This window comes from Schistocerca serialis, chromosome 4 (genome assembly GCF_023864345.2).
Source record: "Schistocerca serialis cubense isolate TAMUIC-IGC-003099 chromosome 4, iqSchSeri2.2, whole genome shotgun sequence".
Classification (NCBI taxonomy): domain Eukaryota; kingdom Metazoa; phylum Arthropoda; class Insecta; order Orthoptera; family Acrididae; genus Schistocerca; species Schistocerca serialis.
The window spans coordinates 505,822,782-505,894,870 of NC_064641.1; positions in this window are offsets into that span (position 1 = coordinate 505,822,782).

Consider the following 72,089-nt stretch of genomic DNA (forward strand, 5'->3'; position numbering starts at 1 on the left):
GTCATTCAATGAATTTGTAAGGATATGCTTAGATTGTTGCAATCACACAGAGAACAGGTTTCTTGTTATTGATAAATCAAGAAAACTTAAGGATGGTAGGTACAGAGAGAACGTCCAAGAGTTTCTCTGTGTATAGCTATGAAAAAAGTGATGATTATGTTACTGCACCATATGTCAGCTACTCAGCCTGGGAAGATAGGTTTGCATAGATGGAGAATGCGTTTGTACATAGATGGAAAATGCCTGTTTCTCAAAACCTCTCTATGGCCGTATGCCCAGACGAATTAGATGCTTTGTTTAAGGAACCAGAAATGAGCATCCAGATTATTCGGAGAAAGAAAGTACACAAAACTGAAAAGAAAGTAAATTACTTAACAGTAAAGGTTGAGCAAAATGTAGATAAGGTGCAGTCTGTGAACCACACGGTTCATCGAGAGAAGTTATGGTTCCTGAGGAGTCTCTCGATGAACTCTCACCAAAATTACATAACGATGACGATGATTCTACTGCAGGTTTCATTAACCATCACAGCGATGCTAGGATAGACGAAACATTAAACGTCAGTGGCGAAAAACCATACTGTTGGGCACGCCGCCTATAACTTTAAATGGAGAAATAATACAGATAGGGGATACGGAATGTCTAAGAATACCAGGTCTACTGAACCTCATTTTCCTAAAACCCTCAAAAACAGTAAACTTTCCACCTAAAGGTCTGTATATGTATGATGAAATACTACAGCTGATTGGTGTACACAGGAAAGCAGGAAACCAATGTAGTGCAAATTATAGAGATATTATAAAACCATTATTATTATTACTATCATTAGATGTTCAGTGTAGCAGTGGTGATGGTATTGACACTAAACATAAAAGAGCTAGTAATCGACCCCCCAGTGAATACACTATGATGATCCCAACGAGATAATAGATCGACTACGACTGCTCATGGCATCAGATGCTGGGGCAATACCACTCATTCAAGTGACATTATGTCAACAACCTCACAGTTTAGAGAGAGGGGTTTTGTTTTCGAATAAATGTGGAGACGATAGTTTGAGAACTTCCCAAACCAGCACACAAAAAAATTCCCTCATAGACATTATATGATTGAAAGGTTCGGATGACTTATGGCAGGCTGATCATGTAGATATGAGGGAATATTCACATGAGAATAATGAATTCAAATATATTTTAATGCTTATTGACAGATACTGCAAATTTCCTTAGGCACATCATGGAGACGCTTGAGCATTTGTTGCAGACAGAGATGAATCGATGCTCTGACGAGCTCCAAACCGGTCACGGTGGAGAGTTTTACAATACCCGTTTCAAGACCTTCATGCAGTGTATGGAATACATCACTACTCAACATTCACTGACCTGAAGGAAAGTATCATGAAACGTCTCAACAGAACAATAGAATGTCATATGTGCGTGCATTTTAATCCTTGCGGCTCATGGAAGTGGTCAGATATTTTCCAAGAATTAATTTCAGAGTATAATCGAACCAAACATAACACAATAGAATAGAGACCATTCGATGTTCACGATTATGGACTAATGGGCAGGGTGCGCTATCGTATTAAAATGCTGGATGCACATTAACAGAAATTTAATGCAAGTCACTTGGTACATATCTCAAAACCCAAGATAGCATTTGAGAAGTCATACCTCCAAACCTGGCCGAGTGAGATATTTACAGTTTCCAAAGCGCAGAGAACAAATCCAAGAACTTACGTCTTAAGGGATTTCAGTGGCACTGAAATTTCAGGATGGTTTTACACAAAGGAAATACAGAAGAGTTCTGAACTACATGTGTTTCTCATATAGTATGTCATAAGAAGTCGAGCGAATAGAGCTCTCGTTAAATGGCTTGGTTTTCGTGCAATACAAAGCAGCTGGATTGACGCTGACGATTTGCATTTGCTATATAATGGGGTGCACAGTGCACAACCAGTACAGTAGCACAACATGCGTGATAGGAGACAAATTATAGGAGGTGGTGGTATTATCGACAAACTTCCTTGCGAATTGCACATTCCGGCGGACCTGGTACAATTCTTCAAAAACATTTGACTTGCGGTGATAAGGGGATTAACCTGCTTGAAGAGGCATGTTTGGAACACGACGTTGCATACGAAAAACATAAAAATCTCTCAGGAAATCACCCTGTAGACGAATTTCAGTTGATAAAGCCAAGGCAATACGTTCGAGAAAGGACATTTGTGTAGGGCAGTGCACTGCAGCATTTGTAGCTGATAAAACAAAGCGTGGTGGAATTAAGATGGCCTTGAGTGTGAACTTCCAGCAAGCTATGGGCGCTGCACGTCGGGCACTGAAGAAGAAGGAGACAATGATGAAGAAGACGAAGAAGTAGTGTTTGATAAACTGTATCCTGACAGCGACTAATGCAGCTAAATGTCCCTGGAAGTATAAAGGACCAGTCAAAGCACCCATGGTTCTGCCGATACCCGAGACATAAGGCAGAATTATTTCGTTTCTCATTCCTCCCTTTGCAGGTCTCTTTGCGATAGGTCCACTCACTGGTGGTGCTGCGGCTATTGCCATAGTAGTGAAGAACGTGCAGAACTCCCAGGAGCAGCTAGAGGAATAAAGAAGACAAAACCACATGATGGGAGCAGTAGTCATCGGCAAAGGACTATACCTGCGACCATACAAGAAAGGACTAGGTAACTCCATAGATTTTTTTTAAAAAAAGCCGGTTTGGTGGTTCTACTGGACAGACTGCTCAAGGTTGTCAGGAAAAATTTCAGAATTTCAAGATTCCATAGTGTGTTTACGTGGGATACATTACCGAAGATCATGTGGAAACCCAAAGAATGTGAAATTGTGAATTTAGATGTTTCTGGGGGCCATGAACATAATGGGTGGTGTACGTTAAGAAAAATACAAATAACATCTACGATTTCGAGTCATTTGGAGACTTGTAGCAGTGCGAAGAGTTATAATGGTACTTCACCGACAGAAGAATATGTTCTGCGGTTGTTGTCGATATCAAGACTTTAGCATTCTGAATATCACAGAGGCTAAAAACAAACTTCATCTGCAATTTAATGATAGAAAAGCATTTGTGGAAATAGGATCGCAGCGTCCCTGTACTGTCAACTAAGGCAGGATGGGCGTAAGGTATAAAACCAAAGTCACAACTCACAGCACGGAGCTTCGCAACAGAACAGAATCCGAAGCCATGCAATGATACCATTCGATGTAACTATCCTAGCGGAATATGAGGAGTGTTTATAAGCCAGGAATACTTCTTGCATAGAGTTTATGCTTCAAACACATTTAACAAAAATGGTGAAACCAGGGTTGTTATCCCACACCAAGATTTTTAACTTTTCCATGCAAGAGTTTCATATATCTTGATGGATCATTTATGAAAACGGATTGTACTGTTACAGTGGCATCCAGCCACACATGTAATGCTTTAGCGTTCCTGTTTAATGACGTACGACATGAACTTAACAGGACTTAAATTGAGCGTACACGCAATTTAGTCATAACATCAACTGTTAAAACGTATGTCTCTGCTTCTTCCTCTGATTTAAATTATTAGAAAATGCTGAATGGTTTATAGACAAGCCAATGGATACAAAAGTAGAGGAGTACAAGAGATTTTCTGCGTATGTACCTCTAAAATTGCATATAGGATACTTTGAGGATATGCGGTGCATTGTTCTGAATGCTAAACAGGAACTTATTCTGGTGCAGAGTACAACGGATAAGAAATCAAACATTCAAGGAACGCAAGTGGAGAACGAGTTCACCATCAATAGCACAATATGTACAATACCACCCATCACTGTATCAAATGAGCAACGTTTGAAGTTTTAAAAGTTCTCAGTGCTGGTGTATTTCCGTCGTTTCCTTTCCATGCGTGAGAGGTTTTCGAGTTTCCAGTGCTACCGACATCAAGGAGATAAACATGGGCTATTAAAACCACTCTTGAACTGGAAACACTCAGCTTCATCATATTTGCATTTCAGAACAACAGAAATGGGATGTAGGAAATGATTTCACCAAATTTGATATTTGCAGTTTAACTAATGCTTGAGTCCATCTGAACTCTTAATTCTACCCATATGGTAATTTATATCCTGCAGTGGAGTGAAAATCTCTACAGTCTATCCTATAACATGTAAGCGGGGTTCTCTGCTTCATACTATGAAGAGAAGGATGTCTACTCAGTGCATGGAAAGTCAAGGATCAGGCACCAGGCGGGGAATAGCCTGCACAAAACAAAAGGAAATAGTTATATCTGGACCTGCAGATCTATAAATTCTACTTGAATCTTCGGCAAATTTTCCAGAACACTTTGCAGCATACACTCTAATTCTACATGACTGTGTGATTAACTATTACCCCCTAGTCGGTGTTATGCTACGAGCTGTATAAATGAACAAGAGCTGCACCATACCCAGAGCATTTCGTAATGGTATCTCAGTGTGTGAATGTCACTGCACGTGCTGAGCGTTTCTGTAAAGATGAGTGTAGTCACTTCATACTTATACACGTTGCATTCATAGCTTATAAGGAAGATGCTGGAATAATAGAGACATTCTTGGCAAACACTGAATCACTGAGGTCCTCGAAGACGTGAAGTGTGCTAAAGCGTAGAGGAGTACGAAGTGGTCAAAACATTTCTACTATGGAATTCACTGGGGTGACGCTGTAATATTCTATAATGATATGGTGACATCGATTCGATTGTTCAGCAACACCCGATACCATTACCTACATCGAAGGTGACGAGAAGATCACATAGTTGCATCGAATCCTCAGGTTTGCTGCTATTCAAGACCTGGAATTCTGTGGGTATCCTGCTCTCTGTCAACTCAAGACGAAGAATAAGATGTGTGAAAATAGTGTCGTGTTTGCTTATGTAAATGTGATATTACTTTCAAGTTGACGACAAATATATACATTTTTTTTATCTCGCAATCTGCATATGATTTCTCTTCGCCCTGTACCCACTTTAATAGAGTACAGTTTTGCTCAGATATTATGTCTATGGTTTTCTTTAAGTACTGGTGATATAATTTTAGACATGTTTGCTTAATTTTTTTGGAAGTGGACATAGTCACATGCCTCCTACCCCAATAAGCCAAATCATGTTGCGCGATAGGCATAATCCCATGAAACCATCCCATGTATTTTGTTATCTTCCATGTTAAACTGCGCCTTCATGTTCAAAACTAACGTCATTTGTGTCCTGTATATGCTTTGTATATATAGTTGGGGTAGGTTTTTCTCTTTTTTTTTTTTGGCAAATAACTACAACAAAACGCAAAGCAAAGGTCCCGATTTCGAGTCTCAGTCCTGCACACAGTTTTAATCTGCCAGGAAGTTTCATATCAGCTCACACTCCGCTGCAGAGTGAATATCTCATCCTGGGAATAACATTGAAGATGTATGGTAACGCAGTTATTCAATTATTCATTTGTTACAGGCACAGTCTGTTTCTTGTGATACAATTTTGTAGTTGAGGTACAGCTTGGTAGTAATATTCAATACTGAGATACTTTTTTAAGGAATATCTGCAATTTTAAGATATGTATAAATCTGCACTAAAAACTAATGTGTAGGTGCTTTTATTCTTACACTATGACAGACCTGATAGTATCAGTTACGTGGATGAACAAGAATTTTGGTGTGCTGTGAACTATGTACACTTAAAAACTAATCTGCCGGGATTGCTAGGGGCAGATGAAGCTTAAAAACTATTCTGTTTTGAAATACTATTCTGTTTTTAAATGTACTTATCACAAATACACACACACACACACACACACACACACACACACACACACATACATATACACACACACACACACACACACACACACACACAGACACACACACACACACACATACACACGAATGCACACATACACACACATTATGTTTTTTTTCCTGTGACATTCAAAGTACATATATTTTTTTCAGTTGTATACATTTTTTTTCATCAGCACATACATTGTGCTCATCCATATTTGCATACATTTTTAGTTAGCAAGCATGGTGAGAAAATATATATACATTATTATATGCAATACATGCGCATTGTGGATAAATAAGTGTTTACACGACACACATAGACACACAAACGCAAAGTTACTTACAATGTGATAAAAGGGCCGTACGATTCGTTCGCTTTTTTACACCCAGTCATATTCTCTCTCCCATTCAATCAAAATTCCTCATTCCCTCTCTCTCAAGAAGTGAGTAGTGTGAGAGTATGGGAGAGTCTCAATCCCATTATCACAAATGATCCTTTTGTCGTCACTAGCCGACAGGCGGACTTTAGACTGAAGCACAGTGTACCCTCCGTGTCCTTTCGATCAAACACTAGTTTGCTGCACCATGTGCTGCAGATGCAGCGGGCACCACACACACAGCTGCACATGCGTCGCAAATACTCTTCGATAAAGAGGGCTCTCGATGCCACATACGTTTTTCTCGCACACTTACAAACTCCACAATCGGCAGTTCATTTGCCTCGTCTTTTGTAAGGCCGATCACCTTCTTGTTCTATGGAAAATACCATATGGATTATATCGGCCAAATATGAGGATGTGTCTAATTCATTGCCGTGGTACCTTATTCCTTGGAATTCAGTTCTTCACCCAATAGACGAAGCTATCTGAAGCTGTATAAAGTAATTTAGGGTCAGCAAAATTAGGGTTGGCAAACTCATAATGAAAGCGGTACATGTGGAGTTTTGATAGGTCTAGTATGCACATCCCCACATAGACAGGTTTTGGGAACCTTCGCCATCTCCACAGCAACAAAGTTCTCATTGAGTATTGCGACTGGTTTAAAATTTTCTCTGGTGATGCATTTCCTTACACCCCAAAGCCCATCCCATTCCGCTCTAGTGAAAATTCTACGATTTTCATTGTTTTATCGAAAATTGAATTGTTCATCAATTTTAAAAAATCGTTCTCGAAATTGCATATCACGGAAGCCCTTACTGTCGTATTCAAATCAATATACTCCTTCACCAGGGGGATTACTTGAAGGAGATAGCCCGAGTGGCTCTAATCAGCTCCATCCCCAAACCGACACTGCTGGAGATTACGAAAGTCAATAATATCTCTCCGCTTCTTCCCCAGCATTGTCATCAGTCTTGGGGTGGAGCCTCCTCGCAACTAGTTGCTCTACAGACAGCGGAAATCAGCGTGCATTCATGCAAACTAATAGGGTATGTGAGTTCTGCCTCCACCACATACCTCACATCAGAATCAATCGCCATAATTTCGATTTTTTCCACCCAGACTCTTCCATTCGGCTTTGGGCAGCCATTCAAATGCAGCTCGAGTGATATATATATACCTTCTACCTTTCAGTAGGCTTCTACAGTGGTGCCTGCATAAAACAGCGGGAGTCAAGGAAGCGGAGTGTAATTCTTGGCGTCATTCGTTTCGAAGGTAAAATATGTTTCTCAACGCTTTCAGGTAGAACGCAGGTCTAATTTGTCTCCCAGCCGAAATTAGCCAAGCGCTCAACAAAAAAGGAGTGTCATACCAGCTTATCTTATGGTAGCTGGTACCTCAAGTTGCATGTATTGTGAGTTGCGCCACAGAACTTCCCCGTAAGATGACAATGATCCCCAGGAGGAGCTTATACTTTTCTATGTAACGGCAGCCCACAAATATGACAATCAGCTACTATATTTTACAATTTTTCATTCGCCTTCGATTTGGTCATGGGAACGCCATCGCATTAAAGCTTGTCATCATCCCATGAAGGTTTCTCAAGCTCACTGAAAATCCAAACAGCAGGATTATTGCGACATAATATTTGTATCGTCTAAGACTCGAATCATAGGAATATGCAGCTTGGCCGCATATGGTACGTGCTTTTCTGCAGAGGTAGTGTCTGAGCCTGTAGGTCCGCCTTCACAGGAGAGAGGAAACATTCGAAAACGGCGCTCACCACAAATGGACATCGGTCCTGATGGTAAGCGTTCTTCAACTTTATGAATTTCTGGTCCTCAGTAGGCATAATAACACGTACCAAGTCGTTGGAAGTACAACGTTCTAGATGCTTGCTAAATACTCGCTTGTCTAAACGGTACTCAGCAACCTTAAGCAAACATGTTTTTTACACTTGTCATTACTCAGTTGAGAGAATAAGAGTTGGGACATGTCTTTGATACAAACATGATGATAATACCTTTTCTCCTTACTTTTATCATCAGAGAATAGTAGTATACATGCAGCTTTCGCTAAGTGGCAAATTTTCAGAAATGGAGGCGTCTGACGATAATATGTTTGTGGTGCTTATCTAAATAGCCTTTCTCCAGGCCATAGACATGAACAAATATTCCGGTATTCTGTATCTCAAATTTAGGTATGTCCTGGATCTTGACAGGGAACTCCATGCCAACGAGGATATAATAGCGACGAAAGTCAATATGTGTGCCATATCGAGATATGTGCTCTGGTTTCTCTTTAATATTTCTTCCGCAAGTCAGGCTGGACCAAGCAAAACACGCCTGGTCGGTTCTATTTTTGACATTAATAATGCTTTATTATCAGCTATGTCTCTTGATATAGCTGGACTCTTCATTTACTGAACCATAGAGACGCGTACGGATATCGAAGTGTAGTATTCAGCTGAGAGCATTAGGTGACCGTCTAACTTCCATCTTGGAAAACTGGTCCAGTACAGCATTTTAGGTAGGTTCACGACACAACTCGGTGATTGATGTGCTCCGCGTTATCACGCCATTTTCCCTCCAAAGATAGTGAAAGCTTGTCTCTGCAGTGACAGTGGCCTGTTGGGGGAGGGGGGAGGAGGGGAAGAGGTGCAACAACTTGATACACAGCACAGCGCTGCATTTAGTGGTGGGATACCGCGGATCACTAGTAGCCTTGAGAGTCTCCGCTGCCAGAAGAGGAAGGCATGCTTTCAGAAACCCTACAGGGTGGCAGTTCCCTCGCATTGTATTTTCGATGGTAGTGAGTGAGATTCACTCGTCAAAGGCGTCTGCAATCAGCGAGTATTCTAACTGTTGTATGGTGTTATGGAAATGATGTCCTCCCTAAAAGGATGGGAGAGGGAACTACCACTATCCACAGGACCATCACTGTTGCTAATACTATAATAAGCTATGACTGTGTCCACCGCGTTGGCGAAGGCGGTTGCAGTGAGGAGCAGCACATACCTCGTGGTTCTGGTAAGAACGTGGGGCGGGAGGAGATTGTGGGTTACCTCAGTGTGAGCAGCCTGGCTGCGATTGTGGCTGCAGAGTTGCTTGTAGTCACAACCCTGAGCCAGTTATCTGAATTAGGGTTCACCATGGACGCCAGAGAGGGCCTGGTGAGCGGATGGGGGCGCTGGGGTCGGAGGTGGCTGTGGCTGCTTGAGTTGCAGTGGTTTCCAGCACAGTGACAAAGTCCGTCTGACACAGCGGAGCATGCTCTGCAGGAACACGTCTTGTAAGTGGTTTCTTCACTAGTCTTAGTACCGACGCCACTGCATACTGTACTTGCTATAGAGAATGAATAATGAAAATATATATATATATATATATATATATATATATATATATATATATATATATACACACATCCTTCCAGACATCACCTACTGCTGCAAGGAAAGAAAGAATACAGATTATTTGTAAGCAGAGTGAGTACTTGCTCCATGGCATCTCCCTGAGGTCATCTGGAATATCCTCATGGTGACACAGCACCCTCTCCATCTTCTCAATCCAGCCAGGCATCTTGTCACCGGAACCACCATGGATCCATCGATCACATACAGCAACAACATACTAATTTAATACAAAAAATTACTCACACACATAACTAAGATTTTTTTTCTTTTTTTGCTTAGAATATGCGCTTACATGACATCTGTGAAGGCTTCTGCTTATCCTTGTCACCTAATTCTCCTTCTCCCAGGGAATCAGCTCCAACAAGAACAAAGATTATGCAACATGTGTTGCGTGTGCGATGAAATTTTTTAGAGGACTACATCAAACACAACTTATTACATATACACACCATACTATAAAGAAAAAATATATACTACTTTAAATGCTGCTGCTGCTGTTGGTGCTGTTGCTGCCGCTGCAACCTCTCACCCTCCAGCTCGTCCACAGTGTGATGGATATACGCTGAAGACGTAGGATGACATTTATTCAATACCACTACTACGAAATTCTTAGTGAGAAAAGCTGCAGTTTTTCGATTTGAATCTGTACTTACTGGCACTGCTGCTGCCTGACGCCATTGAGTGTTTTCAGCAGCCGAACTGGTAACACGTACGGAAATAGGAATCAAACTGAATAACGACTTGAAACAGTCACTGACGACGGCAGAATGAGGATGAATGGGGGTGGTGTCTATTCACCTTTATAACACATCTGTGGCTGGTCCTCATCTATCTTCGTACCACAGTTGCGCAAGGACGCTCTGTGAGTGTTTTAGGAATTTGGTGTTGCACCTATGGCCTGCAAGGTAGGAAGAAACCATCTGACACATGTAGAGGTGAGAAGGGTACAACAGTACGCACAGTGATGTAATCAGACAATGATCTCAATGTCGGTTCCACTACACTCATTATAAAGGAAACGTTATCACTAACAGAAATTAGTGTATGGATTCACTTGTAACTATATGATAGCAAAAAATGAAAATCTTAGATTTTAGTTCTTAAGGTTAATTTTTACTCTAAGTATGACTGCATGCCATAGCGATGTTAACAAAATTTCGTACAGGAAGGTAAAATACTGATACTGGATTTTCGCAACTGTGAAGCGAAATTCCTAATTATTACAAGGATCTTTAGTGGTAAGGTGGTTGATGACCATGTCTGGGGGTCGATAAATTACAAACAACTTAAGTACACTTGGGGCCAGAGATATTAATTACACTAAAATACACTATGAAAATTCAAAAAATTGAATGGGGTCAGTAAAGAGCAATGAAAAAGAAGTACATAATTAAAACAATTCATAACTCAACAGTGGCTGAACTACCCTATTCGTGAGATCGGACATCTCGCGTTTCTGCTTCAATTAGGTCCGACAATAGTTGCGTCGGCGGCGGCAGTGGCGGCTATCGGCACGAGCTGTGAACCTGGAACCAATTCTAAATCTCTCTCTACTGTTAAAAACCAGTCGGATACATTTCCTACGTCTTTGGTGAAGCCGAGACTCATAGTTATTCCCTAGCTAAGTTAACTGGCATGATACACGCTATTTGGCTGGAAAAGCGCGTATGTCGTTGCCCTTTATTCGGTTGCAAGAGTCAACTGTCAGTCCTTGGTGTAATTCTCCATACTAGGAGATTTAGCGGTTTAATTCCTTACTAGTTAAGACGAGCCTGTGATCAGGTGTTCTCATAATGACTCTCGCAATCATCTCAGCGTGGCGCCAGTCGCCTTGCTCAAACACTCGACGATTTCTGCAAGCGAAGAGCCAATTACTTAGTCCGCAGTTTGCCTATATCAAACCTGACGGCCACGCGATTTCTTTCTGGCCAGTCAGAACGTTCTTACTTTGTCATAAATCCACGCGCTACAGATTTTGCAGCCTACCACAGGTGTCGTATGTTTCGTAGAACAGAATTTAACTTTTGCTTTGTAATACTGAGCTAACCAGTTTCTTCTTTCATACAAATTGTTAACGAAGGTGGCTACAGCGAGTGACCTATGTTTGTGTTGGGTTTCTCCATACGTTTTATCTCTTGACATTGTATTTGGCATCTCCTGCCATGTTCCTGTAGAAAGTCTTTCCGAAGGGTCGTCGATGAAAGCAGGGACAAGGAGCGGATATTGCCGATGGCCTACGCAGTGGCGGAGGGCGTCTCATTGTGTCCGCTAGATGCGCCGTGGCGAACTGTGTCGGCCTACATGGCACGGGCATGCCATCATAAAATTCTCTTTCCCTCAGAATTGCATCTCGTAGCTCGGGGCGGGAAAATTACTTGCGGACAATTACTAGTGTGAGTGTTAGTGGTGTATATTCAAGAAATGCTGGCTTATTTATTACATCAGTGTTTTAATAACATTCATTCAATTTCACGTAACTATGTCAAGATTTCAGTGTAAAGTGTGTTATGTTTGACACCTTACACCTTCACTGACTCTGTATTAACCTATAGGAACACAGTACTCTGTGGAGGTGGAGGGTAAGGTCACCTTGGTCTGTGTGTTTGAGTTTCAGATGTGTGGGAAAGTCCAGTTTGTAGCATTCTATGGTCGGTTGTATTGTGAACTACTACCCTGTAGGAAGGTTGCATTGACATAAAAAGAATTTTGCTTAGGTGCAGCGTACACGTTCAGCAATGTCAATTGCCTCAGAAGGAGTTCTCGTATGTGCCAGCAGCAGAGCCATCCTAACAATACCAATGACACAATTAGAGTGCACGCATGCCCAGTGGCACCCTGGATGCATATCTCTCTCGCGGCTCGCGAAAGCACGCTGCAGTGGTCGGCGCAAGGCCCAGCGTTGCGTGGCCGGCAGTCAGCGACAGCAGCAGTCGCGGGCAGGGGAAGGGGGGGGGGGGGGGCGTTGGCGGGCGGGCGGTGGTGCAGTGGGTAACGCTTTTAGGGTGTTTTTTTATTTCGCCAGATAACTTTTAAGCGATCTATCTTAGACCCATAGCCCGCCCGTGTGTTTAAACTTTAAGCTGAAACGTCCCCTTTGAACAATTTATATATGACTGTGCTTAAACTGACACACAATATTTTGTTAGCGCAACGCAATCTGACCTTCAAAATTCCCTACCAAAGAATGGCCCTGACTAACATTAAACTATACCTTTCACAAATCACTTACCTCACAAAAATCTTCGCTGCTCAAGCTACTGCAATACAGCGAGCGCCACTACTGCCAGCTAAATAAAAGATTCAAACTATGGAAGGCACTAACTACTGATAGGGATAGTTAGCAAATGAAAGATATTAATAGAGAACAAACAATGTATTTACCTTGATATCATCATATATAAATATAGCAGTTCATGACAAATTACAAAACTCCGCCATCTCTCTCCCCACATCCACCACTGCTGGCGGCTCACCTCCAACTGCCCAACGCTACGCGCTGTTCACATCCATCTGCCGCTGCCCAACACTACAATGGCAGACAACAATGCAAACTAGCCACAGACTGCACACAGCACAGCCAGTGATTTTTCATATAGAGCACTACGTGGCGTTACCAATAAGAAAACATAAACAGCCTACTTACATAGCCCCCATGCTCCCCACAAAAATTTTTACAAATTGGATTGGGCAGTGGCCAATACAGATTTGAAAAAAATTTTTCATAATTACAATAACAAAGAAATCAAATGCACACACTTATTGATACAATGTTGGTCAAAAGCTAAAATTTTCTCACAGTCCATAAAGACAGTCCTGATTGTTCATTACGGTAAAATAGTGTTTTTCTCAAAGTCTGAGCAGTAGAAGAAAATGCACACAGAAGTAGTGGATTTCCATGCAGTCTTGATAAAGTAGTGTTGTCCTTCCAACGGAAAGACAGTGCTGACTCTCGACATGCAGACAAGTATTGGGTCACAACAGAGCAAACCCACTGCAGAGTCAATCGAAGTTTTGATGAATATTGGTAGGTCATCACAGAGCAGACCCACTGTAGTCCTGGTAGAGATTACGATATTGGTGGGCCACCAAAGGCGCAGACCCACTGCAGTCCTTGTAGAAATAATGGTACTGATGGATCATCAAAGATGTAGACCCACTGTGTCCTTGTAGAGATAATGGTATTGGTGGGCCACCAGAGGTGCAGACCCACTGTAGTCCTTGTAGAGATAATGGTATTGGTGGGCCACCAGAGGTGCAGACCCACTGTAGTCCTTGTAGAGATAATGGTATTGGTGGGCCACCAGAGGTGCAGACCCACTGTAGTCCTTGTAGAGATGGCCAGCAGCCATCTGTTGCGATTGTGCAGGTGCACATTCACCATTGAAGAGTCTTGCAGAGAATATAGCAAGTCCATAAACCACCACTTGTGCACTCACAAAGTTTTTGGAATTGTCCTTAGATCCAGCAATGCTGTTATCCAGTCCCTTGCTGAATCATTAACACACGTGCAAACACTATCAGTCCCTACTTCTCACATATTGTCCATGTACTATGACCAACAGAAACGTGTGCAGTGAAATGTTACTTAATTTGAAGAACTGGTAAGAATTACAATTTTATAACATGAGAATACAATAACAAAGGTACACAATACATCATTAAAAACATAACAATATAGATAACATTTGTAGTAATAGGGGCTTTACAAAAGAATAGAAATAGACATATACGTCAGTGTTACAGGAATTATGACATGAGTACATACATAGAAGATCAGAATAATTATTGAAACATCAACTTCACACATGAGCATTTAAACAGAATGAATAATGTCTAACATCTTTACAAAGTAAATAACATATTATTAATGCCAATTATATTTGAGGATAACAGTATTCCTCATCATAGTGAATGTAGCTTAATATTAAAAGAGAAAAAAATTCTATGAAACTACACAGAGACAGGAAGAAAACAAATACACAAGGGTACACAAACACGTACTGGGATAACACAAAAGGAAAGGACAGGGTTCGTTTTCAGTGTAACATTTGGTACTGCAGTCCATCCCAAAACTTCATTCTATAGATCTTTCGTCTTATTTCAACCTTTGCTTCCACCAAAAAAATCTTATCCAAGCATGCTTTCTGTATTCTGTTCATATTTCTTTCAAAATAATTATTTCTGATTGTACAATACTCATTTGGGCCCAAATCCTTTTTATATAACTTCGCAATGCATTCTTTACCTATTCTCCATAGTCAGTTTCTCATATAGTCTACCCCCTCTTAAGCTAACTTAAATCTACTGAGCTCAGATGCTAAACTAAGGGACGAGGCAATGCAGCAGCACGTAAAACAATTATTATAAACAGCAATGAAAAAAATGGAAAATTGCAAAGCAAGCTACAGTATAAATTAGCAAAAGTCAAATTCAATAACACTATGCCTGGCAAACAGCAGCAACTTATACCTAAACATGACATAGCGCAAGCAGAAAAAATATTACAAACGTCCCCTTTGAACAATTTATATATGACTGTGCTTAAATTGACACACAATATTTTGTTAGCGCAACGCAATCTGACCTTCAAAATTCCCTACCAAAGAATGGCCCTGACTAACATTAAACTATACTTTTCACAAATCACTTACCTCACAAAAATCTTCGCTGCTCAAGCTACTGCAATACAGCGAGCGCCACTACTGCCAGCTAAATAAAAGATTCAAACTATGGAAGGCGCTAACTACTGATAGGGATAGTTAGCAAATGAAAGATATTAATAGAGAACAAACAATGTATTTACCTTGATATCATCATATATAAATATAGCAGTTCATGACAAATTACAAAACTCCGCCATCTCTCTCCCCACATCCACCACTGCTGGCGGCTCACCTCCAACTGCCCAACGCTACGCGCTGTTCACATCCATCTGCCGCTGCCCAACACTATAATGGCAGACAACAATGCAAACTAGCCACAGACTGCACACAGCACAGCCAGTGATTTTTCATATAGAGCACTACGTGGCGTTACCAATAAGAAAACATAAACAGCCTACTTACAAAGCAAAATAGTCTATGAGATATTATGTGGAGTAATCAATATTATTCTTCAACTCGAACAGTCCACGGATATACTGCCGGATATACTACTTCATAGTGTCCAATGTGCACAATATTTCGGCGATCAGACATATCGCCATTGTCAGGTGCGCTGACAAACTGAGCACACAATATTATTCCTTTTTACCCACATGGGGTGGGAGACCGAACCAGGGTTTATGGGATCACAGTGATGTGATATGGATTTTGACCGAACTCCACCAACAGAATGCGAGAAGAAAACTGTCCCACACATACAAAAGGATATTGATTCAATTAATTAGTCAATCAATTTGATAGCACATTTTCATATGAAAATGGTGCACGGTTTCTGGAATCGAAGGATGTAGGCTGAAGGCTTTCCCAAAGGGGTGAGGGGAGGTGTATAATACAGTAAGGGTTGACATGGAGCGGACAATAACTAATTAGTCGATCAATTTGTGGCACAATTGACTTATTTTTTGTATCAAATACGGTGCCAGAGGAGTGAAACTGGCGCAATACATTTATGGGAGTGGGAGGGGGTAATATGGAAAGCTCATGACGTCTTCAGAGGACGGGGGAAACAATTGATCAACTAATTTATTTGCATATCAATTTGATATCAAAAATGCAAGAGGCCCTCATTACCCAACTAGTAACATTAGCAGGAAAAGCCCAATTTCGAGGTACCATCCATACTCTTTTGACCACTCTTCACTCCATTTCACACAAACAAAACTGTTTTTACATTCTTGGGACGACATGACTTTGGTTCTTATGGTCGTTGTAGTAAAATTTGCTGGCGCCTAATAATTGAACATCCAAACAGTACCACATATCTCGTAAGATTTTGCTCCATTATGGCAGTCGCTCAAGTAAGCTAACCTATCGAAACGTCACAGGCGTCTAGTGGAGAAAACAACTGCGCGCATGTTTCAATATGAAGATCAAGAAGTTTGTTATTACTTCGTAAAAGAAGTAGCTGGCTTCCAGTTTTCTGCTAGGTAGTTTGCTTTAGCGAGAAACGTGTTCTGTAAGTTTCAACATTCCTTGTACCGTAGACAACATGTAAAGCAAAAGGTCTCTAACATGATAACGTGTGAAGAAACAAATCAAACCACACAGAGAATAACAAACAGCTTAGAAATTATTACAACCTTAATTTTTCTTTCGAAGAACTCAGATTTTATACGTTCAGGTACTACACACAAGTGAAAAATAATAGCACTACGTGCTATTCGATTAAGACAGTAGTCGCAAACGGACCATCAATTTCGATCACGCCGCCGAATGCGTTACGGGGAGGCTGGAAAGATGGCGCCCGACATGATGCACGGACTCAGAGCGGCGGGCACTGGGCAGACCAGCGCTCTCGCGTGTGATTTACGCCATGTTTATTGCTGTAAAATGCCAGCCGGGAAAACCGGGTGATGTATGCGCGCCGTCTTGGAATAAATGAGGAAATACCGCGGCGCGGCTTATTATGCGCTTACTGTTCGGTAATTAATCACGGCGCTGATCAAAGCCGGTAATAATTTTGCTCTTCTCATCAGCGGTAATGCCGGCCGGTATCGATGCAGGAGCATAAAAGCGCGCGTTTTCTGCCACTCGGGGTGTTCTGCCGCGCGTAGAGAATCATTTACGCGGTCTGTAACTGCGTCTCCCCGACACGCCATAAAGTATAGGCACCGCGTGATATACGAGCTACTAAGTGTAAAGTCAGACGCAGCGGACGAAGCACTCAACACGCGACGCGACCATTCTGTTGGGCGGGGCTGCTCCCGTGCGGCAGAAGGAGCGACGGCGGGAAGTGGGGGGTCGACGTCGTAACTGCTTTCTTAGGTGTTTAACATTTAAACTAGACGAAATGACAGAAAAAGATTTAGTTCTGCCCTGCAATATTACTTCACGAACGAAAACTAGTCACCTTTCAAAGCTATCCCACAGGAAACTATACAACGTACGAGAAGTAGTCATATAGTTGTATTTCGAAAAATTAATAACAAAGTGCTGTATTGCACACAAATAGTTTCAATCTTCGCCCATCATACAGGTAACTGTGTCAACAAAAAGCGAAGGAAACAAAATGTAAAAACAACAAATAGGAAGACCACATACAACCAATAATCGTTTTGTGTTACTTAAGAAAGAAAGAATAAAGACTTCACATGTAATATGTAATTCCACATACGAGGAACTACTAGAGTACAGTCATACGTAATTCCACATACGAGGAACTACTAGAGTACAGTCAGATGTACAACGAAGGTTTGGTAGAACAAACTGTTCTAGAGTGAAACACTGTGTCCCATTCAATGCAGAGAAATAACTGAATACTACGATTCCTGGTATGACCGAAACAGATGTGAGAGATACATGAGAAAATTTTACACAGGAAAGATACAAACGTGGCAATTAACACATTAAATCAACTAGTGTTATATAACAAAACAATGATATCACAGTAGAATATAAATGAACAAAGTGTGATTGCTGTCACAACAAAAACAGTCAAAAAATGTATTTTTGTATAAGGGGCCTAGTGTTTCAAAACACCTTCCGAACATAGGGTGGAAAGTATGTGTGGGTGACTGATATATGAATTTTTATTACTGTTATAAATTTTTCAATCCATGTAATAATCATCCACACTATCAGCTCACTTTTTTTTATTTTATTATTATTTCAAGTAAACGGATGATGGGGGAAAATTGGATTCAAGAAAAGTAAAGTCAGTTTAAACTTTCATATTTATTTTAAAATTCATCAGTGTTCAATAAAATGCATAACACATGGTAATTATGTCTCAAAGCTGGTGACTTATTTACTATTGTACATTAATTGAGAAAAGTGTTGCTCAGAGGGAGTTAAATTACCATAAAACATGATTTTCAAAGAATAGGAAACAGAAAGAATAGGAAACAGGATGGGATACTGCATTCAAACAAACACACACAGATAGTTCAAGGGTACGGAAAAAGGAAAAGAGCCATAACCAATCCCTTCTATTTAGGTAAAGAAATTCCACTCCTACCGTAGTCGTGTTCCCAACGGATAACCACAAACTGGTATTGGAAGTTTAAACAAAGATCACGTGGTTCGATATATGCACAGTCGTACCAGAATGCTCTATAAAAATCTTTCTAGAAATTTTGAAATAGGAAAACTGCTCGCGATAGCGATTAATTACGTTTCAATACGCGATATTATGCAAAAAAGTAGCTGAGGGCCAGTTTTGTTACTACGCTACATGTTCCATGTAAGAAAGTACATTTACTGAAAATATGTAATGCCCCAACGATTTTAATGAAGAAATCATTTCCAAACACATTAGTTACAAAACAAACTTCCGAACTGCGTTAATAACGGCATAGTATTGACCTGATGGCTCGTTAAAGAATTTTACGAGCACGAGGTACTGTTACTACAAAGCACGCACCACGGCGGTTGAACACCACGAGAAATTATTAATTTGAAGAATTTCAACGAGAGAAAACACTTATACGCACATTCACGCTAAACAGCCATGATGAAAACTTACGAATGTCGTTGTCCTTCGGACTCACCAAACACGAGCTTACCCGACGATGTTATCGCCTGAGAAACCGCTTACAGATTAGCTAGCGTGGGCGCCGTCCGAGTGTATTCCACAGATATAATAGGAAGCGACCAGAGAGGTAGCTTCCTTTACCAACTTCACAAGGGATGGACAGAACCACACTAAGGGGACAAACGTCTTTGCCTTAGGAATCGTATCTACCTACTCAGACGTTGGTACTGCTGTTCTCTAGCAGACAGAACTTCTCTGCTATCACCGAGCATGCAACTACAAATACTCACACTCATTCATCCTTTCACACCAGGAGGGAAGGAGACGGCAATATCTTAAGACACCATATACACTACGTAAAGGAGGTGGATGTGGGTTTCTTAGGAAACTCTGTATGATAAGGATAACATATAAAATGTGTTTGAAAGTGTCGTATAACAAGTTATTCTTGTTTATATGTCAATATAACATATTCCACTGCTCAGTCTCCTCCCAGATAAATTTAGAAATACAACAGTAAATTTAGAGGCGCAAATGTACGACGTAAACAACAATAAATCGAGCAAAATAGTGTGAAGTGAATCTAACAGAGACCTTTCACTTTCTTTCACCATTATAACTGACTGTTGTCAGAAACAGAGTATTAACAGAAGCATTGTATACATGGCAATGTTTTAAGAATATATGAAGTGTTTTATATCACCCCTTGCTTAATAATAGTGTACTATGTCAGTGACATGCACAGATGTAATCACCAGGGTACAAAAAACATAATGAGATTTATGTAACACAGTGACACAACATGATTCAATCAAAATATATTCCAATCCAATTTAGAGAAGGAACTACAGTATAGTATATGTGTCACTAACTAGGTTATGTCTCAAGTCGAAATTTTAAATACAATCCATAGTCTTATAATCCATGAGTAATGGGAAGCAAACAAAAAATAACCAAAGAAACTTAGAACTATTCAGTAAATAACATATACTTCACTTTGTCAGTTAGCAAGACAGGGACAAGAACAAAATATATTTCACTCAACAAAAAATAAAGGTGATTCTTACACATTCCAAGCAAATATTGCAGTAAGAGGAGAAATTAACAGTACATAATCCATGTCTACTTCTAAACACAGCGATAAAAATCTTCTCATTTTTAACAGATTAATAAGCTTAAACTGATCATAAGCGTACCTCTCCAATACGTGGGTGTATTGAATGGTACCTAGTAGTAAAAGTGCTACGCAAAAACAAAGATGTATATGTAAAATATTGCAGCAGAATCTTAATCTAAATGCTGAGATGTGATACAGACCACATAATCCTCAAGATAGCGTAGAAAAGGTATATCTGCATAAAAAATTAATTTCCAAAACACCAAGACTGAAAATACATTGTGGACCTTGTATGTTCCTATAGAAAAGTTCTTTGGAAAACAGTGGCTGGATACCAGTGAAGTTTAACAATTAGTCTAAATGTGGGAGAGTAGTTAGTAAGGTCAGAATATAATAAAAAATGAGAGCTCTGAAAATATAATTAAAAATGACAGCTCTGTGCGTATGCATAGGAGAACTAACCAGTAACCAGTAACCATGATCAGTAACCATGTAGTCAAAGCAAAACCTTATACACTTAAATAATTATTGTTCATTATGTTTGTCTGTTCTTTCAGGAATTTTTGGGCTGTGTAATAACATTAGCAAGTATTTCTGTCTCTTCTAATGAATTCATGATAACCCATTTGTCTAATTTATGTTGCATTTCCAGCTGGTGAGCAATATTAGTAAGGAAGTGTATTACAGAAGAACTATACTAAACAGATTAAATAATAAAGTTTTCCTAGTTATTTTAGATGCAACTGTCTGTCGAGTAGTATCAATATGTGTATTTTGGAAATGGAGATATCCTTATAACTTATTAAATGAATTACTTTATGTTTATTAGTTTGAAAAGGTTATAACGTTTAACAGTGATATAAAAAGATGTAACAGTTGTTTCTATAATTGTAAATGACTGGAGAAGTCCGAGAGCTTCAATATTGAAGAAAATAAAATATTTTCCCACAAAAATTAAGGATTCTGTTTAGAAAATTGGCTTGGTGCACTTTGTGGTGACTCGATCAACAGTGCAGAATGCAGAAGACAGCGAGTCTTAGAAGTACGTGGATTTATTGTCAATGGCTGCAGATATAAAATTAATATTGTTGTGAACTGCACATCGAAACATTCTCACACTGGTGTGGCGTTTACGTACATGCTAATAAGTCGTCTCTGAAATTCTAAAACAGTGTAAGTGTTAAACTGGAAATCGATTGCATATTACAGTTTATTAATTACACTGAACTGACTTTAATTTAACATAGAGACTAATTACAACCATTATGCCTGTGTCGTAATTAGTAAATAATGGGTTGTGCCCAAACTACTTTCTTAAAAATCGTCTTTGTATCATGTGTAAGTTTGCTAATTCAAGACACAGTAAAGCTCATTTACAGCTCACACTCAACAGAAATTATTACACAGTATATGCACATTCGTTCTCCCATTTGCTGACGTAAATCTTGCTGAACGAAAATGTAGTGTCTAATAATCCACTACTAAGTAATTACTCGTGTAAAAGTTTCATAGATGGCTGTTAATCGTGGTACTAGAAACAATATGGCTTGTTTCAGTTTTGAAGTTTTGAGTACAAATGACATTATCAGAATTAAATATTAATTCACAGTATATGTCAGATATAGTAAATGAAGTTATCTCCTTCAGAACTGGACGACCATGAGAACCTAGTTATAATATTTATTTTGGTGGTTTTAACAAGGTAGGTCTTAAGTCCTGTGCCTGCAAGGAACGACTGTTGGCGTAGCAGATGTAATCGCAGTACCAAAACGTTGTTGAAGGTAGGCGTTTTTAAGTGGTTTTGAATTAGAAGATGAAATTTACTTTCAAGCTCTCATATCCAAGAGTTGCTTTGTAATCAGCAGTCGATCGCCTTTATTGTATAACAACAAAGCAATCAGACCACACACAGTTCAAACTGGAGAACAATGATATTAAAATCGTTATTTTCTGAAGCTAAAAATGTAATTAATCAGTGAGCGATAGGGTCAATCATTTATATTTGCAGAAACCCTCAGCAACACTCATGGAAAGAAGCACGTTTGTTTTAAAAAAACTGGCAAGCAGACTGGCTGTTGCTAAGCATTATGCTGCTAGTCCCGCAAATTATGCAGAAGAACTTCCGTGAAATTTGCAAGGTAGGACACGTACTGGCGGAAATGAAGCTGTGAGGAGAATTCCTGAGTTGTGCTCTGTTAGCTCAGTTGGTAGAGCACTTGCCCACGATAGACACAGGTCTCGGACACGAGTCCCGATGTGGCACAGATTTTTATTCTACCAGGAAGTTTCTTATCTGTGCGCACTCAGCTACAGAGTGAGAATTCATTCTGGAAATTTTTTGTTGGTTGCAGGTACCTGTTTGTTGTCATGATAAATATAAAAATCTCCGGGACACCACAACATAACGCTCCAATAGAGAAGCCAAAACAATTTGCTGAACAGGGCTGTAACATTCCATGCAAAATTGGTCGAAGTATAAAGCAAGAATACAGCATCATATGGCACACTGTTAAGGTGGTTCATTCGATTCCAGTGTGGTCGAACAAGTTTGAATGACGAAGAAGGAGGTAGTATAACACCTTTCTATGAAAACCAGAGAACCACAAGAGAAATGGAGGGCCTGGTGCTCAAAGAAGCGCGTAGCAAATCGAAGCTATAGTGAAAGAAGAGAAAATCAGTCGCAGAACAGTTTTAAACACCTTGCAGTTCATTCTGAACATGTCAAATGGCACCGTCGGCTAGGTTCAGCGGCCACTCACCCCCACATAGAATGCTCGCAGAATCAAGGATTCAGTGGAAATGTTACAACTGTGTCAGGCCAGTACAGACGACTTCTCCACCCACCTAGTCACCATAGACAACTGCTGGGTGTATCAGTCAAACTCTCAGGTAAAGCGGCAAAGCAAGCAGTGGATGGGTGTGAAGTCACTACTGCTGAAATAGACACGAATGCTGGATGTACCCCTCTCGCCCCGTAACAAAGGGGAAAACATGCAGGCGAAGGATGTGGAGTCAATATCACTGAAATAGACGAGTGCGCGCGGTGTCACTCTGACTCTGAGACAAAGAGGTAAAGTAGGCAGTGGAAGGATGTAAAGTCACTACCGCTCAAATTGATGAGTGCTGGGCTTATCACAGTAACCTGGTACAAAGCTCCAAAGCGAGCGGTGGAAGGATGGGGAATCATTATCGTTGTTATAGGCTAGTGCTGGGTGTATCACTTTGACCCTGGGACACAGGGGCAAGGAAAACAATGCAAGAATATGGAATCACTACCGCTGGAACAGCTTTGATGCATCACTCAGACCCTGAGACAACGGCGTAAAGCAAGCAGTGGAAGGACGAGTAGTTACTGGCACTGAAACGGACGAGTACTGGGTATATCACTCTGACCCAGAGAAAAAGGAGCAAAGCAAGCAGTGGAAGTATGAGGGTCACTGCCGCTCGAACAGACGAGAGCTGGGTAAATAACTCTGAGCTGAGACAAAAGGGCAAAGCAAGCACTGGAAGGCTGTGCAGTCTCATTCCCGAAAACATGTGAAGAAACTACCTTATCGTGAAAGGTGAAGCTGAGTGATTTCTCGTTCTACCATGATGTGCTGCTGAAATATTATATTCGTAAGGGATAAATCGCCACAGGAGATTAAAACCGAAATCTGTCCACGAGGTTATGGGAGGATGGAAAGTTGGGGCATCGCGGGAAACTGCCCAAGAGGGTGTTTTTGTTCGACGAAAATGCCTCGACTTCTCTTGTAAAATTCACTGCATTGTTCTAATTTGGCACCAGTGTACACTTTCCCTTCTGTGTATACTTGGCATTTCCAGGATGAGGAGAAAGTGATTTTTCGACACGGAACGCCAATATGCAGACTTCTGCAACTATGGCTACCACCAAGTAATTTGTAGATGAGAAAAATGTGTCCCACTGAGGAGTGAATACGTAGAGAAGATATATCTTGGTTACATTTTTTCGTTTCTTCGAGGTGACGATTGAAATTTTTTATGACAGACCAATTAGGAATATTATACGATGTACCTGAGTGGTTAGAGTGCTTGCATGTCAAGTGAGTGAACGGAGGTTGAATTCTGTTACTGTACGCATTTTTTTTTTTCTTGTTGCTTTGATGCATGTGAAGACAGCCAAGGAGCCACGTGAAAGAGAAATAGCGACTCCGATTTGGAAAAGCCGACATAGACACCAGTGATGTCCAAATGGAACCACAAGCAGACAAATGTCATATACCATGACAAGGATCGCATGGTTTCCTGAGCATCTCAGTCATCATACTGCGTCTCTCTGTGGCTTAACCGAGCGAGGTGGCGCAGTCGTTAGCACACTGGACTCGCATTCAGGAAGACAACGGTTCAATCCCGCGTCCGGCCATCCTGATTTAGGTTCTACGTGATTTCCCTAAATCGCTCCATGAAAATGCCTGGATGGTTCCTGTGAAAGGGCACGGCCGGCTTCTTTCCCCGTCCTTCCCCAATCCGATGAGACCGATCACCGAGCAGTTTGGTCCCTTCCCCCAAACAAACCAACCAACCTTTGTGGCTTATACGTGGTCAAATACAGGATTGTCACCGTTCTTGCTAAAGTAATTACTTTTATACAGAAATTTTAAAAAAATACTGTTATATGCAGGTGCTCTGTCCTGTTGCAATATGAAATTTTCGGAATGTTTTCGCTGTTATAGCAAATCTATATCTGCAATGTACCAAGGTAACTGATTCATGCAACCGTCTCTTTCACAAAAGAAACATACCGTAAATCTTATTCCAAGAAACTGCGCAAAACACATGAAGCATAGGAGATTGTCTCTACTGCTGGACTATGGTACTCCCATATTATTCTTCTTGTTTTTGTCCCCAACCCGAAGACTGGTTTCATGCCGTCCTCCATGCTACTCTTTCCAGTACTAGCTTCTTCTTCTCCGAATAACTACTCTAGCTTACTTCCTTTCGATTGCGCTTTCTGTATGCATCTCTTGGTCTCCCTTTACGATTTTCTATCTCTAAAACTTCCCTCCAATACTAAATTGATGCCTTGATGTCTCGGAATGTATTCTGTCAACCGATGCCTTGTGTTACCCAAGTTGTGTCACAAATTTCTTGTCGCCCCAGTTCTATTCAGTACCATCACATAACTTGTGTGATCTACCCATCCAAACTTCAGCATTCTTCTGTAGCACCACATTTCAAAAGCTTCTATTCTCTTCTTGTCCAAACTGTTTGTCGTCCATGTTTCTCTTCCATACAAGGCTACATTCCAGACAAATACCTTCAAAATAGACTTCCCAACACTTAAATCTATATTTGACGTAAACAAATTTCTCTGCTTCAGAAACGCTTTTCTTGCCATTGTCAGTCTACATTTTATATCCTCTCTACTTCGACGGTCATCGCTTACTTTGTTGCCCAAACAACATTAACTTTCTCGTTTCCTGACATAATTTCTTCAGCATCAGCTGATTTAATTCTACTACATTGCATTAGCGTTTTGTAGCTTTTGATGATGTTAATCTTACATCCTCCTTTTCAAGGCACTGTCCATTCCGTTCAGTTGCTCTTCCCCATCCTTTGCTGTCTATGACAGAATTACAATGTTATCGGCAAACCTGGAAGTTTTTATTTCAACCTTAATTCCTTCTCCAAACTGATTTTCCTTACTGCTTGTTCGACATGCAGACCGAATAACACCGGGGATAGGCTACAGGCCTGTCTCATTCGTTCTCAACCACTGCTTCCCTTTCATGACCCTCGACTCTTGCCGGCCGAAATGGTCGTGCGGTTCTAGGCGCTGCAGTCTGGAACCACGAGACTGCTACGGTCGCAGGTTCGAATCCTGCCTCGGGAATGGATGTGTGTGATGTCCTTAGGTTAGTTAGGTTTAACTAGTTCTAAGTTGTAGGGGACTAATGACCTCAGCAGTTGAGTCCCAAAGTGCTCAGAGCCATTTGAGCCTCGACTCTTATAACTTCAGCCGCGTTTCTGTACAGACCTTTGCTGCCTTCAGGATTAAAAAATAAAATTCCTTTTAACGTTGACAAAGGCTTTCTTAAGACTACAAGCGCTATAAACGCAGCTTTACCTTTTCTAACCTTTCTTCTAAGAAAAGGTGAAGGGTCAGTGTTGCGTCGCATATTGCAGCGTTCTCCTGAATCCAAAACGGTCGTCCCGAGGTCGGCTTTGATTTCATTTTCTAGTCTTCTATATATAATTCGTGTTAGTATTTTGCAACCATGAGTAATTAAGCTCATAGTTCGGTAATATTCACACCTGTCAGTACCTGCTTTGTTTGGAATTGGAATTATTACATTCTTCCTGAAGTCTGAAAGTATTTCACGTGTGTCATACATTTTGCACACCAAACGGAAGAGTTTTGTTGTGGCTGGCTCTCTGAAGCGTATCACTTGTTATGTCGCAATGCCGTCTGCTCCAAGGGCCTTATTTCGACTTCGGTTTTTCAGTGCACTGTCAAATTCTTCTTGCAGTGTCATTTCTTCCATCTCATATTTATCTACGTCCTCTACGGTTTCTATAATATTGCACTCAAATAAACGTCTTTTGTACAGACACTCTATGAACTCCTTTGCAAATACCTTGCAGCTTTTCCTTGTTTACTTAGTACTAAACTCTTGCTATTCATACAGCTGCATTTTATTCCTCCAAAGTACTCTTTAATTTTCCTGTAGTCGTTATCTGTCTTTCCGTTAGTGATACAGCTAGTGATATATTCCTCTGCCTCTGTAGCCTTATATATGTCCTCTAGCCATTTTGAGCTTCCTGTGAATCTTATTTTTTAGAGGTTGTATTCCCTTCTGCGTTTTTATACTTTTATGTGAATGAAATTCAATGTCCCCTGCGACATCGAAGGATTTCTACCAGGTCTTGACTTTTTATCTACTTGGTCCTCTGCTGCCTTCACTATTTCATCTCTCAAGGCCACCCATTCGCTATCTACTACATTCCTTTTCTCTACTGAATACGATCGTTGCCCAATGCTCCTTAAAACTCTCAATAACCTCTGGTTCTTTCAACTTATTCATGTCTCACCTCCTTCATTCCCTAATTTTCACAATTTCTTCATTTTTTATCTGTAGTTCTTAACCAATAAATTGTTGTCAGAATCCACATCTGCCCCTGGAACAGTCTTACAGTTTAAAATGTCATTGTGGAGCCTATATCTTACCACTATGCAATTATTCTGAAAACATCTGATGTCCCTAGGCCTCTTTCACACATACAACCTTTTTGCAAAGTAAGCACTAGCGATGATTAAATTATGCTGTTTTGCAAAATTCTTCTGGGAGGCTTTTTCTTTCATTCCTTCCACCAAGTGCATATCCCCCTACTATTTATCCTTCTCTTACTGTTAGTACTATCGAATTCCAGTAACCCATCACAATTAACTTTTCTTCTCCCTTAACTGTCATATTATACATGACTTCAATATCTGCATCATCTTCGGAGGCAGTTAGCATATAAACTTGTGCTACTGTGGTGGGTATTGGATTCGTGTTTATTTTTCCTATGATAATGTGTTCACTACGCTGCTCACAATAGTTAACCCGTATTCTTATTTTCTTATTCGTTATTAGACCTACTTTTGCATCACCCTTATTTGATTTTGTATTTATTACTGTATACTCATCTGAACAGAAGTCGTGCTCCTTTTACCACCGAGCTTCACTAATACAGACTATATCCAACTTCCACCTAATTTTCTAGCCTACCTGCCCGTTAAAGGATTTAATATTCCACGCTCTGACTCGTAGAATGTCAGTTTTGTTTCTCCTGATGACACCTTTCTACTGAGTATCCCTCCCTTGGAAATCCGAATGGTGGTTGCTATTTTGCCTCTGGAATATTCTACCCAAGAGAATGGCATCTTCCTTTTTAACCACCCATGGGAAAACTGTAGCTGTAGTTTACCCTAGCTTTCAACCGTTCGTAGTACCAGCCCAGCAAAGCTATGTTGGCTGCTGTTACAGGGCCATATCAGTCAATCATCAAGCAGTTTCTCCTACGGCACCGCTATCTGTATCGTTAAGGTACGCAAGCGACCCCACCAAAGCAAGGTCCATGGTTCTTGGGTGGGGCCCATATACTTATGATGTAACTTAGATGAAACTGAGCCTAACCACTTAATACTAAAAGTGAAAGCAAATGTTTATCTTCCATCCCAACGTTCAGAAAGAATTCACAAAACGATACAAAATTTTCTGTATCTCAACGTGAAGGGACTGTAGCTGTTGAACTCTGTATGGTTTGAAACCCAAACGTCACCACAAAACACGCCAGACAGACACATGGGAACTGGCTAACTGTAGGCTGGAAAGACCAGGTCCCTTGCGTGCACTATCTACTTCTTCCGGATGGACAGTATTGCCTCGGAAACCTGAAGAGTGGTACTGTGGAAACAAAGTCACATATTTTGTACACTGCTCAAAAAACTAAGAACGTGACTGACTGTATGACAACAAACCGATAGTTCCATTATGACAGGGTACTCTTTGAGTGCAGCATATGATCTGAAGGAGTGCGGTGTTACGCGAAACCAGTAATTTTAAAAGAAAAAACAGTGATCGAGAGACAGAAAATAAAATTTTATTTTATTTTCTATAAATATGCGTCCAAGATAACTCCGTTATGACGAATATGTTCAGTTTTGATTAACTACTTTTTGTTTTTGTTTAATAATTCTCGTAGATATCTTACTAATGCCTTAAGGTATAAGTATAGGTACAGAAACACGAAGAAAGTAAAACTCGTGCATCAATTATGATTAGATTTGGTTGTGCATAGATCCGTCGGCGTCTGTTAATCATAACCTCATGACTGAGATAGTAGACAAGAAAAATTTAATCTAGTTCAGTTACAATACAATACTGTATTCTACCTCAAACTTATTCTATTCTTTCATTTACTTACTCTGTGGATACTTGAACACTGAAACCGTTGAACGTCAGTGTTACTTTGTCTTTCTGCTATAGTTACAAAGTGAACACCTATTGGTGCCTCCACCACCTAATTAGAAATTCGTTGGTAGAATTCGAAGAAAGCCTTATACTAATATTATTCAGTTGAAGGAAAACAAGTAGTAAATGAATACATGGCTCTTTGCAATGGAACTCCGTTCTCTGCCATCAAGGAATTATTAGATAGTACCAACATACAGAGCCCCAACCCGACCTCCCCAACCTATACACACACACACACACACACACACACACACACACACACACACACATAAATGTACAGACACCTCTGAAAGATTCGGAACAACCGCCAGGAAGACCTTCAATTATTCCACTGTCGGCCATCTTGTTTTTACACTTTAAACTGTTCCACTGTCCACCATCTTGCTTTTACAGCTGGTAAACAGAGAAACAGTGATAGTGACAGCTCAATATATAAAACTTCACAGTGAAGAAGATGAGGAAAAAGGAAAGCATAAGTGAAACATAATGTAAATAGACACACACACACACACACACACACACACATACACGCACACACATGCACACACAACCTTCCACATACAATTAATCAATTTCAGGCATAGCCGCAACAGCTTCCAAATCGTAATTTTAGTTTAAACAATTTGTCTGCATTAAGTTGTATATGGTTGCAGATGACCAACTGTGAAAGAAAACAGTCACTGTAAAAACGTAATACTACAGAGAACCCACACCATGTGGTAAAAAGGTATGAGTTCATAATTTTATGTGTTTCCTCAAAAATCTGTAACTACGATTTAAAAAACTAATATGTAAATGTATACAAACAGTGAAGAACAATCTTTATGTTTAACAACCATAAAATAAAAGCCCACTGATGATGCTGCAACTGCAGTGAAACATGTTTGGGATAAAAAACAAAATTGTGTTTTGCTCAAGGCAGACTCCATCCAAATACATATGTGTTATTCATAATTGTTGCAATGACAATTCTCGTTCGATTACTTTTGATTAATCGTCAATGACAGAGGTTTAAAGCATAATGGTCCTCACAAAAACATAATAGTATTAAATGAAGCGATATCTCATACATTCCGATGTTTTGTGCGGAAAAAGAAAAGTAGAAATTTAAGAGCCGCTCATATGGTGCTTTCTTCGGCACTCTATTTATAGAAAAATGAATCTCGTCAGCGTTTGTGAACGCAACTAATTAACCGAAACAATCTATTGGAAAGATAGTGCAATAATTAAAAAATGGATTTTCAATCTGGTATTCTGGTTTCGTTTATCTTATAGCTAGTTGTGGTGTAAATGTTTCAAAAAGTCTGAAGCTTATTTGCTTTCGTTCCTCTCGTATTGCAATAGTTTTCTGTATTTACTGATTTCAGTGGGAAATATAAGCATTAAACTCTAAGGGAAGAAAGCATTAGTGTCGTCGTAGACTCTAATAACCATTACGGACATGTTTCGTGACTTTACTGTTAGACTCAAGTTGTCACTACAACTAGACGAAGACGCGAACAGATACAGCGATTATTTTGGACTAAGTTTTTCGTAATGCAATGTCGCTGCATGTAAGCTACTTTTTGTTTACTCTGTGCTTTGTGTAACTTAATGGAAAACTGATTAAACTTTCCATTCCTGTTATCATCGGATGCTTGCCTTAATGAAACGGAGATACTTTTGATAACGCTACTACGAAGCTCGTTGGCAGCTGAGCATTACGTCTGCGAATATCGCTCCGTGATCTATGGGGCACTCAGCAACCAGCGTTTGCCGTGAGAACGCAGCACTTAGCAGAAAAAAAAAGAAAAACAAGAAAAAAGAAAGAAATGGGTGCTTTCTCCGGTTAGACACACCGTTTTCCACAAACAACACGTAAACAGATGATCTCGAACTGGAGGTCAAAACGTAAGCCTTCCTACCTAACATCACGGAGTCCAAGCAAGAGCTTTAAAAAATCACCCGTAAGGCTAATTAATGTCTCGTGCACATTTTATCTCCACGTGTACTTTTTTCCAGACAGCGCGATGGCTCCAGGAAGCATGTGAAGACGGTTGAACTTTGTTGCACTTGCTCTCCGATTTGCATAAACACGAGTTTCAACACACATAAAGCAGACGTAACGTACTTTTATAGATGCAATACATTTTATACGCATTTATCGCTATAGACAATTTGGCTGCTGTACATTCGTACACTGATCATGATAGTGGTATGTGACAAAGACACAGAAATTACACCAACAATTATTCTACTTCTCATTCTATTTGTCGTGCTGCAGCCCCTACTAACTTATTACACAATACATCTGGTGCACGAGTCAATATTGTAACTGTGTAAAAATCTGTTTCATACATATGTGTCAGTTAGAGAAATTTTAAAACCTAGAAAAAATATCGAAACTTCAAAATCTCCTCTTTCAGTCCGTACTGCCGCCCGTAGGAACCTATTACGCAATATATCTGCAACATGGCCTAACATAGTACCTGTCAAAAGAAGCTGCAATATACGTATCGGTTATTTAACGTATTTTTAAAACCTAGAAAGAACTTTGCAACTATAAAACTCCACTTTCAGACCCACATGTGCTGTACGAAGAATAATTTTAAAAGAGTGGCATAGTCACCGAAATCTACGTAAGTTATTTGTATAACAGAAGTACGACTTTATGTGTACGTATGATCAGGTATTCTTATAACTTGAGAAATATAATAGTGACGGCAATTAACACTAATACCTTTTACGTTTCTCGCTTTCTTCGACTTACAGTGTTTTTCAAATGTGTTTCTAAAGAAGCTATCGGACGTCATGAGCTATGGCGTTCTATTCTTGAAATCTGTCTAGGTTTATAGGCGGAGAATGTTGTCTGAAATAACATGTCATGAGATCTCATGAGATACCAGGTACGAAAAGTTACCTAAGGGCTGAGAAAACGCTATTTATGAAGGCTGGGCCCTAACTAAATAATTTCTGCAGCATTTTTCACCAGACACGTACGTCTCAAGACGTGGAACACAGGCAAGTAGAAAGGTCTCCTGCCTTTAGATTGCTGTTTGTTTCCTCATCGACCGTTAGGCAGAAACTACTATTTTGAGAGACATAGACTGTTGAATGATCAGACATTGGGACGATTATGTATTTTGTAGAACATTTCATATCACTGTTGGCTCATTCTAATGAAGATTACCCGTGCGCTTTCGAGGTAGAAGGTACAAGTTATTAGAATTTTTCTGAAGTATTTAAATATTAGGACCCACTACATATATCACAATTGCTGTACTTAGGTTGTGAAAAAAAATGTTGCTGAACACTGAGGGAAAACAGTGACGAATGGTAAGCCAATGCGGCATACCTATACAGTATCTAATCAAAAGTATCCGAACACACATACTTAATGTGGAATTGATCACTAGTTGACAAGGGAGGCGGGCCTGCCACTATAACATGAGGCGGGAAATATTGTATTGTCAGTAAAGATGCAGTAACAGCAGATTGGGTTGCTCAGGAGAGATCAGTGATTTCTGATGTGGGCTAGTCACTGGATGTCACCTGAATAACAGATCCACCAGAGACATTTCAATCTTCTAAAGCTACCCAAGTTGGCTGTTGATGATGTGAGTGAGAAGCGGAAACGCGAAGGATCAACCGCAGCTAAACCAAGGCCAGGAAGGCCCCATGTACTGACGGACTGAGACCGTCGTGCATTGCGGCATGTGGTAATAACAAACATCATGAAATTAGCGGAAGGTTCCATTCGTAAGATCCAACGTGCAACCAGCAGTCCATCTAGAATGAGGATTGTGGGTAGGGACTTTAAGAGAACGGAGCAGCTTCTCATAAGCCACACACTTCTCTAGCCGGTGGGTGATAAGCGACGATGAAGGTGATGTACAGAGCGACACCATTCCACAGTGGACGGAAAGGAGTGATTCGGTGTGATGAATCGCGCTGTGTACCTTGTGGCCATTCGATGGAAGGGTGTGTATTCGGTGAATGGTAGTAGGACGATATGGAAGCTTTAAAAATACCTCTTATATCGCATACAGAAATGCTAAATGCGGGAAGATGTGAACACATTTTGCAGCATTATATACTGACTGCAACAGGGAAACACTTGGGAGAAGATTATTGTAACGGCCTGACAATGCCCCTGGCATAAAGCAACGTCTGTTGACACAATACTTTGCATTTCCTAAGTGGACTGGTCTGCCTAGTTCCTCCCTGAACCCAATGGAACACATTTGGGAAGAGCTATAGCGTTAACTTCACTCTAGATCCCACCGTCCAAGATCACTACATTCTCTGGATCCGGGTCTTAAGAATGGGCTGACGTACATCCACAGACGTTCAGACACCTTACTGAAATTTCCGCAGCAGAGTTCAAGTCATGAAAAGGCGAAGCGTGGACACACTCTATATTAACGTCCACTGATAAGTGTCCGAAACCTTTTCATCAGAAAGAGTATACCTGCTACTTGGGACACTCTGCCAGCAGGATAAGGATTTGTTGGAACCAATACATAAATCGAAGTTTTATGCTGGTAAAAAAATACAAAAATGTGTACTTACTTTGACGGAGGACGTTGTTCACATTGTCAGTAGGTACTTACCGGCTCTGAGCACTATGGGACTTAACATCTGAGGTCATCAGTGCCCTAGAACTTAGAACTACTTAAACCTAACTAACCTAAGGACATCACACACATCCATGCCCGAGGCAGGATTCGAACCTGCGACCGTAGCGGTAGCGCGGTTCCAGACTGAAGCGCCTAGAACCGCTCGGCCACACCGGCCGGCAGGTACTTACTTCAACTGTCTATAAACGCAACATTTAGAAAGTTCTACGGGATCTCAACAGCTCGTAATATTTCATGAAAGAGTGAAAAACAATATCAAACATTGTTTTAGTAACAGAGGTTCGGGAAATTTTTCAGCTTGGTCATCTAAGATTATTTTTCAAGCAAGTAACGCACAGCAGTTTATTTATTAATGTTGTTAGACCCCTTCAAAAATAGCTATGAAGAGAAAAACAATTACCAAATGTCTGTTAAGATTTGTTGTGGACTGTTTATTAAAAATTCCTCGCAAACGTGCTTAATATGAGGCTGATATCTGCTCCGTCAGTTCAGTTTCTGCCTCCTTAAGTGATATTTATGGGACTTTCGACAGTATTCCGAGTCCGCAGCTCGTGGTCGTGCGGTAGCGCTCTCGCTTCCCACGCCCGGGTTCCCGGGTTCGATTCCCGGCGGGGTCAGGGATTTTCTCTGCCTCGTGATGACTGGCTGTTGTGTGCTGTCCTTAGGTTAGTTAGGTTTAAGTAGTTCGAAGTTCTAGGGGACTGATGACCATAGATGTTAAGTCCCATAGTGCTCAGTGCCACAGTGTTCCGAGACCAATTGCCTACATTACGTACAGGTCACCCAACTTCCGGGCAGATGCATTGTAGGTGCGGAACTGGCGTCCTATAGTGTCTAAAATGTGTTGTATTTGGTTCAGATCAGAAAAATTTTATGGCAGAGACATCATACTGAGTTCACCAACAGACTCCTGAAATCACTAGCTGGAAAATGCCACCGTCACAGGCGAAGACATCAAGTATGAACGGATGCAGGTGGTCTTCAGTAATGTTCACGTAGTACACAGTGCCATTGATTGTTGCCCTATGTCACATGGAAGTCCAGGTGTATGTCCCTCATAGCATAACACTGGCTTCCTCAGTTTGCGTCCGTGAGCAATATTTCGCCTGGATGACGCATCCGGACGTGGCCATCGACTTGGTGTAACGACAAACGTAATCCATCATAGTGGGCCACACATTTCCGTTGATCCTCGAGTCTGGATGATCTCGTGATCACTGCAATCCTAATTGCGGTTCGGTCGACACAGAAAAACACAGGAGTCGTCTGCTGGTGAGTCACTAATTTGCCCTGAACGGTGTGCTCTGAAATTGTGTTCCTGCGCCATCGTTGTACTCTGTCGTCAAATGTGTCAACCCTGCATACAACAGGGGCAAGCTTCCGGTTTATATGTTCTGTGTTGAGGCGCGGACATTCACCACATCGTCGTTTTTAGCGGTATTGCCGTTATTCATCCATTTTCCAAAACTGTTCAGGACAGCAGCATGCGAATCGTTTCCAGACGCCGTGCCTTAAAGGTCTGTCCTTTGACAAAGTGTCTTACTGGATTACCCCGCTTGAGGCCGGTGTCGTCGCTGGAATGATTCGTCACTCGTTCTTCCACTGGTTATGTGTGATCATAAATCAAAAATCTCCTCTACCCTCAACCTCAGTTTCTTTGCGATCACTGTATGTTCTCTAACAAACGATTGGTTTTCTTTATTTCACAATCTGATATCTCTACTTACCACTAATAAAAGATCGAAAACTTTCACAGCACAACCAAATCATAACAATAACGTTGTGACTGAAAAACTATGTTCACAATGCTCCCTGTACAAAAAAGAGATGTCTCACTAAGCCAACTGACATCACTGTCGTAAATGCTGTCTGAGAATAAATTTTGTTTACATGCTATTGTCGTGGTGAAATGCGTGTATCCGTGCAACAGGGTGAAGCCAACTCCATGAGGTCGCCGGCCGGGGTGGCCGAGCGGTTCTAGGCGCTACAGTCAGGAACCGCGTGACCGCTACGGTCGCGGGTTCGAATCCTGCCTTGGGAATGGATGTGTGTGATGTCCTTAGGTTAGTTAGGTTTAAGTAGTTCTAAGTTCTAGGGGACTGATGACCACAGATGTTAAGTTCCATAGTGCTCAGAGCCATTTGAACCATTGATGCCTCAGAACATGTCCTACCAACCGATCCCTTCTTCTAGTCAAGTTGTGTCACAAACTCCTCTTCTCCCCAATTCTATTCAATGCCTCCTCATTAGTTATGTGATCTACCCAATTAATCTTCAGCATTCTTCTGTAGCACCAAATTTCGAAAGCTTCTATTCTCTTCTTGTCCAAACTATTTATCGTCCATGTTTCACAAATACTTTCAGAAAAGACTTCCTGACACTTAAATCTATACCCGTTGTTAACAAATTTCTCTTCTTCAGAAACGTTTTCCTTGCCATTGCCAGTCTACATTTTATATCCTCCCTACTTCGACCATCATCAGTTATTTTGCTCCCAAAATAGCAAAACACGTTTACTACTTTAAGGGTCTCATTTTCTAATCTAATTCCCTCAGCATCACCCGACTTAATTCGACTACATTCCATTATCCTCGTTTTGCTTCTGCTGATGTTCATCTTATACCCTCCGTTCAAGACACTGTCCATTCCGTTCAACTGTTCTTCCAAGTCCTTTGCTGTCTCTGACAGAATTACAATGTCATCGGCGAACCTCAGAGTTTTTATTTCTTCTCCATGGATTTTATACCTACTCCGAACTTTTCTTTTGTTTCCTTAGTGCTTGCTCAATATACAAATTGAACAAAATTGGGGAGAGGCTACAACCCTGTCTCACTCCCTTCCCAACCAGTGTTTCCCTTTCGTGCCCCTCGATTCGTACAAGTGCCATCTGGTTTCTGCAGAAATTGTAAATAGCCTTTCGCTCCCTGTACTTTACCCCTGCCACCTTCAGAATTTGAAAAGAGAGTATTCCAGTCAACATTGTCAAAAGCTTTCTCTAAGTCTACAAATGCTATAAACGTCGGTTTGCCTTTTCTTAATCTAGCTTCTAAGATAAGTCGTACACGCGTTATCGGGCTAAATACGGCGGCGCGGCGTGGCACGGCGTGTTGCAAGGCGGGCGACGGGCGAAGGCCGCGGGCCGCGTCGCGCCGCGCCGCGCTGACGGGGCACCGCGGTTTCGTCAGTGCCACCAGCGCGGCCCCGCCGTTGTGATCGTGATTTATTGAACGGCCGTCGTTGCGCAGCAACGCGTCCTCGCCCAGATGTGGGACGGGCCTCAGGCAGTCCCTGATATTTGGGACCACTCCATCCGGAGCACAGCCTCCGACGGGGACGACGTCCTAACTCAGCCACCTTACGAGACAGCCCGTCGTTCTCATTCGGTGTCCGAGCTGCCATAGCGAGATTGGACCCTGAATGAGTCCACAATTCCGCTTTGTTTACAAGCAACATAGTCGCTTTCACACTGAGCAGAAACTGCTTGCTACTAAATGGAATCAGCCACAGACGGAGTTTGGAAAGGCATAAGGCCGGATGCGTTACGTGGTTATAATGCTGTTATTGTATAGCGCTTGAGCGTGCCGATTCCGTAACTTGTGGAATCAGCGGAGCGAGAAGTGCGTTGTACTGCTCTAGCACAGTTGCTCCCCATCGCCCCCCCTCCCCCCCCCCCCCCCACCGCTCCACACCTATAACAAACACGCCAAGCTCGTCTTTAGCTTCCCACTCCGGAATTAACAAACCTACATTTATGATTAGTATTGTCGCAGCCCACTTTTTGATTAACGTTAAGGGGGGTAGGACGTCAAACGGGCCGACTTGGAGCGGGAGAGGCACCACAGGACATTTTAATTTCCACTCTTTATACTTTCACAAATAAATTCATACAACTTTGTCAGCATGACCAGGAAGGATTAAGAATTCACACTCATAGCAGTGAAAGTTCGAAAACATAACAAAGTAATTTTTTTACATGTAAAATTTCGTAATTTTTTTCACTTACTGATGGCATCATTTATTATTATAGGTACACTTTTCTTCATAAGTAAGAGAGATGGTTCGATGAATTTTGCACAGCATACAAACCATACTTACAGGTGTATGAAACTCTAGAATTTATTTAATTTATGAAAAAACGAAAGAGGTGTTATATTTTAAACTTCATATTTTGAAAAAACACAAATTTTCTGGTTAATTGCCTCAATTTTTACCACAGTTTTTAATAGATTTGTAAAATTCTAGAGTTTCATACACCTTTGAGTATGGTTTGTATGCTGTGCAAAATTCATCGCACCATTTCTCTTACGTATGAAGAAAAGTGTACCTATAGCAACAAATGCTGCCAATAGTAAGTGAAAAAAATGATGAAATTTCACATGTAAAAAAATTTATTTTGTTGTGTTTTCGAACTTCCACTGCTGTGAGTGTTTATTCCGAATCTTTCCTGGTCATGCTGACAAAGTTTATGAATTTATTTGTAAAAGTATAGACAGTGGAAATTAAAATGTCCTGTGATGCCTCTCCTGCTCCAAGTCGGCCCGTTTGACGTCCTATCCCCCTTAAATACGTAGTATCGTAATTACTACTTCTAGCCTTTACCCCACTGCTTTGCCTGCATATGAATTCTACACATATCCTGAACACATCTCTGGCATCCACCTCTTCCTACCTCTGTCTGCCACCCCCCTACCTATTTCCTCCTCCCCACTCTCCCTTTTTCATCACCTCTCCCCCTGTTTGTAAATTTCTTACACCCCCCCCCCCTGACAGTATCTTCTAACCCCTTCCTCTGACAATACCCTCCTCCTGCTCTGTTCAATTCCACCTCCCTCTCATTCTTTCCCAGCTGCCCACTGCAGCTCTACAGCTTCCACTTGCCTCATGCATCTCACCCTCCTTCCCTCTTTCTGAACATTTCCTTCCCTTCCTTGCTCTGTACATCGCATCGTCTATCCATCTCAGCCTATCCCCAACCCTTCTCATCAGCACATGTAGCCCCCTCAATACAGTTCAGTACTGCAGTCTGTTACCACTCCAAAACAATACATCTGGCGTGCCGGGCAGCCTACATGTCGGAACCTTGACCTGTGGGCTCTTCTGCAAAGCAGATTAATTTTGAAAATTTGGAAATTTGTGGTAAGGTGTTATGGGAATAAACTGCTGAGGTCATCGGTCCCTAAGCTTACGCACTACCTAATCTAACTTAAATTAACTTACGCTAAGGGCAGAACACACACGCATGCCCGAGGGAGGACTCGAACCTCAGACGGGAAGAGCCGCACGGACCGTGACAAGACGCCTCAGACCGCGCGTTGGAATACTAGTACTATTCATTTACAGTTTCCAGATACACGAAGAAGCTACAGATTTATTTTGTCAGCTGTCTCAAATTAGTAACTAAGCGACGTGGTGCTGTGGCTAAGACACTGCATACATATGAGGGAGTACTAAGGTTCGTCTAAATCACTTAAATGCCGGGACGTTTCCTTTGCCAGAGATACGATCTAATTCCTTCTCTAGCCTGAGCTTGTGATGTGTCCCTAATGACTCGATGGTTGGTTGTCAAACTAATCTTCCTTTTTTCCATCACTTAAATTGACAGCAAAGTGTCACAATATTTCCCGAGAAAATTTAAACATAAATTATTTCCAATAAATAGACGAAGAGATCCATCACTGTTAATTACACTGTTGAATATAAATCCTTCAGAACGTAACAACCGAAAACAATTATTTAAATAAAAATCTTTTTAATGGATACGTTTTTAAAACGGGCTAAAAAGTATAACTTATCCAAGCATCATACAGGTCCCAGATACCCTGAAGATAGTCCTGCAAATTTTTGTCTTGTGAATTTTTAATAGCTGTGAAAATATTCGCAGGATTTAAAACGAAAAAGAAGAAGCATTTGCAACAGATAATTCTTAGGAGGTGAACTATTCATGCAGTAATTACGAGGGTTGGAACTTAAATAGTGGCAACTATTTATTCAAAAGCGATACAAAAGGGTTACATGTTTGCACCTGTTCCTGTCCTTCAAAGTAGTCACTAGCGTTGTGTAGAACTAGTTGTCAGCGATGTGGGAGGCGTGGTATACCGTTAGCAGAGCCTGTTCTGTTGACGGTGCGAATGGAGCCGTCTACTGCCTGTCGAATCACTCGAGCAGTTCTGAAGTGAATCCCACTAAGTGATTCCTTCATCTGCAGAATCAAATCAAAGTCACAAGGACTGAAGTCGTACTACTATTCCTGTTTGGAGTATCACCTGCGACCAACTTTGTGAAAGAAGCGGCGACACTTTTTGCGCAACCCACCCATCATTTTGCATGACAATGCACGGTAGCTTACAGCGCAAGCTGTGGCTGCTCTGTTCGGTCGATGGGACTGGGAAGTGCTGTACCATCCACCATACTCAACCGACTTAGGTCCTTGTCACTTCGATTTTGCGAAGATGAAAGAACCACTTCGTGGCATTCGCTTCGGATCTGTTCCAGAGATTCGACAGTCAGTAGACCACCGCATTCGTACCATCTACAGAACAGTCTCTGCTAACGGTATACTACGCCTTCCACATCGCTGACAACGGGTTCTACACAACGCAGGTGACTACTTTGAAGGACAGTAACAGGTGCATGTAACTCTTTTGTATCGGTTGTGAATAAATAGTTACCACTATTTAAGTTCCAACCCTCGTAAGTATTGCATGTGCCCTACGTTTTTCGTTCTAAATTCTAAAAGTATTTTCACAGCTGTTAAATATTTACAAGCACAAATTTTCGGGACTTTGTATAGGGTTAGGAATCTGTGTGAGGCTAGGAGAAATTATTTAATATTTTTGTCTTTTTTAAAAAGTGTTGTATTAAAAAGTTTTGTATGTAAGAGATTAAGTTCTGCTTTTGAGTCTTGTGCGTATTACAGGGACTTACCAGCAACTGTTCTCACCACGAAACATTTGCTAATGGAATAGGAAAAGAGGGAATAGCAGCAGTCCACAAAGTATCCTCTATCACACAACAGACAAGAAAGCGAGTTAATATTGCATTGTCACCAGTTCTGAACTATGTTGAAAATTAAAAGTCTCTCGTTCATCAGGAAGTAAGTTTCAAATCAATTGCAAAATCTGTACCGGACTAACGGACAAGGCTAATTCAGGATAATCACATGAAGGAAACTGTAGGTAAAGCGTATGCTAGGCTGAGGTTGATTGGAAGACTCTCAAACAAATATAATTCGTCCGATGAAGGAACGAAATGCGAACAGTCGGACAACCGATTCTTCCTCTGCTATAGTTTGGATCCCTTACCAGGTTGGATTAGTAAAAAAAAGGAAAAAGTATCAAAAGAATAGCGACTTATTTAGTCACTAGATTGTTTATTAAGCGCAGAGGTATTGTGGAGATGTTCTACAAACACTAGTGACAGGCGCTACAAGAGAGCCGTCGTGCAGCTCCAAGTAGTTTACTGTTGAAATTCTGAGAGCGTATGTTCCAGCAGATCGAGAAACATATTCCTTTCTCCCATATACGTCTCGCGAAAGTGACGAAGAGAAAATCAGGATATAGTAACTCTTTCGGAAGCTTTTGGGCAGCCGTTCTTCCCACGCGGCATTCGCGACTCTAACAGTAAAACTTGGAAATGATAGTGCCAGAAGTACCCTCGGCCGAACACCGCAGGGTCACTTGGCGGAGAGTATGTGTTGATGCAGATGTAGACGCAGGAAACGAAAATAAGCGTTTCTGCGTAAAATCGAAGAAACAACAACTTTGGCAGTTCATCTAAATAACGGTCAATGGAAAAGTGAATATTGGATGCGACATCTAGGAAGACCACGTGCTGTGCTCTACAAGAACTAAATGATCTCATGTCAACAATAATGTCTCTTTGATGATAAATGAAACATCTGGATGTTTTTGTTGCCTTTGTAAATTTATGAACAAAAGGTTTTTTAAGCAAAAGGGGAAAATCTTTGTTAATGGGTTACATTTCAAGAAACTTTTCGCGGAGTACTTTTGCTATGGTTAGGTGTAAATTGATTGTCTTGTTGGTCTTCAAGGACCTGGATGGCACAACAATGACGACACAAAACAAGAAAAATCAGATATTCGTGAGACATGGCATGACATTTGTAGAGATTTGTGATAGCACTGCAACTTGGAGAGTATACGTGCGCTTGGAAATGCACGCGGCCTATGGTGGTTGCTTTGCGAATGTCTGAAGATTGTCTCCACCTGTTGACTACAGCTAATAGCCTCTTGCGAGAAATACGTCACATGGGAAACGGCGAAGACGAAAGCGCCAGGGATTATCAGTAAGTGCCTCATCTCGACGGCTCTGGAGGTGAAGACGGGCGTACAATCCCTTATAAAGCAGCGGAGATGCAAAATCAGACGTTGCGAGATGATGGGGATTTACGGGCGAGCCGCTGCTAGAAAGCGTGAGCCCCAAGTGAAAACAGGAGAATGCGCTCTGCAGACAAGTGAGAAGGCACATGAGTTCTTCTTTAGGAGGCGGCTGATTTCGCTCCAGCGACGCAGAGGTCATTACATACAACTTTACTCGTATCTCTGAAAGCTGCACAGAGTGATGTGTCGCCGCGATAACTCTGAATCCTTGCAAGATACAATCTGAAACACTGAAAGGGTACCAACCTATCTACAAGTCAGAGCTAAATCAGAATTCCAGGAAGATCGGGCGTATTTTATGGTATCAGTGTCAGTCGTTCCTTCTTTGCTTGCCTCCTCCACTCCGTTTTTGCCCTTCCCCTCACAGTTCAGTTCAATTCTCATTTTATATCTAATCAAAATCTTTCATGATTCTCGCGAGTTCCTTTAAAGGGCAATCGCATAGCTTTCCTTTCTGGGACAACGGCAGACCGCGAGAGGTGCTTACGAGTCGATAATGCGGGAAACGTTCGTGAGCCTAACTGAAGACTGCTCAGGCAAGCCAATAGTGACATGCCTTATAGCTACTGAACTAGTTGGATGTACTTCTTCGGATATCTGTATTGTACAACGGATACTGTATTTACGTTTTCCGCCTCCTGCAAGGGAGTAAACGAACGATGAACTGTCACTTGATTTGCATGAAATTCTAATTTCAGGATTTACTTGTGGCATTATCACAAAAGTTTTTACTGTAAAGGTGTGGGGTCATATGCCTGAAATATGACATAGCACAATGGAAAAACATTATTTTGGCTAGGATAAGGTACGGTTCGTCTCACAAACATTAAGACCTGTTTCCCCGAAAATAAATTACTCACAGAGTGAGAAACCAAATAAAGATATTTCTCCGAATTATCCGAAACGATACCGCAAGAAAGTGAACTCATTTCTGTCTCAGGGAACTGCAGCAGTTGACTATTTTAAGTGTGCAGTCAGAGTGTATTCAACATGCAGGTTCTTCTCCACTCAAGGTGGTGCACAGTCATGGTGAAATGTGTTAGTTTGGCAGAGCCTGTTTATTAGTAGTTTACTCGAATGTAGAACTGTAATGAATGCACCGCACAGCAAAGTGTGACTTTCAATTAAGTAAGATTTTCCTGGAAAATACTATACATCGTTTTCATCCTTACCTACGGTGATGCTCTCTGTCATTTTTTAAATTAGTTGATGTCACACTTCACTGCTCTATCCGGTATAAGTTTCTTCGTCTCCGAATAAGTACCGGAAAATACATCCTTTTGAATCTACTTACCGTATTCATCTCTTGGTCTCCCTCTACTATTTTAACCCCCCCTCCCCCCACTTGCCTTCAGTACTAAATTGGTGAGCCCTTGATGTTTCAGAATGTGTACTGTTAACCGACCCCTTCTTCTAGTCAAGTTACGTCAGGAACTTCTTTTTATTGTCAGTCTACATTCTATATCCTCTCTACTTCGGCCGTCATCAGTTATTTCGCTACCCAAATAGAATAGTGAGTTAAGCATCTCGTTTCCTCATCTAATTTCCTCAGTGTGACCTGGCTTAATTCGGTAACATATCATTGTTCTTGTTTTGCTTTTGTTGATGTTCTTCTTATATCCTGTCAAGGCACTGGCCATTTCGTTCAACTGCTCTTTTTATTTCTTCGCCGTCTGTGAAAGAATTACAATGTGATCGGCAAACTTCAAAGTATTTATTTCTTCTCCCTGAACGTTAATTCATACTCAAAATTTTTGTCTGCTTTCTTTTACCGCTTGTTCAATATACATATTGAACAACATCGGGTATACGGTACAACCCTGCCTCACTCCCTTTTCAATCTCTGCTTCCCTTGCGTTGTAAATAGCCTTTTGCGCCCTTTTTTTTCCCCTGATACGTTCAGAATTTCAAAGAGAGTATTCCAGTCAACATTCTATCTCTAAGTTTACAAATGCTACAGTATAATCACAGGTTTGCCTTTTCTAGACCTATCTTCTAAAAGAAGTCGTAGGGGCGGAATTACCTCGCGTGTTCCTACATCTCTCCGGAATCCAAACTGATCGTCGCTGAGGTCGGCTTCTACTAACTTGTTATTCTTCTGTAAAGAATTCGTGTCAGTATTTCGCAACCATGTCTTATTAAACTGATAGCTCGGCAATTGTCACACCTGTGAGCAGCTACTTTCTTTGGAATTGTTTTGAAGTCTGAGGTTATTTCGCCTGTATGATATGTGTGGCACATCAAATGGAAGAGTTTTTTCATGGCTAGCTCTCCCTAGGCTATCAGCAGTTTCTTCTGGGGCCTCGTTTCGTCTGAGGTCTTTGAGAGCTATGTCAAATTCGTTTCACAGTATCATACCTCCCATTTTCTATTTATCTACGTCTTCTTCCACTTCTATAATATTGCCTCCAAGTTCCTCTCCCTTGTATAGGTCCTCTATACAGTCTTCCGACCTTTCAGCTTTCCTTTCTCCGCTTAAGACTGGTTTTCGATCTGAGCTCTTGATACTTATACAGCTGCTTCTCTGTTCTCCAAAGCCGTTTTTTTTTATTTTCTTGTAGGACATACCTATCTTTCCTCTAGTGCAGTGGTTGCTAACAGTTGGTCAGCGGACCCCCAGGGGTCCGCGAGCTATGCTAGAGGGGTCCGCAAGATGCTATTAGAATAAAAAATATATTAAATATATTTCGTATGATAACAGATTTTTTTGTTTTCGCCGCTCAATATTTCTTCAATTATGAATATGTCAATGTTTTTGTAAGTACCAAAACTAGAAAACGCATAAAAAGATTCTTAATTTGGCTTTTTTAGGTACTCGATACTGTGATATGACATGGTATCAATCATGCTCGATGAGGGGGCCCTCGAGAAAATTTTGTTGGGAACCCCTGCTCTAGTGAAATATGCTTCTAAATTCTTACATTTGTTCTCCAGCTATTCCTGCTTAGCCACTTTGCACTTCTTGTCTATCTCTTTTTCTTTACGTTTGTATTCTTTTTGTCTGCTTTATTTGCTACATTTTTATACCTTCTTCTTTTGTCAATTACATTTAACATCTGCTATGTTATCCAAGGATTTCTACCAGGCCTTCTCTTGGGTTGGATTGGATTGTTTGAGGGAAGAGACCAAACAGCGAAGTCATCGGTCTCATCGGATTAAGGAAGGACGGGGGAGGAAGTCGGCCGTGCCCTTTCAAAGGAACCATCCCGGAATTTGCCTGGAGCGATTTACGGAAATCACGGAGAACCTAAATCAGGATGGCAGGACGCGGGATTGAACCGTCTTCGTCCCTGATGCGAGTCCAGTGTGAAAAGCACAGCGCCACCTCGCTCGGTCAGGCCTTGTCTTTCTACTTATGTGATCCTCTGCTGCCCTCCCTGTTTCATGTCCCCCGTTCGTTTCCTACCGTATTACTTTCTCTTGTTCTAGTTAATTGTTGCCTAAAGCTCCCTCTGAAACCCCACAAAAACCTCTGGTTCTTTCAACTTTTACAGGTCCTGTCTTCTTAGTTTTCTATCATTTTGCCATTCGTACTATTTGAATCTACAGTTCAAAATCAATAAACCGTGGTCAGAGTCCACGTCTTCCCCTGAAAATGTCTTACAATATAAAATTTGCTTCCAAAATCTCTGTCTCACCATTCTACAATCAACTTGAAACCTTGCGGTGTCTCCAGGTCTGTTCCAAATATACAACCATCTTTCATGATTATTAAACAATGTTTGCATGACAAAAACGTCGTAGAGTGCATACTCTCCGTGGACTGGCCACAAGGGCTGCCACCAGTCCCTGCTGCAGCACACTTCAGCTCAGTGAGTAAGGGAAACTGCAGTAAGTAAATTAAATTAATATAAATCAATACTCTTAACATCAGAATCGGGTTATTCAGAAAATTACCTTTTGTTTGGTATGCATCTTGATTTGATTAAATTGTTATTTCAAATGTCGTCATAATTAATCCCTAATTATTTCCTATCAGAGTAATTTTCTCCAACGATCTGAGGTCACCGTTTGCTTAAGCAACCATTTGGCTATGGGCTCTGAGGACGAACGTATTTTTTCGATTCTCATTTGATTAATTCTACAATTTCGCAACATCGCAAATACTGACACAGGCTAGCCATCCGTTAGTTCCAAATTCAGGCCTCGGGTACATGCCGCTGAACGACACGAGAGTGCCCGTCGTTTTTGCAGAAGTTTCCGCCTCTTCACCAGTCCCAACCCCTGTACTGTGGTTTCTGACCACTGTCCGGAGCGCTGGTTAGGTTGTCTCTATGGCCCCCCTCTTGTTGGCGGAAGCTTACTGCGTCGAGGGCTCCTTAGAGACGCCTTTATCACCCATCCAGTTGTGAGTAGTTTATCGAGTTGAATGGAGGTGAGGAGTTACGACAGTCGTGAGTTCGAGACCAGCCGCCATCTTTGAGTCGATGCGCGTGCTTTTATCCACCTTTTGCCACCGTGAACTGTTCCGCTCTCGAGATTGCAGACAGTCAAATTAATCTCGGAGTTCACTTTCAGTACTGTTCGTAGTTACGCTGCTAATCCTTCTGTAAGCACTATACTGGGTGCTGCATAATATGATACCGGACTTGTTTGAAGTTCTCCGTGTTTTCTCTACTCGGACTCTCTCGAGGGTCAAGAGCCGGGCAGTTTTAACAATTTGCGTTTCATACGATTGAATGGTTTATATTTTATTATTATGTCCTGCAGCAAGAGCAATAGGACCTGACTTTCATAAATTACGTTTATACTCGTGGGTAATACTACTTCGTCAATTCATTATGTGTTATCGAAGGAACAATACACCATGCATTCCCAGAACAAATGCATTTTTTCTTATCTGTAGCATCCCTCTGTTGTCCTGCATATTATGTTAACTAACCACCAGCTGAATCTCTGCTGGAAGAGAATTATTTCGGTGCCAGCCACGGACTGGTCAGCACCCAACAAGTAGGTTGATGATAAGCCCCACTACTTCCAGGGACTCAGAGAAATCGTCATCATAAATTGTTATTTTGCTACTGCTCTTCAAATTTACCTTCATTTGTATTCACGCCACCGTCTACAGCACCGAATAACCGCTACAAGAGGAAGGACCCAGAAGGTCACGAAAAATCGAAATGAAGCTTCACCTGTTGAGAAGTATGTGATGTTACTGCAGTGATTACTAAATAGACTCAAATTCACAAATAACTTGGCAGTATGAGTCGACTTATGACTTACGACAAAGATTGTTGCATGGAGTACAGTACCCGTTCGGGACGACAGGCGCTGATGTGGAGGGCTGATTATGCACTTGATGTACAACACGGCGGTTTCCCTTGTTGTGAGTACGAGTAGACGCCATCGACCGGACCCTTGACGAGTATACCTGCCTTCGTGTTTCCAAGCTGTCCAGCATCCGTCTGCTTGCGAACTTCAAAGCGAAACAGTTGTTTCGTTTGACTTGTGAGGCTAAAGTCGTATGGTTTATTGACACCAATTTTGGGATAATATGTGCATTCTGCTGAATGAAACAGTGAACCTCGAGTTCGACTAAAGAACAAGACGTGTCGCTGGGTTGCACAAAAGGTGTAGTGACCTTGACTGTTCTAACCTCTTACCCAAGTCATGCAATCGGCTATATCTCTGATATCGAAAAGCAGCAGGTTTTTATGTTTCTATGTTATGCAGTGAGAGATTTCCTCGGCTGTTGTAAGCAAGTGTGCTGCTTATGCTCAGTGCACCGGTCCTCCAAGTCCTGATAGTCTGATCAATACATGACATGCCACAACTGACTGTCTCTAAATTTCGGCTTTTTCTTGGGATTGGCTGGACGGTGCTTCCTGGTCGATATCTGAATGGGAGTTTTATTTTGTTACCACTCGGCATTTGGCGAAGTTTGAGCGTTTCCGTGGCTCGAAGTCTAATACCATTTTTCCCCCTTCTGTGATAAATGTCACGCAGAAGACGCTGTTTTATCTGTGCATGGAAAGGTATAACTGTTACACTGACTCCCAAGCGTTTTTCAGTGGTTTATTTTATTAGTTCCATTGGAAAGGCTCTTTTAAACTACCCCTGGATGCTGCAGAGGATGTTATGAGGGAGGCATGTCATATGTTGCCTGCGGCACGTCCACCCAAAACGTCCATCGAAGAGTAATGCCACAGCGGTTGAGAGGGCTGCTTTATATCACTCATAGTTATTGTTATTTTACCTGAGGGCAAGGACAATGCTACCGTTGTTTTGGGCAAGCGGGATAAGAATTACGTTCAAAAGATTCAATGCCTACTGTCCGAATCAACGTATCGCACGATCGGTGTTGGTCCCACATAAACTGCTGAGAGAAAGACTAACAGTCTCCTGAACAATAGTCCCTTATCGCAGAAGACCATCAGGAGTCTCAGTTCTTACTGTGCTGTGCCCCAAGGTTATATGGCCTCCCTAATATCAACAAAAAGGGGTTCCTCTTCGTCCGATCGTTAGTAGCTTGCTCTGACAAATCGTGCATCAAAACACCTTGCTGCCCTGTTGAGCCCTATAGTATGTCGGTATGTCGGTGTGAGCACCACATTAAGAACTCGGTGGATTTCGTAGGTCAATTAGAGGGAATGCGTTTGAATGGATCTGATATTCTAGTGGGTTTTGATGTGGTCTCTCTCTTTACTCGTGTTCCTCTGTCTGATTCGTTACGGTTGATTGATGTGTGGTGTGTGGTGGTAAGCTCCTGTGGGACCAAACTGCTGAGGTCATCGGTCCCTAGGCTTACGCATTACTTAATCTAACTTAAACTAACTTACGCTATGGACAACACACACGCCCATGCCCGAGGAAGGACTTTAACCTCCGACGGGGGGAACCGCCCGAAACGTAGCGAGGAGTTCTTGACCGAGTGGCTACCCCGCGGCTAAGTGGAGGTTTGGTCCTGATTTAAGGAACGTATTTCGACATGTGTTCACTTCCACTTACTCTTTAATCAGTGACCAGTACTACGAGCAAAGAGATGGAGTTGCCACGGGAAGCCTGGTGTCACCTGTGTTTGCTAATTTCTTTACGGAAAATTTCGAGGAATGTATCTTGCAGTCGGCGGATTTGAAACCTGAATGTTTTTTCAGGTATGTAGACGATACTTTTGCTGCTTGACCTCATGGCAGGGAGTATTTGAACCAGTTTTTAGAACACCTAAATTCAGTTCACTCGAATATTCCCCTTACAGCGGAGATAGAAAAGGATGACTGTCTTCCCTTCCTTGATCTACTCGTCAGGAGAAACGTGGGCGTACGTTGGGTCATGCTGTTTATAGGAAGTCTACTTTCAGTGATTTGTACTTGCAGGCTGAGAGTTGTCGCCGTCCGCCTCAACGTGAAAGGTACTTCGTACTTGGTTCATAGTGCCAGTGTCATTTTGGGCCCTGAGAGTTTATCAGCTGAGTTAACCCTTCTGGAAGTCATCTTTTGCCAGAACTGTTATAGAGAAAGACAGAATAGATGTGCGTTGTACCATCGACCAAATGTGCACCTTGGTGAGTGATAATAATACCGAGGTGGCGCCAAAGTCGACGGCTTCTTTGCCTTACGCAGGAATCATTTCGAACAGGATGGGTCGTATTGCCTGGAAGTATGATATGAAGTGTGTTTTTCGACCACTGTCTAAGATCAGGGTCCTTTTAGTTTCCGTAAACGATGAACTTTATTTGCGTGATGCGCGTGTCTACCGTATTCCCTGCAATTGTGGCGTGTCATATGTTGGTCAGACTATCAGGACCGTGGAGGACCGATGTACTGAGCATAAGTGCCACTTACACTTATAACAGACGAGCAAATCCGCCATTGCAGAACATTTTCTTGACACTGGTCATCATATGGAATATAACAACACGGAGATTCCGGCATGCACGTCCAGTTGTTGCGGTAGTATTCTTAAGGAAGCTGTTGAAATTAAATTAGCAAGTTCCTCGTAAACAGAGATGATGGTTTTTTTTTATACTATCGGTAATTTCTGACGTCGGTCTTCTTTAGTTTGTGATGGCGCTATTGTTTACAGTGTGTGTGGTCTTAAATTCCCTTGCATTTGCTGCAGTTTTGCCCTCAAAGTGGTAGGGTGTGTTCCTGTCGAAATATAGGCGCTTCTTGACGACGTCACTCGGCTGCGTTCCCGTAGCAACGAATCATAAGAATGATTGTAATAGTGATAATCGTAGTGCTATATTTCTAATGAGGTATAATAATGAACCACGAATAAATGAACATTTATTAAGTTGCTTATTTTAATCTCCAGGTAAATTGTTTTCCGAAATGATACCACAATGCCTCTGCACTGTTTCAAGTCAAGAGAGAAATGACATCTCGTGTACATTGGATTACTCTTAACTCCGTCGTACTGGATCAGTTGACAGATTTCGTAGTTGTACCTGTGTTGAAATACTAACGATTTGCGTCAAGAAATTATTTCTGAAAGTCATTATTTCAAAATTTTAATGAGATTTATTTTCCGCTATAATTTATAAATATTAAATGTGCTTGTCAGAAAGTCGCATTTATAAAATCTGCTTGGTGGTAGTGTACACGTGGGGAAAAACCCGCACGGAATTTTTGAATTGAATGACATCGATTCACGAGTTGACCACCAGATGGCAGGTTTCATTATGATAACTTATTATTCCATGAAAGTTCGTCCCGTCAGGTCGCTCTATAGGTGAGAAAATGAGGTAAGTCTGTTTTACGGTGCTTACAAGTAACTATTCCGATGTTTTAGGGTTTGAAAGGAAGACTCAATTAATTTATCGTAGAAACTACTGCATTTACGTATGCTTCACTTTTGCGTGAAAATAATTGTTGCATTTGGTCCTCAAAATCAAACAATATCGCATTTGTCAGAAAATGGTGAAATGGGGCAAATCTCCGCAGGTGTTCTGGGGTGTATCCTCGTGACTCCAACAACGTGACAATTCTACTATGGCAACCGTCGTATAGGTGACATTCATCCCACATGGCGTAAGGGTACCTCAGCTGAAGATATAATTCAAGTATCTTAAATTTAGACGATACTGTCTGGATAAACTTTGAAATATGTGCTTTTAACGTCGACACCTAATGAAGAACGAATGGGAGAAGAATGCGTGTTGAAAGATAATTTTGCTACTGAAAATGAAAGGCGTGTCAAATAAAAAGTAAGCGTACTATAAAAACAAAACGGCGTAAGCTATATTTCATTACACCAATGCCAAAAAGAAAAAAAAAAGATAAAACGGCCAATTTATTATTCTTCATTCAGGTTCAAACTCCTGACATCATGTAAATAGCTCATATATACTAGCAGACATGAACTTACTATTTGGCGAGGATGTGTCTGAAAAATAAGAAGAGAGTGGGACTTTGAGGAGGAATCAGAGCATCCAAAACAGTACACTATTTACTTGGAAAATAAGTAGCTTAGCCTCAGTAATAGAACCCTTAAATGTGACCCTACTAACATTACGTTTGTGAAGAAGGAAGTACTCGTACTATCTTTGTAAAATATTTTTAAACGTGATGTTCAAACTTGCAAGACATTTCAGTTCGGTATTGTGTTGTGTTGGCTACAATATAAAATTGTTACAAAGGGTTGTTTCAAGTGTTTTTATTTTACACTCACCCAGTTTTATCCACGTTTAACTCAAATGGGGCAAAGACCCCGCAACTTTAGTTTTAGCTAGATTTCTCTGTAATTAATAATCAGACAGAGCTGGAATTTGGATCGATTACAAGTAACAACGCGACCTTGAAATCGTTGGATAATCTAACCCTCATTGAAAACAATATCAGAAAAATTGAAAACTGCGTTACTTCACCACATCTACTCTGAAGAGCTTGTGATGAATAAAACCCCAAAAACTTTCGGGTACGGTAGCATATCAACACGAACATGAATTTATCGAAAAATACATGATCATTCCATCATTATTACTTTTTGTACACCTATTGTATATCATCACGAATATGCTACTAGGTCATCATCGTTATTATTATTATTCCTTTCTAAAGAAAGTTAATTCGTTCTACTAATGCAGGTGGTTAGTGGAAAATGTGGAGACTAGAAACCATTAAGGGCGGACTTCCATGAGCCACTTAGGCCGGTCGCTCTGACGCGCTGTTCAACAGCTACCGGTCTCGTACAGTGTTCAAGGAGATCTCAAAGGGAGATTGTATGTTCAAATGAGGCGAAATTTTCCGTTTTCTGTTTTTTATCCTGTTACGTAATTCAGACTCTGCTGAACATTTTGGTATATCATACACTGAAAACCGACAACTTTAAGATCTTAATAATATTTTTAAATTTGACATGCCACACACAATTTTCGGCACCTCGTATACGTTGTCAGACTTGAACAATCATACAGTGCGAACCTTTCAGTCTGAAAGGCTTGTCTGATGCCACTGTTACCTCTCAAAGCTGGCATTAGAAATTACAAATCATTCCTTAGTTTCTGGCGATACTTGGTATGAAAGTAGTTGCTAGTCAACAATTTTGTAGTGCACTTGTAAATATTGTTCTTGATACATATATTAAATGACTAAGCGTAAAATTATGTTTGAGAAACACAAATTTGCAAGTAACAAATATGTAAGGTCCGAATTTGTGTCTGAAGTTGTAGAAAACACATCTGTAAACAGTGAAGGAAATATAAATAACCAAAATAATGGGTCTGAAGTGACCACGTCCTGTAGTACTTGCTGTAAGTATAGGCAAGCTACGTTTGTTGGTAACCTTCAGCAGCAATAGTGACAATCAAGCCTATATTCGTAGTTTTGGAAAATTCAGAGCTACAATAGAAATTTTTCCAAGGGAAGTCCTAGAACGTGAACGAATCCTTCAGTAATGTTGTATGGTGCCCAGTACCTAAATATGTTTTTGCTGGTGAAATGAATATGAAATTAGCAGTGTCTGATGTTGCAATAAATTTTAACGTTTGGAATTTTAAAAGACTGAAGGGTCTGGAGGGGTTGGGGGAGAGGTTATGGTAAAACACAGCTGGAGGTCTGAGAGAACTCAATGTGCTTTGTGTAGGCCAAGCAGAGTTTGCTGTCCAGGCAAATGACAAAAGATAGCAGGCAAGCACTGGACGATGGTGACACTAAAAAAGACACAAATAATGGGCCAGGACAATTCTAGTGAATGAAAGAGTCTGAACTGTATATCTTCATGAAAGGTTGTGATTAAAAGACTTTTAATCCCAATATCTTGGAACTACATTTTTCCTGTAAATGAGCCGTTATTTCAAAAAGTAAAAAAGGTAGAGGCATGAAATTTTCACAGAATGCCGAGAATAAGATTCAACACCAATGGAAGTAGATTAATTAAAAATCATATGGTGTCTAGTTTTTTAGCACATTTATTTACAAAATTCTGCCATAAGAATTAAGAGCTTGAGAAACATATCGTAACACACCGGACAGTAAAATTTTTACAATTATTCTGGTTCAGTATTTCTACAAAAGTACATTTATAATCTGGAAAATTGGAAGTTGATGTCTCAAGAATTTTACAGGATAATGTGTCACGAAATTTGGTAATTTAAAACTGGCAGCATAAGACATACACTCTCCCCTTAAAGCTTTAACCACTATTTCTCGAAAACGCTTAAGCAATGTACAGTACTACAGCAGCATTTGCTGTATGTACGTATGTACTATAATCATGTGAAATATAACTGAAGTAAATTACGCTCTAGGTGTGTGCTTTCGTTTTGAGTCAGATACACGATGGGAGCACAGTGCTTAACAACAGCACAGCTAAAAATCAACGAGTACACTCGTCACCGCAAACGACTCACTTTGTTTGCAGATAAGCGGAAGCGCCGTCTGCTCTTGACGCGAAGATGCGCCCCGGTGGGCGTTAGCGGAAGGAAGTGGCCGGCGGCCGTGCCGGTGGGCCGCGGCTTGTCCGCTGATGTATGGCTGCCAACCGCACAGCGCTGAATTCTCTCGGGGTCAGGGGCCATCGCAGAGATTTATCGCACCCGCAGAGCCGGCAATTTAACCTCAGTCCTTCCCATCCTTTCGCGCTCATTGACAAACATAGGACCCATTTGCATATCATTTCACTATATTTATGCAGCGAGGTGACTTGCTGGCTATTCTCTCCGAATCCTTCTCCTCTCTGCTCTCTTCCCCTCGCTGTGTTCACCAGAGAACGGCCTTAACTCACACTCTCTCCGAAGTGTCTCTTCCTCTTCCCACTCTCGACGCCTGTAACCCAAATTCCGCATTGGCTGCCAGAGCTGGCGAGCACAAGTTTCCCACACGCCCGCGCTTCCCTGCTGAATTATCGCCGATGGCGCCGTCTTTTACAAGGCTCCGTGCATTTTACTGTCGCGCGGTTACCGAGTTGTTGTCTCTAGTTGACGGTCGGGAATGCGTGAAAGGTGCGTCTTTCTCACGCACCTCTAGTGTGAAGTAAGTGTAAGAGACGAGAATGCTGCCTCGGACGAGATACTCGTAAATTATCCTCGATTTTTAAACAAGTAACAAATGTTGTCAAAAGAAGCAACGAACAATTTTGTGATGATATATTAGGGTCGAGTAGAGGATTAAGTTTACAACCACAATTGTAAGTCCGACAGCAGACGTTTATATGTTAAAATGTCTGGATAGAAAACCTGGGTCAAGATTTCTGAAATTTCTTTACTGAGTTCTTGTTTCAGCTCACTGACGAGATACCTTCAGAGCAATAAAAATTATTACTCAGTTCAGTGTGTTTCCGCCGCCAGGAATAACACATAGTCACATTCTGTTGAGCTGAAGCGCTCGCACTGAATTAAGTAATAAACATTATTGATCTGAAGATGGCTCGTCAATGAGCTGAAACTAGTAATTAGTAAAGAATTCTTAGTGATATTGACCTAGGATTTTTCTCCACATATTTTAACATAACAGGGCACCTGTCTTGCGATTTGACAATGTCATATAACATCGTTTTACACGAGCTGTATGGTAATCGTTTCTACCGCTGTTGGTAAATTCTTCAGCGAAGCTATAACCATGATTTAATGCAGAAGCTGATAATATATGGTGTTACATTACTATGTGGTTACCCAATGTGTGGATATTCCTTGGGATAGGAAATATTTATTTTATTTACTTATATAACCCTACCTCATGAGGGCCGTCAGCCATTTTCTTACATCGGACCAAGACTTCACACGCGCAGCAACGTTTTACATCATAATTATCCAAGATATGCCAGACGTAATGCGGCAAATGGTATTAAAATGACTTGAGCGCCTATTGATACAATGTGAGTAAAAAATACTGACTATGAACTAACAAAATTAATACTATCAGTACTTTTGCTACTTTTGTTCCTGCCACCAATAATAATAAAAATAATAATAGTAATAACAATGACAATAAGGTCAATACTGATTGTGGCAGATATAACAAGAATTTACAGGTGCACAACATGGATGTTTTCGGATGTAGCTGTTTCTGGGGATGTAAATTTAACGAGGCTGCACCAGCTAAGAGTACTGGAAAATGAGGAAGATCTGGTTCGAAAGAAGGATGTACAGCGGTAAAGACTGTGTACTAGGTCAATGATTGTGTTATATTGTATGTTAACCGGAGAGGCTCCGTCCCCGCCGCAGCCGCAGTGGTCCACAACCCCACGACGACTTCCGCAGTCCACTTCACCCCTCCGCCGCCCCACACCGAACCCAGGTTTGTCGTGCGGTTCGGCCCCCGGTGGACCCCTCCAGGGAACGTCTCACACCAGACGAGTGTAACCCCTATGTTCGAGTGGTGTACGCGTACGTGGAGAACTTGTTTGCGCGGCAATCGCCGACATAGTCTAACTGAGGCGGAATAAGGGGAACCAGCCCGCATTCGCCAAGGCAGATGGAAAACCGCCTAAAAACCATCCACAGACTGGCGGGCGGATTCGTGCCGGGGACCAGGCGCTCCTTCCCACCCGGAAAGCCGTGCGTTAGACCGCACGGCCAACCGGGCGGGCTAGGTCAATGATAGTCATTATTGTTCCTTCAGTAGGTATAAGCTGGTGATGTTACTTAGTTCTCTAATACGACGCAGGAGGGTATTCCAGAAACGGTTCCCTGCTACTGAGAAACACTTCCATAAAATGGCTGAACGGTGGAGTGGGACACAGAGGATTTTACTCTGATTGGGACGGGTGTTTCTGCCATGTTGTTGAAACAAGAGTGTTACTGTCGAGGAGAGGTAGGAGGGTATTGTTCATTGATAAGACAGCAGAGAAGAAAGAGGGTTGGGATATCTCTGGGGTTGTTTGCAATCAGCCGGATTAGCTGCGCATATGATGGCAAAGAGTCGAACATTCCAGATATAACGAACACAGACATTCATAACTAGCTCCATGCTCCGTTAGCTTCCCTGAGATATACGTTACAGGACAACATCGCTGTAATCAACAGTTAGAAGTGTAAGTGTTCGTACAAGTTTATTTTTTAGATCAAGAGGGAAGAGCTTTTTATATTTTCGTAGGGCGTAGATAGATGCTGATGGAGATATGTGTGGAATATTTGCTGTACAGGGATTTTAAAGGAATCTAGGAGACCAGAAAGGTACTGATATTAAATGTGTGATTGATCAATAAACTGGTAACCGCTTGCGAACTAGCAACAAACATTTTGAAAGAGAAACTTTCACACGCGAAACAGGGACGTGTTCCTGACGCGCTGTACGATGGAACTGGAAACAACACAGTAAGAAAAACTTTTTTTTTTTTTTTTTTTGCTTTAGTCTGTAGTCCCGGTTCTAATTTGGCCTATTGGCTATAGATTTCGGTGTCAAATACCATCATCACGCCATGCTATGATCCAAAAATTTGCATAAGTATTTACAATAATTATTTGATCCACATTTATCAATTTTTTTCTCTGTGGTTGCAACGCAATGTGTAGAGTATAACGTTACAATTTAGGTAATCCCTTATCCGTTAAGAAGTATGAGTTCGCTGGAATTGTTTAGTGTTCTGTAACACACAACTTGAAGAAAATTCGTCGACGTAGTAAGTGTTAGACTTCAATGTTAGAGCAAAAATCACCTTTCAACGTACCATGTGAATTTTTTCTAGGATACTGCTTTCAGGTAGGGACGTTATCCGTAACCTCAGTTGCACGAGACACATGACTGAGGTTACGGATACACTGCCTTACTATAATACAACCTATTAGCTTTCCACCTAATAAATATTATTTTTGTGCTAACGGCGAGGAATATCACCGAGTGTCTTTTATTGATTTTTACATGTTAGTCCTTAACACGTCTTGCAAGCTACGTTAATATCCAGGTTTAACAGGTCCTCAGCAGTTTCAAGGTGTTAATCTCCGTGGTCTCTGCGACGCCACAGACATGTTATGTGAACGTTTGTTTTTATGCCTTATTTCTTTGTTTTATCGCCAGAATATTTATACCTGAACAACGCATATCATAGACTTGAGAGAAATCGGAATGAAAAAGAGCCAAAGCGTTTGATATGTGACACCACAAAAATATACTGGAAATTAAGTGGGATAAGGGGACTCTCCGCATAATCACCGAGGAGAGGAATATGCGGCAGGCAATAATCACAAGAATTCGGGTAAGTGCGAGGGTTCCGAAGAAACTTAATTATTTACACAGATAGTTCATCTACCAAGGGAATCGAGAATTTCGACGATTTTTGCCAGTTCATCCTCATTCTGCCAACGGCTGTATTTAAGAAGCAATCTCTTGCAGTCGGTGTGGAAACTACCCCTAATTGGTGGCAGTACAAGCAGTGATCAACGGTGTCAGGACTGAGAGGGCATTAAAGGCAAAAAACTGTTCATCCACCCGACATATGGCCAATAATTGAAAAAAATGTCATGGTAATCTCTCCATTAGCACAAGATTTAATCTTGGTCCCCAATTCGGATGTCTGGAAAGGTTACCACGAGAAAATGATTTCTTAACCAACGAAAACGTAACATTCTACGTGTTCGACAACGGAATATAAGAAGTTTAAACGTTGAAAAAAACTGGAAAATATAGAAAGGAAATTATAGATTCTCAGTCTAGGAGTAGTAGAGTTTAGTGAACTGAAGCGGAAAGAGGATATAGGTTAAAATCAGTAGCAGCAGAACGTGGTATAAAGGGAATAGGATTCATTATGAATAGGAAGATAGGGCGGAGAGTGGAATACTTTAAACAATTCTGTCAATTCTGTTAAAGGATTATTGCCATGATGTAGAGAACTTGTCTAACGACGTGATTGAGGAAGAGATGGGAGTATATACGGAACATATAGGGGATTCAGTTCTATAGTTTAAAAGAGCTTTGGTGAACTTGGGATTAAACGCGGTAGAACGGAATGTAACATTCCTTCAGAATTTCTGAAATCATTGTAGGAAGTAATAACCAAGCAGCTATTGAAGATGGTGCGTAGAATGGGTGAGTCTATCAAACTTTCGGAAAAATATCATCCACATAATAAAAGAGAAAGCAATGGCAGTTAAATGTGAGAACTATCGCACAATCAGCGTAACAGCTCATGCATCCAAATTCTTGACAAGAATAATGTACAGAATAAAGAAAAAGAAAATTGAGGATCTGTTAGCTAAAAACCAGTTTGACTTTCGGAAAAGTAAAGACAGAAGAGAGGCCGTTCTTATGGTGCGCCTTTTACTGAAAACATAATTTAAGGAAAATCGAGGCACGTTCATAAGTTTTACTCGACCTAGAAAAAGCGCTCAGCAATGTAGAGCAGTGAAAAACGGTCGAAATTCTGAGAGACGAATAGGTTCAAGTTATAGGAAACGTGCGTAATGTATTACATATATATTAATAACAAAGAGGGAACAATAAGAACGGAAGACCCAGAAATAAACGTTCAGATCAAAAAGAGTGCAAGGCAGAGATGTAGTTCTTCGCCCTTTCTGGTCAGTCTGTACACAGAACAAGTAGTGAGGAACATAAAATAAAGATTAAAGAGTGGATTAAGATTCGGGGTGAAAGGATCTCAGTGAAAAGATTCGATAATGACTTTTCTATCCTCAGTGAAAATGAAGAAGAATTACAGGATCTGTTGAATGGAACGAACAGTTTAGTGAAGTACGGAATATGGACTGAATAGAATGAACAGTCTAATGAATACATAATACCGACTGAGAACAAATCGAAGAAAGACGAAGGTAATGAGGAGAAGCAGATAAACTTCAGCTTTAAATTGGTTCCACGACCTTGAGAAAGGTAAGTAATTCTGCTACCTCAGAAGCAAAGTAACTCATGATGAAGAAACAAAGAGGACGAAAGAAGGTGACTGGCACAAGCAAACAGGACATTATTGGCCAAGAGAAAGCTTCTAGTATGAAACATCGGCCCCCATCTGAAGAAGAAATTTTTGAGAATGTGCATCTGGAACACAGAATAGTATGATAGAGAATCTTGACTGTGGGAAAACCGAAACGGAGGACAATCAGAGAGACAGAATGTGGTCCCATAGAAGGATGTTGAAAATTCGTTGCACTGGTAAGACATGAGGGGGTCCTTCGCAAAATCGACAAAAAATAGAAAATATGAAAGACACTTATAGAGGGAGGGACGAGATGATAACATGAGTAGTATTCAGGAATGACATTTCCACTCCGCAGCGGAGTGTGCGCTGATATGAAACTTCGTAACCGAGACTCGAACTCCTGACATTTGCCTTTTACGGGTAAGTACTCTACCAAGAGAGCTACCCAAGCACGACTCACGCGCCGCCCTCACAGCTTTACTTCCGCCAGTACCTCATCTCCCACTTTCCAAACCTCACAGAAGCTCACCTGCGAACCTTGTAGAACTAGCATAAGTAGTATCTTAAAACGTCTGAGACCAACTTCCATGGAACAAGAAGGAGTCGCAGCGGGTAAAATGTGTTGTGAGGGACAGATATTAGAACATATTCAACAAATAATTGAGGACAAAAGATGTAAGGGCTGCTCTGATATGAAGAGATTGGCACAAGAGAAGAATCGGTGACAGAACGCATCGAACCAGTCAGAAGACAAATCACTGAAAAACAAATTCTATTCATACCAATTGTTGCTCCTTTATATGTCTGAGTCATGAATTTGGTAGGGGTCGTGTTTTACAACTAGTTATGCTTTTATAATATTCTACTGCTTGAAGCTCTTTCTTTCATTTGCAGTTCAGAATTGATTGCGGATGCTTTTAAAAGGGGTAGCACTCTTCCATTGATAATACTTTGACTCTCACTCGTCTTTACTGTTTTTAAAGACGCATTCTCTAACTCGAGAGTGTACCTTCTCTTTATTTCATTTCTAGTAGCATCTGTTTGAACGGACTTGGGAAGGCAGAAAATTTGAAAAGAGAATTACTAAGGCTCAATATAGGTACAGTGGGAGTCATCGAAGTGAAATGGGAAGAAGACAAGGATTTCTGGTCAGACGAGTATAGGGAAATATCAACAACCTCAGAAAATGCTATGACTAGAGTAGGACTTGTTACGAATAGGAAGGTACAGCAGAGAGTGAGTTACAGCGAACAGTTCAGTAATAGCGTTGTTTTCATGAGAATCGAAAGCAAACCAACGTCAACGATAACAGTTCACGTATCGTGCCGACATCGCAGTCCGAAGATGAAGACTTAGAGAAAGTACATGACGATATTGAACTGATAATTCAGTTCATTAAGGAAGACGCAAATCTAACAGTAATGTGGGGTTGAAACGCGGTTATAGGACAAGGTGTAGGAGGAAGGGTTGAGGCAGAATGTAGGCTTGATAGCAGGAATGAGAGAGGAAAAAGGCTATATCAGTTCTGCAATACATTTCAGTAGCCCTGTTCAAGCATCATAAGAGGAGGGGATACATTTGGAAAAGGATGGGAGATACGAGAAGATTGCAGCTACTTTATATAGCGGTTACGCAGAGTTGCCGTATCACGTACTGGAATGTAAGGCATACCCAGGAGCAGATATAGACTTTGATCACAATTTAGTAATGATGGAAAGTAATTGGAGGTTTAAGAGACTGGTCATGAAGAATCAGTGCGCGGAGAAGACAGAGACAGATGTAGTAAGGAATGACGAGGTACGCATGAAGTTCTCTGAGGTTCTAGATAAAGTGATAATGAATAGTTTAGTAGGCAATTCAGGTGAAGAGGAAAGGGGATCTCCAAAAAGGGCAATCACAGAAATTAGACAGAAAAATGTATGTAACTGCGAAGAAAACACGGACAATTGAAAAAATACTTCTGTTGAATGACGAAACAAGGAAGGACAAAAATGTTCACGGAAATTCACGAATACAGCAATACAAGTCACTCAGGAATGAAACAAATAGTAAGTGCAAGGAAGCTACGGCGAAATGAATGCATGAAAAATATGAACTACACTATGTTATCAAAAGTATCCAGACACCCCCAAAAACATGCGCTTTTCATATTAGGTGCTTTGTGCTGTCACCTACTACCAGGTGCTCCATACCAGCGACCTCAATAGTCATTAGACATCGTGAGAGAGCAGAATGGGGCGCTCCGGAGAACTCACGGACTTCGAACATGGTTTCGCTTGGTGTAAGGAGCGTAAACATTGGACGATTGAACAGTGCAAAAACGTTGTGTGGAGTGACGAATCACGGTACGTAATGTGGCGATCCGATGGCAGGATGTGGGTATGGCCAATGCCCGGTGAACGTCATCTGCCAGCGTGTATAGTGCCAATAGTAAAATTCGGCGGCGGTGGTGTTATGGTGTGATCGTGTTTTTCATGGAGGGAGCTTGCACTCCTTGTTGTTTTGCGTGGCACTGTCACAGCACCTTCTTGCTTCCCACTGTTGAAGAGCAATTCAGGGATGGCAACTGCATCTTCCAACACGATCGAAAACCTGTTTATAATGCACGGCCTGTAGCGGAGTGGTTACAAGACAATAACATCCCTGTAATGGAGTGGCTTGCACAGAGTCATGACATGAATTCAACAGAACACGTCTGGGATGTTTTAGAACGCCGATTTCGTGCCAGGCCTCACCGATCGACATCGATACCGCTTCTCAGTGCAGCACTCCGTGAAGAATGGGCTTCCATTCCCCAAGAAACCTTCCAGCACCTGATTGAAGGTGTGCCTGCGAGACTGGAAGCTGTCATCAAGGCTAAGGGTGGGCCAACACCACATTGAACTCCAGCATTACCGATGGAGGGCGCCACGAACTTGTAACTCTTTTTCAGCCAGGTGTCCGCATACTTTTGATCACATAGTGGATATGCTGACTCAGTGACTCACCATATTGAAGGGTGAAAACTATCTTCGGCGAAATTAAAAGCAAGGGAGTGAAAATACATTGAAGGCCTCTATGAGCGGAAGGACGTCTGACTGATACAACAACAAAGAAGTATTAGAATTAGAGTTAAAAAGAGCTTTGGAAAACTTAAGATAAAATAAGGTAGAACGGACAGATAACCTTCCAACAGAATTTATACAAGCATTAGAAAAATAGGCAACAAAATGACTATTCACGTAGACGTGTAGAATGTATGAGAGTGACATATGCCTTCAGACTTTCGGAAAAACGTCATCTACACAATTCCCAATATTGCAAGATCCGACAAAATGCCAGAATTATCGCATAGTCATCTTAACAACTCATGCACCAAGGAAGCTCATATGAATAATATTTTTTCAGAAGAGTTGTAAAGAAAACAGGGAATCCGTTTGTTGACAAGCATTTTGGCTTTAGGAAAGGAAAAGCTACCAGAGAGGCAGTTCTGACGTTGCGGTTAATAATAAGCAATGCTGAAGGAAAATGAGAAAACTCAAGACATGTTCAATAGGATTTATCGACATGAAAGAAGCGTTCGCCAACTGTGCAAGATGTCCGAAAATCTAAGAGGAATGGGGTTAAGTTATAGAGAAAGATGATAATAAACAAGATGTTCAAGAACCTAGAGGCAATAATAAGACTAGCACACAAGAACGAAGTGTGTGGATTAAAGAGATTCTAAGATATGAACGTAGTCTTTCGCCCTTTCTGCTCAATGTATACACATCAAAAAAGATGTTGCATCACATCGGTTCCCAGAACTCCTGATGACAGACGTTGACTGTGGATATTATATCACAGACACAGTCCCTTTGACTGTTCAGAGATATCACTAAACCCTCAAAAGATGTAAACAACCACGCATGAGCAGCGCCTGTTAGACGGAGGGGTCGGTCAATACCGTGGTTCGATTGCGTCCGCATTTGTGCCAGGAAGGGCTCTCAACAAGGGAAGCGTCCATGCGTTTCGGAGTGAACCAAAGCGATGTTGTTCGGACATGGAGGAGATACAGAGAGACAGGAACTGTCGATAACATGCCTCGCTCAGACCGCCCAAGGGCTACTACTGCAGTGGATCACCGCTACCTAAAGATTATGGCTCGGAGTGACCTCGAAAGCAACGCCACCATGTTGAACAATGCTTTTCGTGCAGCCACGGGATGTCGTGGTACGACTCAAACTGTGTGCTATAGGCTGCATGATGCCCAACGTCACTCCCGACGCCCATGGCTAGCTCCATCTTTACAACCACGACACCATGCAGCGCGGTACTGATGGGACCGCTCAGGATTGGCATCACGTTCTCCTCACCGATGAGTGTCACATAATATGGCTTCAACCAGACAACCGTCTGAGACGTGTTTGGAGGCAGCCCGGTCACGCTGAACGCCTTAGGCACACTATCCAGCGAGCACAGCAAGGTGGAGGTTCCCTACTGTTTTGGGGTGGCATTATGTGAGGCTGACGTACGCCGCTGGTGATTATGGAAGGCGCCGTAACGGCTGAACGAAACGTGAACACCATCCTCCGACCGATAGTGCAACCATACCAGCAGCATATTGACGAGGCATTCGTCTTCTTGGACGACAATTCGTGCCCCCATCGTCCACATCTTGTGAATGACTTCCTTCAGGATAACGACATCGCACGACTGGAGTGGCGAGGATGTTTCTAAATTCCAGTAACTGTCGTCATATTTTCTTTATTTCATGGCTTTAGAACTACATGGCGCACTTGAAATATCGCTTTATTGTACTTATATTGAAAAATTTCTCCATGTTGACACAGAAACGCAAATCACTAAAGGCAATTCGATATTGTTGTCATTAAAACTTGAGTCTGGCTCGAGGTGTCAGAGATTGTGGTCACGTGTATGTGGGTTATATGTAGCCTATGTGTGTGAGTGTGTGTGTGTGTGTGTGTGTGTGTATGTGTGTGTGTGCGTGTGTGTGTGTTTTGTCTATTTTTGACAAAGGCCTTGTCGCCCGAAAGCTAGCTTCACGACAGTCTTTTTGTTGTGTCTCTCTGCGGCTCAGCATCTCCGCTATATGAGTCGCAACTATCCTTTTCATAATACTGTTACATTCCATTCTGGATTTTCCATTGTTTGATTTTTGTCCTTAAAACTGATTGTTTCCGAACTGAGTAAACTGAGTTACGTAGTTGGCCTACGTTTTGAGTGTCATCTACCTCGCTTCTATAGCAAAAGTACCGACCTTACTAGATATCAGTAACTGCGCTCGCAGTGTTCCTTTATTCAGAATTCAAATAAACCAAATTATTATATTTAAGATAACAACGCGACTCCCCGACTGTAAGGCTGCGACGTCACTGGGAGCCGTAGTGGACAGTTTGGAAATCCGTGACATAACGTATTTATTTTCCTTTATGAAATGTTGTTCTTCTCACGTAATTAATATTCTGTGCTCCTCACGTTTAGGAATATCGATGCCTGTAAAACGTGATACACAAATCACAAGAACTCAGTTTTGTAGTCATAGCTGATAACTATCATCTGTAACTTAAATTAGTTACAAAATAAACAAACCTTTACAACTTTTGATTTGCTGTAAAACGAAACATATTTCCACAGTTCTAGGCGCTACAGTCTGGAACCGCGCGACCGCTACGGTCGCAGGTTCGAAACTTGCCTCGGGCATGGATGTGTATGATGTCCTTAGGTTAGTTAGGCTTAAGTAGTTCTAAGTTCTAAGGGACTGATGAGCTTAGAAGTTAAGTCCCATAGTGCTCAGAGCCATATTTTCACGGAAAAGGTAAACTGATATCAGTCAGCAGCTGTGAAGTTCGATTCTATCGCCCAAAATAATTTTCTGTCGATGCACTGTTTTTATCATAGTTCCAAGTACCATCTGCTTTCTTTAAAAAATCCAACGCAGAGACCGCTAAAAGATAGTGCTGTATATGAAGCAGATTAAAGTGTGGTTCTCCCACGATTTATTGATGATAAATTGTTCCGCTGTAGCATGTCGTAGGGTCTTCACTCACTGATGAAGCCCAACGTCTATCTTCCGGAGTTCTGGGAACCGCGGTGATGCAAAACTTTTTTTGATGTGTGTATTTTGAATTGCAGGCGACCGCAGTCAAATATCCACATTTTTATCAGAAGGCAAAAAAACGGTGTGGCTAAAGAATTTTTTTTATTATAACCACGACCTGTTTCACAGTAATTTAGGCGCATCCTCAGGTGATCCAAACAGCAATTACGAAGAAAGTATTTTACAACCTTTTTTTTTTTCTTTTACACTGGCTTCGTTACTATAGTTACATGGAGTAGAATAGTACATTAGGTACTTACATAAATCCTTCAGGACAGAGTAAAATAATATCGTAGGCACAGTTTATGGAAGTATCTAATGTACAGGACTAGTCTACCCATATAACAATAGTTACTAAGCCAATGCAAAAACAATTGTAAAACATTTACTTCCTAATACCCGTTTAGACCATCCAAGGATGCCCTTAAATTGACGAGAAACCAGTCGTGCTTTTAATAAAGAACTTTCTGCAGCCAATGCCTTCGAATAAAAATTAAGGATCTGTTAGATGACGATCACTTTGGCTTTAGGAAAGGTAAAGGCATCAAAGAGGCAGCTCTGACGTCGCGGTTGATAAAGGAACCAAAACTGAAGAAAAATCAAAACTTTTCATAGGCCTAGAGAAAGCATTCGACAATTTCAGATGCTGCAATATTTTCTAAATTCTGAGGGAAACAGGAGTCAGCTATAGGAAAAAGCGGACAATATACAATATGTACAAGAACCAAGACGGAACAATAAGAGTGGAAGACTAAGAACGAAGTGCACGGAATACAAAAGTGCGCACGACAAGGATATAGTCTTTCGGACCTGCTGCTCATTCTACATGCAGAAAAAGCAATGACGAAAATAAAAGAAAGATTTAAGAATGGGATAAAATTTCAGGTGAAAAGACATCCGTGTTAAGATTCACTGATGACATGCCATCCTCAAGGGTAGCGAAGAAGAATCAAAAGCTTTTTTGAACAGAATGAACAGTTCAATGAGTACAAAATACGGGCTGAAAGTAAATCGAAGAGAGACGTGAGTAATAAGAAGTAACAGACATGAGAACATCGATAAATTAAACATCATAATATGTGATCACGAAACAGATGAAGTTAAGGTTTTCTGCTAGCTAGGCAGGAAAGTAACAAATGACGGGCTGAGCAAGAAGGACATAAAAAGCAGTCTAGCACTGGAAAAATAGACATTTGTGGCCAAGAGAGGTCTATTAGTGTCAAACGTTGGTGTTCCTTCGAGGAAGATATTTCTGAGAATGTATGTTTTGAGTACAGTATTGTGTAACAGTAAGCCATGGGCTGTGGAAAAACAGGAACCGAAGTAAATGGAAGCATTTTAGATGTGGTGCTACAGAACAAAGTTGAAACTTATGTGAACTGATAATATTAGGAATGAAGAGGTTCTCCACAACATACGCGAAGAAAGGAATAAGGAATCAATGGAAAACACTGACAAGAAGGAGGGATAGAATGATAGGACGTCTGTTAAGAGATCAGAGAATTATTATTATTATACTACAGGGAGCTGTAGTGGATAAAAGCTGTAAAGGAAGACAGAGATTGGATATATCCAGAAAAAGATAATTGAGGACGTAGCTTGCAAGTGCTAGTCTAAGATGGAAAGGCTGGCACAGTACAGAAATTTATGGCGGACCACACCAAACCAGCCAAAAGACTGATGAATAAATAATAATAATAATAATAATAATAATTACAGGTTTCGCTCAACGTATAAGATAATGATTTACGAACACGAGTGGCCCTATCATACAAGAAACATGGGTGCGGTAAACCACACGATGATAAAATCAGAGTTTCATTAAACTTGTCACTATAGAGTTCTATTTATTATAATTTATTTAGTCTGCAAATTAAACACAAGTACGCAAACAAATGAAATCGTTACATTGGTTGACCATTAATGCACGTTTAAGACACAATTAAAATAACTGCACCTTGCCAATAATATGTTAAAGTCAACACAACATCGGAGTAACAGCTAAGTTCGAGGAAATCGCACAGTGATTGTCGAATGTTAATCGGAGACGAAAGAAAGAACTTTAGAAAGAATAAGTGATGAACCCACTATCTTGATTGTGCACATGTTGAGTTGGAGATCACTAATGAGTGTATTTTACTTAGAAACGTAAAAGCGCTGGCTTCATTCTGAAAACTCAGTGAACATCGTATCACGTCTTTAAGAACGCTGCAGTCGATCACCTTACTTAGCATTACCGATGCATCCGAGTGGCAGCTGTGATGGTTGCAAACTCTACGTCATATGGTCGGCTTTGAGGAATAAGTCGAATTTTTATTTTTGCATGACTTTTTAACACTAATGACAGTTATTCTTCTACGTTCCAACCAATCTGGTCCGTTCAAATATTGCAACAATCTCCCTTCCATACTCAGTTTAATCATAATCAACCTGCCTGATGAATTTTTATTGCTGTTCCTAACTTCCACCATCTATCGCATCTCATGTTTTGGCCAGTCAGGTCTCCTACTCACACACACAGCTATTTCTCTTTTTTCACTCTAGATTTCATCCATATGTTCAAATGACAACAGCCCCTACAACTTCTTAACAGAATCAACAAAAAGGCAACTGACTTGGCTCTAGTCTGACAGCGGTGGCTACCATGTTCTTCAACAGAAAACCGCCAGACAACCATCCGTCATATTATCCTTCAGAGATCTCTGTCTTGTAGTATTTTATTCATCTTCTTCAGCAAATGTAGTTCTATATACCGCAAACATCAGCAGCTAGTCGCACAAAAGAAAATTAATTTCTTAACCACTTTCTCTGTCTTTGCATTGCTTTGGGTCTAACCTTCCTAGAACGCTGACTTCCTGCTGTAGACAGTGCACTGCAAACTATGCTATCACATTGTTCGTGGCGTGGCCTCTGGAACCCGCAGAAGATGAACAGATAGAGAAACTACAGAACGATATTGAATGAGTGATTTAGTATGTAAAGAGAGAAAGCACCTGTGCAGAAAAGAATAGTAATATATGATGTAGGCAGCGGGAATGATAGAGGAAAAAGTCTATTTGATTTCTGCAAAAAATTTCAGATGGTAATAGCGAATTCTCTTTTCAAGAGTCACAAGACAAGGAGGTGTACTTAGAAAAGACTCTGAGGCATGGGAAGACTGCAGCTGGATTACATCATAGGCAGACAGATACTCCAAAATCATATACGCATACTGGATTGTGAAGCATATCCAGGAGCAGATAGAAACTCATATCATAATTTTGTAAAATTGAAAAGCAGTCTGAAGTCTATGAGGATCATACAAAAGATTCAGTGGGATGTGTTGAGGAATGATGAGACTTGTTTGAAGTTTCCTAAGAACGTGGATACAGCAATATATTTCATTTGAAGAGGAGTAGATATTTCTAAAAATGGACAGTAATAGTTGTTGGGCAGTCAGACAAAGATATAAGAAAGGTAACTTGGAAAAACCTAGGGCAGCAGAAAAAATATTTCAATTGATCAGCGGAAACAGGAAGTACGAAAAAGTTCTGGAAGAGACAGGAATACAGCAGTATAGATCCCTTAGGAGTGAAGTAAATGTCAAACGCAGGGCAACCAAGACGAACTAATAAACTAAAGTAAACTCCGCCCAACCATGCCATAAAGGCCCAACGGCACTGACCGGCCGCCGTGTCTTCCTCAGCCCGCAGGCGTCACTGGATGCGCCTATGGAGGGGCATGTGGTCAGCACACCGCTCTCCCATCCGTATGTCAGTTTACGTGCCCGCAGCCACAGTTTGCCTCACAGGGGCTGTCTGCACTCCGCTTGACAACAGCGCTCGGCTCACCGGATGGTCACCCATCCAAGTGCTAGCCCAGACCGACAGCTCTCAATTTCGGTGATCTGGCGGAAATCGGTGTTACCACTGCGGCAAGACTGTTGGCAACCAAGGTGAACTAGATGGAGGAATTATGTGAAGAAATCGAAAAGATCCAGTGTATAGAAAGTAGTTAAAAAAGTGTCATGATGATATCTCCATTGACAAAAGATTCCGGTAGACCCCCATTCGGACCTCCGGGAGGAGACTGCCAAAGGGGAGGTGACCATGAGACAAATATTGAATAACCGACGAAAGGATAACGTTCTACGAGTCGGGGCATGGAATGTCGGAAGCTTGAACTTGGTAGGGAAGCTAGAAAACTTGAAAATGGAAGTGCTAAGGCTCAGTCTAGATACTGTAGCTATCTAGATATAGTCAGTGAAGCACTTCTGGTCAGATGAGTATAGGGTAATATCAACAGCAGCAGAAAACATTATAACTGGAGTAGGATTTGTTATGAATAGTAAGGTAGGACAAAGAGTGTGTTACTGTGAACAGTTCATTGATTGGGTTGTTCTTATCAAAATCGACAGCAAACCAACACCGACAACGATAGTTCAAGTACAAATGCCGACGTCGCAAGCTGAAGATAAAGATACAGAGAAATTATATGAGGCTATTGAAAGCTAATACAGTACGTAAAGGGAGATAAAAATCCGATAGTTGTGAGGGACTGGAATGCCGTTGTGGGAGAAGGAGCAAAAGAAAGGGCTACAGGAGAATATGGAATTGGGACATGGAATGAGAGAAGAGAGAAACTAATTGAGTTCTGTAATAAATTCCAGCTAGTAATACCGAATAGTCTGTTCAAGAATCACAAGAGGAGGAGGTATAATTCGAATACGCCGGCTGATACGGGAAGATTTCAGTTACATTAAATCGTGGTCAGACAGATATTTCGAAATGAGACACTGGATTTTAAGGAGTACCAAGGAGCAACTATAGGCTGAAGAGGCTGAAGTTTAAGAGATCAGTCAGGAAGAATCAATACGCAAAGAAGTGGGATATGGCTGTAAGAATGACGAGATACGCTTGATATACTCTAAGGCTATACATACAGCAATAAGGAATATCTCAGTAGGTTATACAGTTAAAGAGAATAGACATCACTAAAAATGGCAGTCACAGAGTTTGGAAAGAAAAACGTAGGTACAAAGAAGGTAACTGCGAAGAAACCGTGAGTAACAGAAGTATTTCAGTCGACCGATGAAGGAAGGAAGTACAAAAATGTTCAGAGAAATTCTGCAACACAGAAATAATAATCGTTGGGGAATGAAATACATAGATTGTGCAGAGAAGCTAAGACGAAATGAATGTATGAAAACTGTGGAGAAATCGAAAAAGAAATGATTATCGGAAGGACTGACTCATCATATAGGAAAGTCAAAATATCCTTCAGTGAAATTAAAAGCAAAGGTGGTAACATTAAGAGTGCAACGAGAATTCCACTGCTAAATGCCGAGGAGAGAGTGGGTTGATGGGTCTAAAGAGTATTTTTAAGGCCACTGTGAAAGGGAAGATTTGTCAAATGTGATAGAAGACGAACCAGGAATCGATTTAGAAGAGATAGGGGATCCAGTATTAGAATCAGAATTTAAAAGAGCTTTGGAGGACTTAAGATCAAATAAGTCAGAAAAGATAGATAACGCTCCATCACAATTTCTAAAATCGTTGCGGGTAGTGATAACAAATACGATTATTCATGTTGTTGTGTAAAGTGCATAAGCCTGGAGACATACCTTACTACTTACAAAAAGGAACATTCACACAATTTCGAAGACTGCAAAGTCTGACAAGTGAGAAGATTATTGCACTATCAGCTTAACAGCTCATGCATCCAAGTTGGTGACAAGAATAATATACAGAAGAATGGAAAAGAAAATTGAGGATGCGTTAGATGACGATCAGTTTGGCTTTAGGGAAGGTAAAGGTACCAGAGAGGCAATGCTGAAGTTGCAGTTGATAATGGAAGCATGACTGAGTAATATGCAAGACACGTTCATAGGATCTGGCGACCTGCAAAAAGCGTTCGACAGTATAAAATGGTGCAAGATCAAAATTCTGAGAAAATAGGGGTAAGCTATTGGGCGAGACCGTTAATATACAATATATACAATAGCGAAGAGGGAATAATAAGAGTGGGGGACCAAGAATGAGGTTCTCGGAATAAAAATGATGTAAGACAGGTATTTAGTCTTCGCACCTAGTGTTGAATCTGTGCATCGAAGAAGCGATGATGGAAGTAAAAGAAAGATTATGCAGTGGAATTACAATTCAGGGTGAAAATATATCAATGATACGATTTGCTGTTGACATTGCTATCCTAAGTGAAAGTGAAAAACAATTACAGAATCTGTTGAATGGAATGAAGTATAGTGAATACAGAAAATGGACTGAGAGTAAATCGAAGAATGGCGAAAGCAATGAAAAGTAAGTTGAGTCCCATAGTGCTCAGAGCCATTTGAACCATTTGAATGAAAAGTAGCAGAAATGAGAACAGATAGGAACTTAACATCAGGTTTGATGGTCACGAAGTAGACGAAGTTAATTAATTCTGC